At 43.1% G+C, this 70,359-nt stretch overlaps 4 protein-coding genes across 6 annotated transcripts in view; 3 read left to right on the top strand and 1 right to left on the bottom strand.

The window, feature by feature from the left end:
• abcc6a (ATP-binding cassette, sub-family C (CFTR/MRP), member 6a) overlaps positions 1–24,309 on the bottom strand; it is a 24,455-nt gene extending 146 nt beyond the window's left edge. The window contains exons 1-32 of one of the 3 annotated variants that reach the window (XM_031864677.1): positions 23,859–24,309; positions 20,985–21,161; positions 20,674–20,799; positions 15,416–15,553; positions 12,728–12,850; positions 11,577–11,638; positions 11,321–11,452; positions 10,353–10,562; positions 8,921–9,098; positions 8,564–8,725; positions 8,376–8,468; positions 7,640–7,843; positions 7,361–7,507; positions 7,136–7,223; positions 6,514–6,583; positions 6,296–6,422; positions 6,023–6,199; positions 5,755–5,922; positions 5,375–5,558; positions 5,159–5,243; positions 4,954–5,071; positions 4,584–4,791; positions 4,164–4,474; positions 3,677–3,876; positions 3,354–3,480; positions 3,002–3,103; positions 2,737–2,883; positions 2,470–2,628; positions 2,145–2,311; positions 1,794–1,988; positions 1,145–1,291; positions 1–975 (exon numbers count right to left, since the gene is read on the bottom strand). The exon at positions 1–975 is cut by the window's left edge and continues 146 nt beyond it. In XM_031864677.1, the coding sequence (XP_031720537.1) occupies positions 1,183–1,291; positions 1,794–1,988; positions 2,145–2,311; positions 2,470–2,628; positions 2,737–2,883; positions 3,002–3,103; positions 3,354–3,480; positions 3,677–3,876; positions 4,164–4,474; positions 4,584–4,791; positions 4,954–5,071; positions 5,159–5,243; positions 5,375–5,558; positions 5,755–5,922; positions 6,023–6,199; positions 6,296–6,422; positions 6,514–6,583; positions 7,136–7,223; positions 7,361–7,507; positions 7,640–7,843; positions 8,376–8,468; positions 8,564–8,725; positions 8,921–9,098; positions 10,353–10,562; positions 11,321–11,452; positions 11,577–11,638; positions 12,728–12,850; positions 15,416–15,553; positions 20,674–20,799; positions 20,985–21,161; positions 23,859–23,900 (4,536 nt within the window). In that variant the 5' untranslated portion in view covers positions 23,901–24,309 and the 3' untranslated portion in view covers positions 1–975; positions 1,145–1,182. Of the gene's footprint in view, positions 1,292–1,793; positions 1,989–2,144; positions 2,312–2,469; positions 2,629–2,736; positions 2,884–3,001; positions 3,104–3,353; positions 3,481–3,676; positions 3,877–4,163; positions 4,475–4,583; positions 4,792–4,953; positions 5,072–5,158; positions 5,244–5,374; positions 5,559–5,754; positions 5,923–6,022; positions 6,200–6,295; positions 6,423–6,513; positions 6,584–7,135; positions 7,224–7,360; positions 7,508–7,639; positions 7,844–8,375; positions 8,469–8,563; positions 8,726–8,920; positions 9,099–10,352; positions 10,563–11,320; positions 11,453–11,576; positions 11,639–12,727; positions 12,851–15,415; positions 15,554–20,673; positions 20,800–20,984; positions 21,162–21,251; positions 21,274–23,858 lie in introns of those variants that run through there. The other 2 variants (XM_031864676.1, XM_031864678.1) reach the window with 2 other exon arrangements.
• A 12,093-nt stretch (positions 24,310–36,402) lies between these two features.
• coq7 (coenzyme Q7 homolog, ubiquinone (yeast)) lies at positions 36,403–38,752 on the top strand. Its single transcript, XM_031864392.1, has 6 exons — positions 36,403–36,665; positions 37,066–37,244; positions 37,335–37,449; positions 37,604–37,743; positions 38,148–38,216; positions 38,421–38,752. Exons 1-6 carry the CDS (start codon positions 36,581–36,583, stop codon positions 38,496–38,498), a joined length of 666 nt encoding a protein of 221 aa, XP_031720252.1. The 5' UTR covers positions 36,403–36,580; the 3' UTR covers positions 38,499–38,752.
• Positions 38,753–47,837: 9,085 nt separating this feature from the next.
• On the top strand, positions 47,838–52,353 carry notum2 (notum pectinacetylesterase 2). The gene is made up of 11 exons (XM_031864818.1): positions 47,838–47,943; positions 48,114–48,166; positions 48,749–48,844; positions 48,966–49,026; positions 49,706–49,782; positions 49,924–50,026; positions 50,387–50,575; positions 50,769–50,869; positions 51,170–51,317; positions 51,445–51,492; positions 52,044–52,353. The coding sequence occupies exons 1-11, from the start codon at positions 47,885–47,887 to the stop codon at positions 52,345–52,347; spliced, it is 1,239 nt and encodes a 412-aa protein (XP_031720678.1). The 5' UTR covers positions 47,838–47,884; the 3' UTR covers positions 52,348–52,353.
• Positions 52,354–54,433: 2,080 nt separating this feature from the next.
• rps15a (ribosomal protein S15a) lies at positions 54,434–58,310 on the top strand. The gene is made up of 5 exons (XM_031864631.1): positions 54,434–54,500; positions 55,425–55,562; positions 55,856–55,935; positions 56,269–56,354; positions 58,179–58,310. Exons 2-5 carry the CDS (start codon positions 55,430–55,432, stop codon positions 58,270–58,272), a joined length of 393 nt encoding a protein of 130 aa, XP_031720491.1. The 5' UTR covers positions 54,434–54,500; positions 55,425–55,429; the 3' UTR covers positions 58,273–58,310.
• The last annotated feature ends 12,049 nt before the right edge of the window (positions 58,311–70,359 follow it).

Genomic DNA, 70,359 nt, shown 5'->3' with positions numbered 1-70,359 from the left:
AAAATGAACAAGCTTGTTATAAAAAGTATAAATATAATACAATCCAAAATCTTAAGGACACTTAATACATTTTGTCATATGACATAAATAGGATTCCTCTTACAATATATTGTCTAAACCAGTAAGACAAAAACAGTGAATGCCTCTTCTCTTTAAAAAGTCAAAACAGGTCAACGTGGACTATTTACAGTCTGTCATGTCAGCACCATCAGAACAATGCTTCTCTGCGTATGGCCTGAGTTGTGTGGTGGAGGCAGAGTGACAATCACACAGATTCATCACCATTGTTTGGAAGAGGCATTCTCTTCATTCATGGTGGTTTTCACTACCGACGTCAGGTTGAATCCGACCAGCGAGGTCTCTGTTGACTTTTTTTTATGTGTTTACTTTGACAGAAATAAACAGCAGCCACAACATAGTTGGTAGATTGCTTCTGTCTTGGCTCACTTCAATGTTTTCCTCTTTTCCCTGACATATAAAAACTCCACATTGGCTGCTTCCAGCTCAGATTTCGAAGGCAGTTAAAACCTCACTTCCTCTGCGTTTGCCGTGGTGAACCTTTTGAAGGTTAGTGTGTCAGAGTATTTCCTGTCCCAGTTTCTGGGGCAAGAAGACTAAATAACCTTCTATCAGTTTACAATTACAAAATTGCCTCTTTCTTGGTATACAAGGCTAAAAAACAAACAAACGAGTAAACATCGTTTAAGCCTGAGACAACATCAGAAAATATATCATGTGCTTTATAACACTTACAAAACTACAAAAATACTATCGCTCCCATTCAAGAAGAGAATGTAAATCCTTAAGATTTGATATAGTCTTAGCTTGTAGCTCTGGGTTTAATCTCTACATTGAATGAACTGACTCCACTACTCTATATACAATATCTATAGCTTGGAGACTCTCAACAATCCACTGTAGCTTTCTTCTGAATGTTCATCATCGGAGGTTAATAATGTCTTTAGGACCGCATGTCTGTGTGTTAAAAACCAACATATAAGGACTGCGTCAGCAGCTGCTCTTGGGATTCATTGACAATGCCCTCGTGGAGAGCAGCTTCGAGCTGCCACAAAGCTTGGATGGAACGGCACGATTTTACGTGTGCTGCAGAGCCGCACAAATAAGATTCCACATCTGTATACACCTGGACACCGGCTCCGTAGTACGAAGCCCACTGAAGACTTAGACCAGCCTGGCTTCCCGGCACATTCGGTAGAACTGTCCCCGCTGTGCGATCAGGTTGGCTGGAGAGTCCATCTCTGAAATTTGGCCTCTGTCCATGACGATCACTCTGCGAAGCGGCAAAAAAAGGAGGAAGACGTCTTTTAGATCCAGCGTTTATTTTTTTACACCTGATCTAACATTTATATGTGTAGTAAAGCTGTGGGTTTTGGGTTGGCTAGGCCTATAACTGTGATTAGTATACGGTTAATGTGGGTTGTAGGGCTGCAATTAAGAATGAATGTCTTAATTTAACTTAACTTTCATTAATCATTTTGTTTATAAACTGTCATGTGCCCATTACAGGTTCCCAGAGTCCAAAGTAATGCCTTACATTGCTTGTTTTGTCTGACCAACAGTAAAAAAAGTCCAAATGTATTTAAGTTAAGTGATATGAAAAACATCAAAGCAGTAAATCCCCACGTCGGAGAAGCTGTAACCATCAAATATTTGGTATTTTACTTGAACACTTCTTAAAATGACTGATTAATAGTCCAACTTATCATTGATTCGTTTTCTGTCAGTCCACTAAATACCCCAAAATATTGACCACTCAGTAGATTATAATGTACCTGGTGTAGTCCATGATGGTGTTAAGGCGGTGAGCAACGGTCAGGACGGTGCAGTCTGCAAACTGTGTGCGAATCGTGGACTGGATGAGCGTGTCTGTCTCCAGGTCCACAGCAGCTGTCGCCTCGTCCAAAACCAGGATCTTGGTTTTTCTCAGCAAGGCTCTGGCCAGACACACGAGCTGGCGCTGACCCAGACTACAGACAGAGGAGAGGCATCGAATCACATATCAGATTCTGTCCGGTATGTTTCATGAAACTTTGGGCGGATATCCCTGTAATAAAGTTTGTTTACTGACTAGCAAACCAATGGGTAGTGGTTTATATACAGTATAGTGAGTCGTATCTGTATACCTGAGGTTTTCTCCTCCCTCTGAGCATTCGTGGTTGAGTTTGTCAGGCAGATTAGAGACAAAGTTTTTGAGGTGAGCGAGCTCCAGTGACCTCCACACCTCCTCATCTGTGTAGATGTCAAATGGGTCGAGGTTCATTCGGAGGGAGCCTGAGAACAGCACGGGGTCCTGGGAGAGAGGACGGCAGATGTTATTCATCGCCACACGGTCCAGACTGGTAACACAATTATTATAATTTAGAATGGCTTGGATACGGATTGCAGCTAATGCAAAGAGTTTATATGATGAAAGCCAAGGCTCAGATTCTGTTATTACTACTGTCGCACCTGAGGAATGATAGTAATGCGTGATCTGAGGTCATGGAGTCCGACGTCCGCGATGTTGACTCCATCTATAAAGATCTTTCCCTTTGCTGCCTCCAAGATCCTGAAGATTCCCAGGGCAAGTGAGGACTTCCCCGCTCCCGTCCGACCCACAATTCCAACCTGAAAAACAGGTTTTTAGTCAGAATGTATGTATAACATAACTCAAGCAATTTAAGCCATCCAGGCTTAAGATGGGTAAAAATATTTTTATCCCACGAGATGACTCACCCTCTCTCTTTCGTGAATTTGTAAGGTGATGCCCTTCAGAGCCAACTCGAGTCCTTTACGGTACTGCAGCCCGTAGTCCTGGAACTCAATAGTGCCTCTCTGGGGCCAGGCCAGGGGCAAGGAGCTGCCTTCAATACTCCAACTCGCCTGAATGAGACAATAAGAAAGGGTGAGTAGTGAAGAAGAAAAGCCTTTGTGTTGTACAGTGTTGGATTCAGTGTTTTGAGCTGTGATTTGTTTGTGTGGGTGTGGAGGGAACACTCACCTCTTTAGCGGTATCAGCATACTCGTTGACCCTCTCCACAGACACAATGTTGTTTTCCACATCAGTCCAGGACCTCACAATCCAACTCAGGATTCCAGTCACCTGCAAAATATCCAACACACTGAGGTTCACTTTAAATCTAATTCTTTCCTGTGCTGAAAAATGCATTTGCTGATTGAGCAAAGTGATGCATTTATATTCCACTTTCTCCAGTTTAACCTCCAATTGCAGTCCCACAATGCTGTGCATGTGAAGTTGGCTGTCTTTGACGTTAATAAGTCGGGTAATGGGAAACCTCCAGAACTGCTGTGTGAGAATGTGTGTCAGCGTGTCTGTTGGCAGAGCCTCTTACCTGGAGGGAGTGTGACACAGCCAAACCAACCATGCCTGGGCTCAGGGTGCCTTTTCCCATCACAGAGAGAATGGCAGCAGCTAAGACCACACCATTACCGACAAACTCCAGATTGACTGCCAGCCACCTGCGGATGTAATATTGATTTAGCTCAGCTGTGGGCAGTCAACTACCAAAATGTGTCCTCATTGCCAAAGCCAGAAGTCATTTTGTGTAACCATGTAACATAAAGCGATCGCAGCAACTGTTGCTGCTTTGAATCAACACTAACCCTCATGAACTGTAACTGAGCGATGCACATTATAATCATCACATCATCTCACCGGGTGGCCACAAATCTAGGGAAGTAGGAGGTCTGATTGAAGTCGACCCTCTTATTAGCCTGCAGAATGAACCTGGACTGCTCGCCAAAGGCCCGGATCACGCTGGCGCCCTGCACCGTCTCGTTGAAGTGGGTGTAGATGGGCGAGCGGCTCACGGCTTCCAGCCTCCGCAGCTGACAGGATGTGGCGACGTAGAAGCTCTGTAGCCCACAGTGGAAAAGTAAAACACATGTTTAATGAGTGAAAACAAGAGGGAGCACTGAGGGCTTTCCCATAATTCATAGTGAACGTGTGTAACATCTATGTCAGCACGTGGGGGAACAAAACACAAGTGAATGGCAAAATCAGCAGGGTTGGTTTTGGAGCCTGGAGCTTTCCAATAATACACTGTAATGGAACCCAGCTCTTGCTGAGCCGCCTTGAACGTAAAACTCTCAAAGAAAAAAAGTAATTTGTGGTGAGTTGAAATGTTGGGGGGAAAATGTACCTGGACAAAGGCGTATAGGAAAGCGAGTGGCAGGATGATCACGGCTGCAAATGGCATCGCAATCAGCACAATGATGCAGACCTCCACGAGTTTGAAGACGTAGCTCAGCATCATCTTCAAGCCATCGGGGACCATGCAGTCGATGGCGTCGATCTCTTTGGCAAAGCGGTTGAGTAGGTTGCCACTGGGCGTGACCTCAAAGAAAGACATCGGAGAACGCAGCACGTTGATCAGCAGGTCCATGTGCAAGTGGCGAGAGGCGATGATGCCGCAGATGGAGATGGCGACGGTCGTACCAAAGATGGCTATACCTGAAGAGAGGGGAAAGATGTTTGATCGCGTCAGAGTCGAACGTCAACAAACCGGTGTCGACTCTTCATTAGTTTGAGCCGAGAGGATTCCTAGAGCTCTCTAACTGACCTTGCACAAAGCCAAGCGCACCAAACACGGTCAGTTTCAGGTCTGTGTCGATCTGGGTGCCATTAACAATCGGGTCGTCAGCCCACACGCTCAGCCAGTAGTTGTAGGCCAATGAGGCGCCCTGCTGAAAAGCGTACAGGAAGACGATGGGAATGATGATGGCCAAGCCGATGGTCTTGAAGTACTTCTTGTACATCGCCAACCGCACCTGATGTAGAACAACACAAAATGTACCGTCAATCTCAAGGACTTACATGATCATTATATCAACTATTTTATGTTCATTAAACTTGCAATAACTTATTTCTGGGCCACTTATGCATAATTTCACACCAATGGAGGTGAAGTCAAAAGCCGTTTTCAGACTTACCCTTCCAGTGCGGGCCTTGTCAGCCTCAGTTAGCTTGCCCAAGTCCTCTGGTACCTGTTCCTGGTCTGTTTCAGACACAGGCTCCATATTCTGCAGGTTGGTATTCGTGGTGTCACCCCTGCAGGATACGGAGAGGCCAGAGGTCAGGCTTGGGATGCCAAACATCTTTATCACAAATTTGCAATTTACACATTTGTTTACACACCCAATGAGCTGCTCCTGTGACAGGTCTCTGGAGAATGGCATGAAATCCACCATGCTGAGACGAGCATTGGACCTCCTGGAACCAGCTTCAAGAAAGGGACATTTTTGGGGGTTTTAAATTGGGATTATTCCTCTTTAGACTGATGTCTAGAAGTCCTCCTTTCTGCACACGCTGACTTTTATTTATACGGTCACCTTTTAACAGAATGTTTCTCACCTCTCTGTATGGCACTCTCTTTTCGCTCCGTGCTGGCAAATGTGTGAATGAACTCAGCAAAGGCGCCGTGGCGGCTTAGGAGCTCCTGGTAGGAGCCACTCTCTGTGATTTCTCCATCTCCTAGGACGAGGATGAGGTCAGCCTGTGGCAGGAAGCTCATCCCGTGGGTCACTAGGATGCGGGTCTGTATAGCAAGCCACACAAGTGAGAAGAATAGCATGTAAGCACAATCCGAGGCTTTCATCAAAACAAAAGTGTTAGCAAAGTAGTGGTTTCTATATTATGATGAGCCACGTGCCTGTAAGTGGTTTAAGGAATTGTAAAACCATGTTTTAGCTCTTTGCAGCTGAATTGCATTTTGGTTTTGTTACATGTATTACCTTGTCTCTAAGGACTCCTTTTGGTCCGATGACTTTGTCAAAGATGTGTTGGCCCACATGTGCATCAACAGCAGACAGAGGATCATCCATGAAGTACACATCAGCCTTTCTGTAGACAGCCCTGGCCAGGCTCACCCTCTGCTTCTGCCCACCTGAGAGGTTCAAACCCTGCAGGGACACAACGATTCCAAAGTTTAGATAAACTCAAAGGATTTGGAGATAAATAAAAGCCCCGAAACATATCATTTCCATTTCCCCATTTCAATACCTTTTCTCCAATTTCTGTAGCATCTCCAGCAGGTAGGATTTCCAGGTCAGGCAGCAGTGCGCAGGCCTCCAGCACTCGGTGGTACCATGTCTTCAGTTTCTCACAGCCAAATAAGATGTTGTCTTGGACTGTGGCGTTCTGGATCCAGGCCTGCTGGGGCACATACGCCACCGAGCCCTGTGAAGACACATGTCAAAAGAGAGACTGTCAGTATTAATTAAATGAAACCCACAAATGAGAAAAAAACGTTCATGTGGAACACAAGCTCAATACCTTAACAGTGACATGGCCGCTTCTTTTCTCTGTTTCACCAAGCATGGCGGACAACAGAGAGGACTTTCCACTGCCCACATGTCCGACCACAGCGACGAGGGAACCTCGTGGCACATGGATACTGATCCTGTCAACAAAGAAACACATTGTTCTGTAAGTCTCTTTGTTTTTAATGTAGATTTAGTACATTTTATTGTCATTATTTTCATAACTCATACCTTTTAAGACACGGAGGGCCCTCAGCAGACCAGCTGAAAGTCCCGTTTTCTATCACCACGTCTTCCCCATCTGAACAAGAAAGAAAGGTTGAGTAAAATGAATAAAACCTGCAATAAACACTGAAGCCTGTTCCTTCAACCTGAGCCACAAACAAACTTTCAAAACAAAAATCCCCCTTGAAGTCTTTTCGTCAGAGTGCAGCCTGGGCGTAATTACAAGTGAATTAGCTTCATCATACAAATTATAGAGCTGTTGCTTCTTCACAAGCTGTTTTAGGAAGTGTTGACAGATTACAGCCAGGACTGCAGCGGCTCTCTTTTTTCTTTCTCTATGAATCATATGTCTGAATTCATGCTGTGATTTACGTTCAACCACAAAATGGGAACATCCTATCATTACCCTGTCTGCCAGTTAGCCAGGGACCCAGGAAGTGACAGTGCACATGATCCATACAAGGTTGTGGTACTCCACAGATATAAACAACTAAATCTTGCGGGCTGTTCATATTGATTATGACAGCCTATGATTTAAGGCAGTATAGGGAAATTGTGGAAATTAAACCGCGCAGAATAGTAATTTATTCGTTTGATGTTACAGTCGATACATGGGTGGGGTTCTTACCAGAACTCGATGGAGCCTTTGAGACATTGTCCCCTTTCAGCTCCTCTGAGCACAGGTACTTCCCCAGACGTCTCAGTGAAACCATAGCCTGAAACAGAAACAGTGGTTAGTTAACTGAGCTGTATCCATCACATGGTACCATCAAAATATACCTTATCAGGCACCATGGATGGAAAAAAACCCATCTCAACACAATGACAGGTATGACCTCACAATGTCACCTACCTGCATAGTCGTGCTTATAGCGAATGGAAGCTGGCTGAGTGGGGTCTTCAGGATGTTGATCAGTGCCATTGAGACAAAAACCTTCTGTGCATCCAGGACGTTCCTGTCATCGAGCGTCACGTAGACTCCAAACATGGAGAAGGCAATCTTGGGGAAAAAGAGATTAAATGTTACATACACAGGCAAAGACTTGTGTGATGGGGATCTTTAGAGACACAATTTGTATATATTTGTATGTACCCTTTTTATCAGTAGCTCCTTTTAGTTCCGTGCTCTTACCAGGAAAGAAGAGGAGTTGAAGGATGCAATGGAGATGGAATAAAGGATCTGAGATTTCTTCAGGGCTTTGAGCTCTTTTTCTCTGTGGCCCAGAACCTGCTCCAGGAAGGCCTTCTCCCAGGCGTAGAACTTCAAGATCTTTATTCCATTCAGGATCTCGTTCATCAGTCTGATGCGTCCGTCCATGAACTTCATTTGGACCTCCTGTCGACCAGACAAAGAGCTTTTTACGTTTTGTCGTGAAAACAATGAAACTATCCAAAGCTGCGGCACAGTGGAAAGACAATTACCAGACCAAAGCAAATACATGCATTTGTGAACATGGGTTTGTCTGCGCTCGTTACAACTGTAGTTGTTTTCCTGAACATCATATAACTTGTTGAATTCATTTTAGTGATTTTTATGACAAGGAAAGAACAAAGAGCCTGGAATGTGGTCACTGCATTCAAGACTAAGTTCGATTAAATTGGCAACCAAATGTACAGAAACCGTCTGTTGTTTTTCCAAAGAAATGAAAAATGATGTCCTCTTACTGCCCACCCTTTCCTTTCATTGTTTTTCAAGCACGTTATATGGGGCAGACATCAAAAGGATAAGAGAGAATGTACCGTCCAGGCCAACCACCCACGCGGCTCTTCAGCCACTATCTAAACCAGCTGTGGCATCCCTGACCTAACATGCCAGATGTCAGCGCTACTGGAGCCAAAGTGTGCAGGATTCCTGTTACTGCTTTTACCTGTAGCTTGCTTCTTTTCTTTGCTATGAATCCGTTGAGGGGGAAAATGAGAATGACGGTGGCGATTCCTGCCAAAGCCGATGGGCCGAGATGCTAAATAAAACAAAGAATGAAATGGTGTCAAGGGCCTCTCAGTTGAAATGCAGTTGTGCATGAATGAGTGGCATTGTGAAAACATTTGGACATACCTGCCAGAGGAAGAAGAGACAAAGAGAAATTTCAATAGGAGCCAACCAGACAGCGTTGAAGTACACCACAAAGTCCATGAGCTTCTGGGTGTCTGCCGAAACCAGATTCACAATCTCGCCCACGGTGCAGGTCCTCCTGGCTGAGCTGTTTATCACCAAAGACTGGATTGACGACAAAAGAGACAAAGACATTTTAGCCCTCAGTCGTCCAGTATAAATGAACACCCTCGTAAAGATCTCAGACAATCATTCATTTTAGATAAAAGCTGTTAATCTCACTTGATTTTGCCATTTAAAAGGTAATTTATGTGGTGTCTAGAGGTTAGCGGCTACATGTCCGTGGATGCAGATACCCACCTTCCTGTAAACCAAGCCCATAACAGCCGTCTTCACCCTCATTCCCACTGTGAAGCACGTGTACATGTACTGATGGCTGAAGAGGGACTGGAGACAGGACAGCAGGAACATTAGAGTGGCGTAGAAGTAGCCTTTCCAAAGCGGAGCATCTTCGTCTCTCATGAAATCCAGCAGAAGACTGTGGAGGACGAGATTAATCAGGATGTTCAGTTTTTAAGTGCATGTAGGTCAAATCAAAAACTCTGTTTATGGTTTTCCCTGAAACGCAGTGAATGAAAACCAATCATAGCAGACACAGACAGGTTTTTACTCCGTCAACATCCCTTTTTTTTAAATTCAATGTGGTATTATGTGACCTTCATTGTGTGCCTTAAACCAGTGGCCGTTAGTGCTGCTGCGGCTGCTGGCTGACTGGTGCGCACAAAGTAGCTCGGGTTGCACAACAGCGCTCAGCTTGTGGCCGGGCTGCCCTCACACTTGGCCAGCGGTTCCCTTATTGTGGTCCGACATTGCTGCCATTTAGAGCCTCCTCTGCCTCTCGGCCTGTCCTCCTCACTGGAGAACAGAGGGCTGTGGTCTCGTCTACTTTATCTGCTCACAGCTCTGTGACCATAATTAACACTTGCACTCATTCGGTGCTGTGCATCAACAACAACATTCCAGTCTGGCTCGTTGGATCGTGCGGCGGGTGGTGGGTCAGCCGTAACCTGTTTACATTGCTGCCAGCTTCTGTTGTTGTTTGAGTCACAAATCATTGAAAACAGGACAATGAAGGTGATAGCTGAGGTGTTAACCAAGGAGTTGTTTCTACAGTAAAGTATATCCATATACTGTATGTGGACTGCAGTATCCGCTTAACCAACGTTTCTTTAAATTATACCAAGAAAATGTAATCTCTTCCACTTAAATCCCTAAATTGGACAGTTAACCCCCAAAACCACAATAAAGCCTATTTTTACTCTCGCCTGTGCTGCAGTCCATCCAGGTAATTTCAGTCTGAACTGAGGTTTGGAAATATTGGCTGCAGCTTTCCTTAATACAGTGAACGCAATGCCATTTGGTTTGTGGGACTTCGAGCACCAAGAAAGCTATATTTGACAAACTCAATAACAACAACATCTTTTTCCAAATATAACAACATGGTCACTTGTGATAGCAACCTTCTTATGAGCAATTTCATTGAGAACTTCTTGTTCTTCAATGTGATCATCTTCATGCAGAATAACACAAACATTTGTGGATTATCTTGTTACTTTTGGTACTCTTTGCACTATGAACCAAATAACCCTGAGCTTCATGGTACTGGGTCGAGAGAAAGCCAATATCTACAAACATTGGCAAATCACACAACAGCTATTCTTTTTTTGTTGCCAGATTGCACTCATTGTGAGAGCAGATTTAGGTTTCAGGAAACTCTTCCTGGAAGTCTTACCTGAGCACCTGGGGGATGGCGAACATGAAGGCATCGTGGAATATGATACACAGGGTACCAGTCAGAAAGTACGGGCCGAACTTGCGCACCATCGTCCTGAGCAGGAAGAAGCCGGAGCTCTGCTCCTTCTGCAGCTTCCTGAGGAGCTGAGCCTGGTCTTGCAGTCTTCTGCTCCCCAGTGCCATGCCCGACGCTAAGGCCTTCTCCTGCCTGCCAGAGCGAGAGAACGCACGCAGTTACAGACCAGCCATCTGTGTCAGAGATGTCCCAACATGATGCTGGCGCCTTTCAAGTCTTTAATGTAAAACGGACTGTAAGAAAAAACCTGTTGTTATTCGTACCATCACTGATGGACTCAAGAATTCGCCAGCAGTAAAAAAGCATTATTCACTGAGATAATTATTGGATTTAACGAGGGATCTTCAAAGCACTGGATTGTGTTAAAAAGCTTTGACACAAGGTTCTTGCCTTGACATGATGGTGCTCTGTGTCCTCAAGGGACCGCTTTGGACGCCTCGGTGATGAGACGTCCTGAATTCAAATTTACCGCAATCATGGCTAAGTCATGCTCTGCTTGGGTCATTAACTCAACCGGCACCATGCTGACGTTTGGCCACATTGCAATAAAATGGAATTGATTCTTTGTGCAGGACACGTGCATGTCTTGTACATTCTACAACTACTAGCTAATGCACAGAGAAGATTCACAATCACAGCACTCATTAAAAGGGACAGATTGTATGCATGAAAGACAAATGAATGGCAGCACTGTCATTGTGAGCATGTTAGCATTAAGCCCAAAGCACAGCTGACCCCGTGTACAGCCTCACAGAGCAGTTTAAACAGTTGTAAACTCTTAATTTTGTTTATTCTGTCTTTTTAGATTCTGTCAACTTTATGAAAGCCAAACACCAAATTGCCGGGGTATCCCTTCAAACCATCAGACTCAAATTAGAAGGCGTTCTCACTTTTGAAGTTCGGCACATTCATCTGTCCAGTCCTCCTCCAGCTCAGAGATTATCTTGCGCGACGTGTCTTCCTCCCTCAGGGTCCACAAGTCCTCTGCTGCCAGCGGGGTGCGATATCCTTTCACAACAAGCCTGAGGAGGATGATTCACACAGATAATCGTCAACAGAACACATATTATTGTAAACAAGTACAAACTGTCGCTGTAGTGAGTCAGCCAAAGCCAAAAAATTAGGGGTTTTGAAGAACCATCTTACCCTGTGAACCACCAGAAGAGAATCTTTGACAGGAAAGAGGCGTCTTTCACGGGACAGGGATTCTGCAACAGATTAAAGACCGGACTCAATGTTGTTTTCGCAGTAAAGCTCTCACCACTTTAAGGCTTTCGAGACACACACAGCTTCACAGAGGCCATCGATTGATGGTTGAATGGTGCACTTGTGAGGAGTGTGTTTGAGAATGCTAACGTGTGTACAGTAAGGTGGTCCATTGTGGGGAGCAGAGGCCATGAACTCCCACAGGAATAAATAGAGTTCAGTGGGTGGGAGATGACGTTTTGAGGTCTAGCTCAGACAGAACGGAAATGTCTAATCACACACTTTCCAACAAGTGGACACACACACACACACACACACACACACACACACACACACACAGAAAGTTTCTTTATGGCATCTCTCCACCCTGCCACCCCCGCACCAGGGTGTTTGCTCACTTCATTACCAGCGCTCCCGCTCTTCCTCTCTTCCTGTGAGTAACTCTAACCAGAGCGTGGGGCGGAGAGGAGGAGAAGGTGGAGGAAGACGAGCAGGACACACCAAGGAGCGACCAATGGGTGTGTCCACCAGACTGCGGCTTGTGCCCCCTCAGCCTCTTCACCACCGGCCGAGGGCTTCGGAGGGACTTTTCCAGCTATTTTGATTGTTTATCACCCGGGAAATGTTACGTCACACGTCTGTTTGATTGATTAGAAGTTAATTTTCATTAACCTGTCAGCTGTCCGAAATCCACTTGCTATTCGGAGATTTAGTGTCATCAGGCTCATGTTTGATGGGATAGTGAGATCTGTATTAAGTAATGCCTCTCACAGGCTCTAAGCAGCGGTCCTGATGTTATCCAACGCTGGAGTGAGTGAGTCGCGGTGATGGTACGCAGGAGAACAACGACAAACACACACACACATATTAACACTCTCCTCATAGAAAGCCAAAGCGGTGAAGTGAGAGTGGAAGGAGGGAGGGAGAGAGGGAAGGAGGTGAATCACATCATTTCCTCCAAAAGGGAAAAATGTCTTGACAACAAAAGTTGAAAACCACATGATAGCTGCTCAGGCGTTTTCTTTCCTGTGTTTTGGATCGGAGTGGACGGACGTTTTTGATGGAAGTGGGATACATTCTCCTCTGCCTACCTTTTCCAAGACAGTTTTTCCCTCTGGAGGCTGGTCAGCAAAACAGCACAGGAAGAGCTGGACCAATTGGATTGTGAAGTAGGAGAAGAAGGCGAGGTATCGTACAATGTCTGAGGCAATGCCCTGTGGAATAGGAAAGCACAGATTAAGGAGGCTGCTACAGGGCTGAACAACACCAGTCTTTTAGCCAGAGTTCCTTCAGTTTATTTGTGTTAAGCTATTCCAGACAGGTTTTGTAAGTTAGACTTCTATTTCAAGCTAAGGAAACAATTAATTGTCTTTGTGGCCGTGCACATGCCAAAGAAAAATAACATTGCTCTTATTAAATCAAGACATACGGGTTTCATCTCTGTCAACATTGCTCAACATATCACACAACATCCTGTGGTATACAGCGTCATTTATCTCCACTGTGGCTGGACAATACATTGCTTTCCCCATGCTAACACATTGTACAGCAGAGGGATGGTTTACACACCAAGATCACAGACACAATAAAGAGTGTTTTGGACCTTAAACCCAATCTTTAATGGTGTACTTTATATAAATGAAGTGATAGTTAAAGCTGCTTCTCAGTCACGCTAAGAGCCCGTATCTGTAAATAGGGAGATTGTGGTTTCACAAACCAGCACCCTTACAGTCAATCAAGGGAGCAGCTGCGATATTAACTGCTCAGAGACTTTTGTGAAATGTAGGACTCACTTGTTATTCCTGACGTAAAGAAATTGTGGGGTTTGGCAGATGCATTGTTTACTACTGGGTCAAGGCCAATGCCACAGCCAGTCTGTGCAATGTGCAATGGCTGCGCATGAAAGTTAGAGCCATGGTAAACAGTAGAAACGGCTTTCTCTGAAAAGTGTGGTGCTGTGCCCAGAAAGGAGATATGAAGGGTCCAAATGGTTCCGGCCACACAGTGAAAAACAGGGTCAGGATGGTCGGAGAGTGGGTGGGAAAAATGTAGGTCAGGCGACTAAGAATGGCCAAGGGTCGACAAACATGAACTCAGTCAACTGGAAACATCAACGCTGCAGAGTGAATTAGACACATTCTTCATAAATATTCACAAAATGTGTCAGTGCAATATTTAATGTGAGTTGACACAGTAGACAGGGAAACACTGCTAAGCTGTGCGACACAACCTTTATCGTTGTTCCATTTTTTAACAAGATTAAAGTACTTTTTTACTGTCTCAGATGAATTGTCCTGCAACAGTAACGTTATCAGCATTATAGTTAAACTTTCTACAAGACATACACTAACATATGTTTTTACATACACTAACATATGTTTTTGTACATACGTATGTTAACACTAACATATGTACAAAAACCTGTCAAATACAATGCTAAAGCCAGCAGCCAGTTAGCTTAGCACAAAGACAGGAAACAGCTAACCTTGCTCCGTCCAAAGGTAGCCTAAAATCCTCCCACCAGCACAGCGTAGAACCACAGTGTCGTTTTTACTCTTTGTTTTTGTACGTATTTTTGTACGTATTAAACAAACGAGACATAGCCCTCAGAGAAAGTCAGGTAAGCTGTTTCACCCCGTTTCAGTTCTTTGTGCTGAGCTTATTAGCATATTTAGCTGGCGTATGTCTCAAAATGTCAAACTATTCCTATCTATGTAACAGGAGTTATTAGCTTTTGAGTGAAAGTCAATGATAACTTCCTTTGTTTTTAGGGTGTAATGAACAGCCCCCGCATCATCTCATTAGACATCTGTTCGTTTATGTAGTTGTCTTAATTATCTCCAGTCCAACTTTGACTGTATCTTCTGCAACCATTTCACCTCAGTCTACCTATAGCTATGGTAGGCTACCTACTGTTCACTCTCATGACCAAGCAAAAGACTCAAGACCTTTAGAGCAGCACCATATGAATTTGGTTATTCAAGAAGTAGAGATATATATGATATGAGGGAGAAATATTTAGATGGTCACATGTGCATCCATGTGCACGCGTGTGGTTGAATGAAATGAAAACATCTGTGTCTGAATTCTAAATGGCATCGCATTATGTGCGGATGCATAGATTTCCATCTGGCTGTGTTTACAGCAGTGCAGGCCCATAAACACAGCGCTGACGTTCCTCTAGTCTAACCCTGGACTGCCGTGTCTCACCAGCATTTATCCAAGGGCCATCATTACTCTCCCCCAAGCAGTGTGGGAATGTCACACTGAGGACGATAAAACAGAAATATGGATGTGTGTGTGTGTTTGCGTGTTTTTATAGAAATGCAAATGCGACTGCCCTACGACTGTGTGCGCTTAAATAGAATACCCCATACAACAATGATTGCAGTGTCTGACGCGAGGCACAGGAAGAAAAGGAAAACTTAAACACACACAGGCTTGACCAGAATTGGCAGTGTTATCCTCCAACACTTGGTTAACTTCGGATACCTTGGTTGAAATTGGGGGATGAAACAGGAACTCTTTGCTGACACAGGGTATATCTCAAGCTATGCTGCTGGAGTCTTGTGTCTAGACTATGGGTAGGAGTGGACCTGATTAGATATCCCTGCATGGTGTTTTCACGCTGCAAGTTCACTGAGTTTGAACCTGACAAACACACTTACTTTGGCTCTGAATTATTCCTTATTTTCAATATAGAGCATTTTGGATGGAGCATCTTGTGTTAGGACACTGTGTGATGTTATTTTGTATCAATCAATTGTCTGAAGAAATACCTCGTCCATGGCCAGCTGGATCTTCGCTCTTAGAGGCACCAGGGAACAGACCACAGCCAAGACCCAGAACAGGAAGAGGAATACAGAGGAGCGACAGCCTCTTATTCTTTCCAACTGGATGATGCACAAGGCCAAGATCTAGAGAGAGACAGAGAAAGACTTTATCTAAGAATCCACATGTGGGGGTCCCACACCACAGGGGAGGAAACAATCCCCGAGCTTGGAGAACACTCAAATGTCAAAAAACAGCCTGGAGCCATTCAACAAGGACAGGAAAACATGATGAAATACCTTTTTGGAAGAAAAAAAAAAAATCTTATTTACCAACCAATTAGCATTATTTTTTAAGTCACCTGCTAGTTCTACTTCAAACCAAACTATTGTCTAAGTTGCTCTGGGTAGAACCTCTTTCTGAGCTGTAATAAAGCCCTATCTCTCCCGTATTAGGTGCCGATGTCACTGCCAACCTTTTCATTAGGGAGGCTAAAATTAGATTCACTCTGATCTAATGCAGCCGATGGTGGTTTTGAGAAAGAACTTGGGATTCTGGGATTTCCCTGGTCGTCGCCACAGATGGTTTCTGGCTGACTTCTGCCTATAAAGAAATTAATCCATGGCATGCTCCATGCCCTGCACACACTTTCCTAAAACAAACAAGCTCTATATCGTGATGTTTACTCAAAAATAGACCAGGTTCAGTGTCGTATGTCCTCAGAGGAGTCACCCATCTGCTGTTGAACCACTGTAATGATTGATGATGGTTCATGATGAGTACCGCATTGGTTACTTTAGGATGAGCCACAGAGCTGTCCTGTTATAAACCATAGACGCTTAGTAATTATATACGTTTCTCACATCAACAACCCTATACACTTCGTGATGAGAGGTGCACAGATTTCTGAGTGGTGATCATGAGAGGGTGAAGATCCTCATGTGCTCTGGTAGATATAAACAACATACAGGGTTTTCATTAACTTGCTGTGGTGACACACTGATTCTTTTTTCTTGCGTTCATTCATTTCCCCTGCACACTTGATACTTGCCAGTCTATTGAAGGAGGAATACAGAGAGACAACAATCATACCTATGGGGAATTTAGAGTCTCCGGTCCACCTGACTGCACGTTGGAGCCGAAAGCACAACTAAAGAGGGAATGCAAACACAGAGACAACCGGCCAACTGAGAGCACGTGAACATCCAAGACCTCTAAGAACGTCGATGTGCTTGGAGGGGAAAATGTACCGATTACAGTTATTCTAATGATAAATGAGGAGCTCTTTACTTCCACACTTTTTTTGCAACACGAGTTGCATCGATTGATTTTTGGGAGGAACGCAACAAGCTGTAAACAAATAATTTACTTATTATCCCCCTATGAAGTTTAAATTGCAAACTTATTGGCTTATTTACACATCCAGCCGACATGAAGCAACATGGAGTTGAGTCGTGTTTGTCTCTGTTGAATATGGGTCTAATAATCACTCTCCCTTTAGCTCTAATTTGGTCTCCACTAGCTCCACTACAATGTGTCTCTCTAGCAGCTAAATGCTCTGCTATGTTCACCAGCTAGTCACTAACTTCGTCTGTCTGCTGATTGGTGCTCGACCTGTAGCGTCCAGGAGGATTCTTAATGTTTGTTTTCCTAAAAACAGCTGCCTCCTCGTCTGGAAACGAGGTCGAGGCCGTAAAGCCAACACAATTAGCTGAAAGATGTTTAAAAAAAGTCCACAAGAGCCGAGGGGAACTGCAGTCTGTGATCATTTTCTGTGTTTTCATCCCTACAAGAGATACACAACAATTCATGATGATTAAAACACAGTTTTTAAAGGCTAAATATATGTTCCAAACGTGTTGAAGTTTTCTATGGTACTGTATATCTACATCTCCCAGTATCTCGGTCAGCAGCACCAAGCCCATGGTAAGAACTTCATGTCCTCGACTGCTGGTACTTTAAGTCCTGAAGAGGTTGAGGCTGCATCAGCCTAAATCCAAACCTTAGCATAAGTAGAGGAATCATAAAGCTGACCTTGGGTCAGCATCCAAGGGCAAGGACCGTGCTATTCCTAGCCTTCCGCTCTGACTTGCCATATTGCTCAAAACCATCAGCCATCTGTTTGTAGAAGTCAGTGGGTGGAACTAAGTCCATCACCTTATAATTACATGGGAAGAGTGCAGCGCTCGGGAAGGAATAGGACCTTTACGTCACGGTATTGCTGATTATAGTCAGTGTGATGTGAGTGCTTTTCATCATTAGTGAGCATGATTTGTGGGCTGAGAACTGTTACCATACAAGCTGGTCCGAGCAACAAGAGCACAGTGTTCCAGGCCGGTACCTGGGGAACGGGTGGTGGTGGGTGGCTACAATCAGCATCAAGAACATAATATCCTGTAATAGCGAGAGGACTGGCAAGTAGATTTACAGATTGGTGACGAGCTCTTCATTAGATTTAGTAGATGTTTGTTGTCAGTCCCCTTGGCCTGATAAATTCTATTCTCAAAATAAATGATCTTTTTTTAACTAGATCCCTCGATACAAGAGACATCTCAGTGTATTTCTACCCAAACACGTGCTGCTATTGACTCAGGAGTCTGAAAAGACCACAGGTGGGCAAGGCTGTCTGACTTGGAGACTATGCAGGACCTGTATTAGGCTGCAGAGAGAGGAAGCTTTGTGAGTAAACCTATACAGCTCACTGGGCTACAGCAACCCATCCTATCCGGGCTCAGCACCCTTACTCTACTGTGTTGTAAATGTTACATCACTCCTTTTCGGGACTAACAGCATTTTCAACTTTCCATGCCACCCATGTTGTCAGCTGCACTCATCTTCTTATTTTGCGCCTACTCATCAGTGTAGTATCATTTAAAATCTGCAGAAAATGAGTGGGATGAATGTTCTGAGAAACATTCAGCGTCATTTCCATCAACAAATGCCACTGAAAACATTTCTCTAGTTGCACACCAGCCCGTATCTTCTATAAACACTGTTCTGGGGGTTATAGTTTGATTGAAGATGTTTGAAAGGAGAGAAGACAAACACCATTTGTAAAGATTAAAGCGCTCATCTAGATTGCATAAATCTGCACAGGTCTTGCACTGATTTGGATCTAAACATTTGAGTTGTTAGCACTGTTTCTCCGTAGACCTGAGCAAATGAATGTGCACTATAGATTTTGGGTATTGTTTTGTTTATTCAAAACCTCAGGTTCTTGTTCCAACGTTGCACCTTAAATACAGTCTTGGGCAGAACAATGGTGCTCAAAGAAGGAACTGGAGTCAAAGCTTCCCGTCCAACAGCACACCTGTAGCCTAGCCTGTATAAAGACTGAACCTTTCTATGTAATTAGGTTTAACAGAGGCTACAATTGTGTTTTATCACCGTTGTATTCGGTGGTTTTGTGTTTTTTAAAGATGAACAAAAAGGTTGGAAGAGATTCAAATGAGCTTGATTTAACGTGCATGATGAGTCAAAGCACTCATTTATATGAAACTACATGATTAGAAGAGCATCAACGAAAAACGTGATTCAATTACTTTGAGTGGACAAGGGCTGACTGTCCACTTGGAGTTCACAAGTGAATCAATCGTAACAGTTTATGACTAAGTCCGTCCTGCAATGGCAGTGGTGTGGGGAATAGTCTCTAAAAACATCTGAAGCATTTTGGGTTTGTATGCATATTTGTATGACAAAATACAGCCACAAATAAAAGAAATGTATGACACAAAGAGACACACCTGAGACCTTGTATGGGCCTCGTGTGATTTAAAAGTGTGTCTGATTTAAAGGAGAACTTTCTCTGGAGTGTACGGTCCACTCAACAACGTATAAGGTATAAAAGTGCAACTCAGAAGTAGGAAGAATACTTTTAGAAACGGAACCGGAGAGCATCATGGGTGCTTGGCACAACACCTACCAAGCACATTTTTCATTGTATTGAAACTTTGCACATACTTTCATTCCACATCAAACAGTAGCTGATGTCACTACACATGTACTCTGCACCCTGATGAGTGGTGGTCAAATACTGGCGGCGTTTACATGGTGCTGTAATGTTTGCATTGCCTGCAACACTATAAATCTTACCCTCGTCATGCATCTTTGCACCTCAGTGTCTGGCCAACATACTGTTCATAGGCTATATATCCTTTCATTTGCTGCACATCGACATGCGAGCCAGCTGGACACAAGCTCAAATATTCCCAAAACTTCTGTTACCCAGAGGAACACTGGAGGGATGTCAAATCAGTTGCATATCTCAATAGTTAAAGCGTTTTCCATACACACACATCATGGGTGCACTCGTATTCTCTAAAACTAATGCACAATCATGCACACAGTCATTGTGGAAGTGCCTTAAACTTGCATTCTCAAAGGCCATCAGAGGCAGATACCTATAGTTGCAAAAAGTAGTCTGGATGCATGGACGTCGATGAGAAAATGACTCTACTTCTCTCTTGATTTATTACCTCAGTAAACATTGTAAACATGAGTTTATGGTCTCAATCGCTAGTTTCAAGTCTTCTTCAATACAGCATGATGTTCATTTAGTACATTATGGTCCATTTAGAGTCACACAGACCATAAAGCAGGGGATGCTTTAGGGTGTGGCTACACGGTGATTGACATGTCGCTACCACGCTGTTGTCTGGACTGGGAGTTGTCTATCTTTATGTCTTACAACTTTAACACTTTCACAGTGTGTTTTCAGTTCAGGAAAGGTAATTGTAACCCTTTGGTCAAATAAAAATGTCTTGTTCAGTGTCAAGATGGCGTGGGCAAAAAAACAAGATGGCAATGACCAAAGTGCCAAACTCGAGGTATCAAATTGGCAGTCTAGAAACCAAAGGGTGCTGTCACAGGGACTATGTCCACTTCATATTCAGTCTATTGTTTCTACAGTAGCCCGGAAGGGACAAACCAAACAGGCCACTGTATGATCTCCGACAGGAAAGGGAGGGGTGAGTGGAGAGGCATTCAGTTCTTTGCAACCTCACTGCTAGATGCCAGTAAATCCTACACACTGCTCCTTTAAGCCATTATCCATGGTAAGATGGACCTTGATTTATAGATTCAACACTTTGCAGGATGCTGCTCATCCACCCTTGATGCACTGATGCAACGCATGCAATGTTAGAAGAAGGACCTTCGCTTTTACAGCACAAAAAAATCATGAAATTAAAATGACTTCAGTCAGATAATTCCCTGTTTGGACAGGTATAAACGTGTGGGTGAACACTAGAGTAGAATCGGTATTTACCAAAGTCATGCTGCGTATGATGGGGCTGAGTAGGAAGACCATGTGCTCCTGGATCTCCTGGCTCCTCTCCAGCAGGATGTAGAAGAACTCCACAAAGCCAAAGGAGGCCAGCAGGAAACCCAACACCTGGGCAGGACAGGAGAGTCATACAAAACTGAATAGAAAAACTTTGTTGTCAAATTTGCCAGTATATTTATTAGGTTTTATGTTGAGGAATATCAATAGAATTTTGCTTTTGTATCTATTTGCAATCAAGTGAAAACCCTTGGACAATAAACTGACGACTGGCCAAAGTCTGTGTGAAGTCTCACCATCTTGGCGGTGCAGAGGCAGGACATTCGAATGCGTCCGGAGTCATGGCAGTAGAGGTGAAGGCAGTAGAAAGGCGCCAACAACCACAGATAGATACAGGGCACCCACACCAGTACTGTGTTCTGGAAACACTGGGTCAGGTCTGGGTTCGCTGTGTACCACGTACGGTTCCAGTCCTACAACAAGGAGAAAGTAATAAAGCCAGAAGTTTAGATCAGCAGAATATACCTATAAGTCAAACTGTGAGATGTGATCCATCATCTTACAGATAGAGTTCATGAGAGCCAAGTCCAGAGAGTTCAGACTTCAGACCTCATCCATCAGGGCAGCGCAGAGGGAAACCACAGCAAGTCAACAAAATACTGTGTCTTTGCCCAATCCTGCCAGTGTGTGTGAGTTGGAAGGGGCCCTCTTTTGCTAAAATGCTGAGTCAGTTTGTGGCTTTTTTTCTGACCACGTCTCTGGCTTGTTTCCTAATTCCAGGAGGACAATATAAGCTGTCAACACATTAAAATGTGAGGTCAAGGATTATACTGATAATGAAGCTTATAAATAGTAAAAGTCCATGCAGAGGAGGTGTGCCAAAGGTTTGAGATTGTGTAACAGCAGCAGAAGCAAGATGTGTTGTCTCTAACAAAAGAAAGGACCAGGGGCTAAGTGGCCTGTTGTTGTCTTGCTTCCCTTGTTTATCACTTCACTGGCCTAATGAGGGGCACGGTGTCTGGCTGTGCTAACGAGGCTGCCCTGCGGAGTCACCACAGGAAGTGGTTTACAGCTTCTAGCATGGCGGAGTAGTCTGGCACTGCTGGTAGACTCCCAACTGGGATAAGGAAGAGAGGCCACAATTGGTGGCAGCTGCAGCTTCATTATGTAACGCAGCCCTGCTGGTGAACCACGTCAGGTGAGATGCACTTTGGTAGTTGCTGCTGCTGCTCTGAGAGAGCGGCGTGTCTCAGCGTGAATAGTGATTAATTCAAGTTTACCATCAATTGCCACCGTTTCCCACCTTTGGAGCCTCAAGAGTCTGACTCATGACCTGATGGTAGGATACCTGTGAAAATCAGAGGTGACACTCTTTGCCTGCATCAGGGTTACAACAATTCCCACACAGCTAAATCTTTATAATGGAGGTGGTTGTGATGAACACACCATTTGTATCCCAGTGGTCTCTGTGAGCACTGATGTACCAAATCCATTCAAGTGATAAATCTCTTGAGAGGCAGTGTGTGGGAGGCTGCTTTCACAGACCCTTCTGACTCCTGCGGTCAGTGGCAGGCGATGAACAGAACACTTTTATGTAAGAAATTCAACTTGTCAAACCCTCTCCAAGCACTTTCTTGTGCATTTTGCTCAGTACTCAGCCTATTTCTGTGGTGGGAGCAGTAGATGCCACTAGCTTAGGTGTCTATTTTTACCTGACAAGCACAGTGATGTGAAAGTAGTAGAGACTTCAACTGCGCTGCAAACCTGCTGACTGCCACTCTTCACATCCTCACAAATTCAGTGGCTAATAATGAGTTAAATAAATGAAATCTTGCTCTGTCTTGTGAGCAAAATATCATTATGCGCCAAACGGTGAGTATGTGGTGTATGAATTCTCACCTAGACTTGAACCTGTTTCTCAAGTTACAAGATGGCTTGATTCAAAAAGAAAGAAACTAAATACACTTCTAGCTCCAGCCTAAGCAGCTCACATGCATGGGGGTTTTCTGGATCACACCTCTTCTGCTGAGCTGGATTGTGAATGTTCAGTTCAGCGATATAAATCCCCATCACGACCCTGAGCCTGTGACTAATGAGTAAGCGATGACGCTGTTCCAAAAGTATGTGAAAGGACGATTACTAGTTAATAACTGAAAGTACTTTGCGGCCAACATGAGACAAAACATCTGTTTAAACATCTTCTATGCATTGTAATTGATGTAGTGTGAACGAGAACATCACATCTGTGCTTTCAACTTTCATGGCAAAGAGAGCCGCACAAGACAATAGTTACTTTCGCTTTCTCAACATAGTTTGATGGCCATTGTTTTGAGGTTTTGCAAGAGCAAAAATAGAGAAAGAGCCGTAATGAGAAACAGAAACGCAGAGGGAGCGAGAGGAAGAGGGGGAAAGAGGCAAGTTGGGAGCGAGTGCATTGAATAATTTTGGCATTCCAGCTGGATGGCTGACAGCTCCATCCTTCTTCTTTCGAGCCAGGATTCAGAATGTGGATGTACAAGACTAGAAAGCCTTTCCAACAACAGCAGCTCACTCACTGGGATGCATCACCACCTCTCAGCATCTCATTGTGCTGAATCACAGAGCAGAGTGACAGTAAATGCAATTTTTGGCACGCAGTAAAGGAAGTTCTCCCATTCAGGCTTGCTTTAGTTTATATTTCTAATGCACTCTCTTATATATGTACAACACCCCTTTCTACGCTACACACAGGCTTATTATTTTTCATTCTATTGTTTAGTAATGGACAGTAAAAACCTGTCGAATGAGCAGCACTTGTTGATAGTTGGCCAATGATACAAGAACAACATGCTAATGTGGCTAATGCTAATAGCTTTAATCACTAAATCGCATCAATGGTGAGGATTAGGCAGGTTAAATTCAATTCAATTCAACTTATTTTGTATAGCTCAAAATTACAAATCAGCCCAAAATCACAAATCAGGAACCAGGAGTAAGTGTTATTTTGTGTTATGCATCTAAACTTACATAAACAACAGTTGGTGCTCATAATGCAGGCTCCGAAAGACAAAAACTAACTTTTACAAACATTTTTACTCCTCAATATTGGCTTATTACAAATGAGCTTGAATTTAGTGACAAAAGAAACTTGCTTGACGCAAGTATTACAGGTGAACACGTCACAAACTCACCCACAGAGGGTCCAGGCCGCTGAGTCTGCAAAATGCATCCATCCACTCGCTTGCTCCTTCCCTCCTGAGGCTCCACTTGTTGGGGGTCGATCAGCCCTGCTCCTCACACTGCGTAGCAAGCTCTCAGCACCAGTGTGTGTGTGTGTGTGTGTGTGTGATGTGGGGAGAAAAAGTTTAGACTTTTCTTCTCTGGCTAATGGTGGTAAAACGTGGGGTTAGCTGGTTCCTGCCTGTCTGTTTGGCTGGCATTTGCTATGTTTATTAGTGTGTGTGTGTGTGTGTGTGTGTGTATGTGTGTGTGTTTGAATGTGTCTGCGTGACTTTTTCTCCCCTTTAATGAAACTTCTCTCAATGAAACTCTGTTTCTGTCTGCCTCGCTGTTTGAACTGCTGCTGTCCTGAGATCCTGTGTCTATCTGACTCTCCCTCTGTGTGCCTTCTGTTTATGAGTGTGTCTCCTTGTTGGGTGGGTGGAAATCCCTCTCTCTCTCTCTCTCTCTCTCAACCCTTCTCTCCTCTCCCACAGTTGCTGGATTTCGATCAAAACACCACAGCTACTCCCCTCATTGGGATGACAGCCTCACAGCCAGTCACTCTCCCTCCCACTTTCACTCACTGCCCCTTACCTCTTTCCTTGCTCTTTACTTCCCCATGTCCCAAACCAGTCGTCTCCCCAGTGTGTGTTTGTGCACACACTTACCTTTCAAACTGAGACCAGCAACACTCAGACAAACACCATGATTTAAGACATTCACAGCACTCACATCCAGGATATTAGCAACCGTAGTTAATGTTTTGAGACAACTATTCATATGTATTGCCAGCGTGGTGCAAAGCTTAACATACTAGCATGTATGTGTGGAAACCCCTTCGCAAGTGGACAACAGCACTAATATTTAACATCCTGCATGAGTCACAAAATTGTGTTTTTCAGTCCAGACATTCAATGGAAAATGCAGAGCCACCTCAATGGCGCAAGCACTTCCATGTATTGCAAAACAAAAATTGCTGATATGGAAGAAAAGGTAACGTGTGTGTTAATAAGTCATCGTATTGTACTGAAACTTGCACTATAAGCGGAAAATAATCGCACAGCTCTGTCACAAAGTGGCATGTCTGTGACCGATGTGCCAGTAAAGGAACACTGAAGGAAAAAAGATGTACTTGATTATCGATGCCCTTTATGTGCGCAAGGGCATGTGTGCAAGTCTGAAATACTGAAATGCAGGAGTTTAATTAAAGGGATGTAGTTGCATTATTAAATACAAATAAAAAACACAACAAAATCCATCCTGTACATGTTTATACACGGTTTAAGGGGAAAACGTGTGTGTGTCCTTAAAGCTCTTTGTAGTCTGCTGAGAAGCATCATCGAATGGTGTGATGACGGTCACGCTGGTCAAGACACGAGGGAAAACTTCAGCACAGCAGCTGCGCAGGAAAGTATGACAGCGTCTCCACTGGGACTAACACCGCCACGGCCATCATCACCGCACAGAAGAAACATGGAAAGTTCGGCAGAGAGGCAGACCACCACCAGGTCCTGTGTCTCGCCATGTGCAAATACAAGATTATTATTCTTTTAAAAATGAGTCATCGCTTTATGTTTCTCCTTCAGGCTGGCGAGTGTTTTTTATTCAGCACTTCAGCTCCTGGTGCAAAATAATGGGAATTGTGTAACACGACACGTGGATTCATTTGAATGTGAAATTCTTTTAAAAGTTGTATTTGACAGGGAACTGGAACTACAATCCTGGTCAAATTTAGAAATAAATATGTTGAAGCGATGTGTGTTGGGTGCGCTTCGTTATGAGGTGTGGTCAGAAGGACAGAAAATTCTCCCCAACAATCATCCTGCTGGCTTCAACATTAACTAATGGAGGGTTAAGAGGACATGAATTAGTCGGACAAAGCCTAAGGTAGCTGTCAGACAGATGTAAACAAACAAGATATCCATGGCCCGGCCTGACTGTTGTGTTATGTCTCAGACCCACAGCGTGAGCGGAGTGTTGCTACCACCAAGAAATGGACCGAAACACCTCAGGCAGTGTACCACAAAGAGTGGGGTGAGCGGTGAGTGTGTATTTCTGTGTGTGGCTGTATCACAGGCTGAAGTGTTTACAGTACACCTCTTTGACCCAAATAACAGCCAGGGTCCAAACACTGAGACTGAGAAAGAGACGTAGCATGTCTTCCCTTTCTGTTTTAACTCACGTAGGTGACTTGCTTGAATCTCTGTGGCAGGGAGTGTTTGTGTTTTCTACTTAACAGTAGACAAATGATAACATCTGGTGCTTGGCTGCGTGAGGACGTTTTTAGGGGTGTGTGAGAACTTCCCTCGAAAGGGGCCCTGTGAATCTGTGGCCTCCCTGGTTGTCAGTAAATGTGCACATATATATTCTATGGTTTTCTGTTTGGAGGTGAGATAGTTTAATACCCCCCCCTGTTGCGTCCAGAATAAACGTATTTGCAGCATCGGAGCCAAGACTCCTCAGCTGATTAGTCCCAGACAGCAGCTTGAGGTTGAGGGTGTTGCAATTCATGGAGGAAAAGTAGCACAAAAACAACACACGCGCAGAGTCGTGCATGTGCAAAGAAGAGCAAGAGCCGTGCAAACTGCTGGTACGGGCCCAAGATGGGTTAACATATATATAAACATACACACAAATACGACCGAAATGAGCTCCGGCCAGCCGATGGCCAGACGGCAGACTGTTTACACCGGTGGGGGAGAGAGAAAAACACCCAGCATGGACCCGATGGGAGACTGCCACTGGAGCAGGGGCACTTGTGGTCATGGCGTGTAGCAGTTGTAATGTGGACCTGGCAGGCGGTGGATGCGGAGGGTGGCTGCGGGGGTGGCAGGGCCCCAGCCAACTCGTGGTGCAGTTGTGGTTAACCAGTCTAGGTCACCTACACTTCCTCTGGCCTCTCTTCCTGGGAGGAAAAACAGTCTAGTCAAAATAATGGTGTCATTTTGGCTTCTTACGTCGGAGCAAGGGGAGACAAATTTAGCAACAGCAAAACAAAGGGAGGGGACGAAAACAGATTAAGAGACAAGGTGACAAAATATCTGCTATTTTTGCTTCTCTGTTAACTCCTAAATAAGCAAGTTTAGATGAGTGGCGCAGCTCCAGTGCAGCCTGTAAATTCAGATGTGTCAGCCTACGCAAGCAATTCTAATTGGGTCTTCCGCTTCTCTCCCTCCCGTTTTTACCCACAGTGCCATCTTAATCTGTCCTTACTGCTTCGCTCTGTAGCTGACAGACAGACCTTTGATCTGCCTGTCAGCAGAACTGCTGTGCTGAGAAAGTACGCTTGATATGACGAGGAAGCCACAGTGTGAGCCCCGTGTGTGCGTGATTGTGTGTGTCAGACCTGTTTCCTCCGTGTGTCGACTCCGGACCCGTCTCACATGCCTCTGTGAGTGACACGAGGCTTCCGGTATTTATCACCTTACTGCCTGTAGGCACCTGCTGAGGAGTCATTCATAAGGAGTCCAAATACACACAGCTTGATTATTCACATACTGTTTAAGAAACAGTTACAGACACAATCACGATAAAGTTTTGGAGAATACACTTATTTACTTTCTTTAGATTTAGATGAGAACATTGATAGCACTCGCATATCTTCCCGGTAAATATGACGGTGTACGTCCAGCAGCCGGTTAGCTTAGCTTAGCATAAAGACTGGAAACAAGTAAATCTCTGTACCGACACCTCTAAAGCTGTGTTCAGACAGAATGATTTCAGAGGTTTAGAGGAGGCATATTGAGTCAATGGAAAGACACGCGTGGGCACTAAATTCAAAGCGTGTCAGAGTGGAAAATGTTTTAAGTTGAGTGAAAAATGCTGAATCTGCTTCATTAACGTACACAAGACGGGAGGAAAATAATTACGTTGTGTGTAGCTGAGTGTTTACCGGATAGACGTGAGATGTTCTCATCCAACTCCATTTCCCAAAATATTGAACTCTCGCTTTAATGCCACACGGAGGAACAAGCTCATCAGAATAGCTCAGAATCTGGACTTCACCAGCTTTGGGCAAATTATACTCCGAAGTTTAGTCATTTTATAGGAGATGCTTTGGTTGCAGAGCCAATTCAGAATTAGTGAGGTAATTGCTGGGCCCCGGTTGGTTTTTTTTTCGTTGGTGAATCTAATCTCAGCGCAACATCTCCAAACTCAGACACAGTAAAGATGCTCTTTTTCTTCCCAGACGGCAGATGTCTTGCCATCATTTTCTCAACTGGCCTGGAGCCAGAAGGTGTCTGACTAAGACTGAGCTGTGATTACCCTCCAGAGGAAAACCATGCGGGATGACGGCCAGCCAGAGGAAAGGCAGGACTGGCTCAGGACTGGTTTGGAGCACTCTCACAAACAATGTAAATAAACATGTCAATATCAGTTTTTTTTTTTATTTTTGCATGCTTATAAGATGACTGGGTGAAACATGGGATGAACTGTGGTGGCTGCTTGGTTATAAGTCCAATGACCTTTTATGACATTATCTCTGAGAAGAAGAGGACATTCAGAGACACAATTTCATCATTGAAATTGTGAATGTTTCCCAAAAATAATTTGCTTTCCACTTCCTCCAGAGTTTAATCACAGTTTCCTAAACTGACCATTTAGAGTGCACAATGTGTTATGTGTGCCTCTAAGTTTGAGTTCAAGACATTTAGTGAAGAGTTTCTTTTGCAGTTTTAGCAGTTCTAAAGACCGGTCTATTCTATTATATTATATTCTATTCTATTCTGTTCTATTCCTTCTTAAACAGCAAAGACAGAGGTTGAAAGCGTGGGTTGTTTCTGCTGACAAAGTCTACAAAGGTGCATGATGATGATAAAAGACTGACAGTTTAAAACTGTGAGTTTATCTTACGTGTATTCTTGTACTAGCCAAACTTAAAGTCACTTGTTTTGTTAGTTTAATGGCTAATCTAGTTAAAAATATATAAATTAAATGACAATAAGCTGAAAATAAATCAGCTGAATCATCCCAAAAACTATGAAGTGATATTAGCTATTTATTTCTCTCTGTAATGACTAATCATCTCCATGAGGTTGGCAGTGATACACCAGCTCCCCAAATAATGTCAAAAAATAACATGACACATCTCACATGGCCTCAACATATTAACTGTACAATAATGGGAAATATTGCTTTCCTTCCACTCCCCAAAGGAATTTCAAAAATCAAGTAATATGGTTTGTAATCAGCATTTACAGCGAACAGAACAAAATGAGTGACGCATCAAAACTTGTTTGCTCTTTTAGAATCATTTGGAGGGCCTATTTTTTAAATTCAAGCCACAGGCACACCATTTGGTCTCTGTGCTTTATGTGTCAGTCAGTGGTGAGCTTCGGTTAGGTCTGACCCGGCTGTGCCTCACAGATGACCCAGCCACGGTCCAACCGGGTTTACACAGCCTTCAAACAAAGTAGAGACGCTGGAGGTAAGCCTGGAGGCCACAGCTTGGCTGGACTCTTGCATCTGCAGGCATCCCGCTTCATGTCTGGTGCAACACTGGGACTACAGATAGAACAAGTATAGCCAATCCAGCCACCCATTTATATTCTATCCTTCCATAATCCATACATTTATCCCTGTATCTATGTATCTATCTTCTATCCATATACCCAATTCATCCATCCATGTTTATGTTTTGGTTTTATTTGCACGTTTTTAACAGTAAAGGTCAGACAGAGATGTACTCTGCACTACAGGCCTCACCTTATAGAGAGAGCAGAAATATACAAACACAAATAACTTTATGCGAAATATCAATTAACATCCATATCTTTTACATGTCCAATCCCATCGTAAATTATGATTAGCTAATAATGGAGGAAAAACAGCCCTGTGTTAAAAACAACAACAACAACAACAAAATGATTAGTGTCTAGATTCCGGTTTTGGACATCGATAATCACAAGTACTTATCATATTTAAGTTAGGCTGCTGATAGCAGTAACAGATCCTGGATCACCCCTGAGATCAGAGAGAACAATACCAGTTACTATGCAGTTCACACTGCAAAAAGGCTCAATTATGATATTATGTATCTCTTTGTTGTCAGGAGGCTCTAAATAGCACACGGATGGAAACTCACTGAACTTTCAGCCACATCAAAGGGATTTGTGATGTTTTCCCATCTGAAGAACTAGTAGGATTTTTTTTTTTTTCATTTGCCAGATTTAGGGGTGTCGGATGTAAAATATAGAGTTGGTTTTTAATATTGGATGAATTTTTGCAGGCCAGCAGTAAACCCAGCATTATTAGTAACTTTATCCAATATTTTTGAACAAGTTGCTTAACTTTAAGAGAATGCTGAGTTAAACTATTTCATAAATAGTTTAATTTGCATCACTTGCCAAAACATTGTTTTAAATGTACATACTTTGCAGTGAATGCTTCTGTAACATGTTTATTTCGTGTTATCTCCATGAATCATGTTAAATTGTAAGATTTAATCTTAAATATCTGCATATATAGTATATTTATATCCATCCATATACAGCCTTAATTTGTCTTGCCTCAGGAGCCTCAGTTTGAACAGGCAGGCCCTCGGAGAAAACACCGCCCAATTACTTTGACAATGCTTAATAGGATATCGTGGCTTTTCTCTAAACAACACAGACCTACTGCTAGCCTAAAATAGTAGCAAGTGGAAACCCACGGGACAGTCCCCCGTCACAGTTGCCCAATAACCTCGGTGACTGGCCCCCCCCCTTAATAGAGCCCGGAGCCTGACTCCCACCCACTCTGGCCTCTTGTGACGTATGGAGGCACCAGCTCATCACGAGTCACCGCACTGAAGTGGTAAGACGACCATCAACAAAAACAATTCCTCGCCTTTTCCTTGCGGATTGTGGGCCGAAAACCCTCTAAAAATATCACCAAGAGAAACTGAGGGGGAGGCCTGGATTGCGGTAGTGACCTTTATTGGGGAATCAGCCACTCCCTGCGCACTTTAAAAACGTTGTCTTTGTCAGAGTGGAAAACCAATGGGATGAGTACAATGACCAGCAGAATTTCTACCACTAGCTGCTGTTGTTATAATGTCATATGTCTACGTCCTGCCTACCTCAGAATTCAGCCACAGCCTTAATTCTGGTCTGTTTCACTTCTTATTTCATGTCTTTTGCAATGCTGCCAGCTGTTTAGCGCTCATTTGAGTCACGGCAGTTTCACAATAACAACATCAAAGAAAGTTAACATGCGCTTGCTATAGTCACCGTCCCAGCGGCACCAAAGTGGCAAAATGACCCTGAAATATATGAATTGTTTTCATCTTTCTGCCTGAACTTGGACTTCACCTGTACCAGTTAACATCACGCATATACATTCAAAAACTCATGCCATTACTTCCATGCATTCATTCTGTCCGTCACCAATTTCCGCCATTTATGACATTCAGTCATAAAAAATGCTGGAGAAATGAGCACCAGTAAATCAAGTATCTGCCCACATGGCGCACCCACAATTCAACAGTAGTAGTGTCACTCAACTTCCTATTGCAGGGCCATTTGTACAGTATGCCCTCATACACTGGTAACCCACAGTCTGCAGTCTGTAAATCAGAGAGGACAAACACGACTTCCGGAAAACCATTTAGGACAGCGAAGGCAAAGTAAAGGGAGCATTTCCTGTCAGACACATCCTGTGGCTAACAGGAAATGCTGGTTAAATGATAGGTTTGCATAAATGAAGGGCTGCTCAGCTTGCCATCACACCCTTTAAATGGATTGTTTCCCTAAATGTATCTGACTCTGTGTTCAAAATGAGTGTAAATGTGAAAACAGTGATGCCTCTATCCTACGCTCTACAACACTGAACACTGTTTCTCCTCAAGTGCCTCACATTTATTGGTTAGTTCTCATACTGAGCACACCTTCTTTTTATAAACTAGCTGATATGTCTGAGCTTGCCATTGAGGTAAATCAAATTCCTGTTGACGAGGCCGTACTTTTGACTCCTTTTCCCAAGCTTCTTTACATGTTTGTCTCAGGTGGCCATTAATGTCTTTTCTCAATTCTTGCAGTTATTATCAAACTGGTTCATTCAGAAATCTCTGTCTTGATGAGGAGTGCCTGAACATGCATAAGTAAAAAAAAAATGAAGGAACAGATTTTAACACTATCTCCCATCCCTTTGCTGTGAGGGATGGAGAGTGGGAAGCAGGGCAGTTCTTCAATCAGAGGATCGGCGGTCACATGTCGATGTGTCCTTGAGCAAGACACAAAATTGCTCCCGTAGCTGTGCCTACGGTGTAGAAATGTGACAGAATCTGAATTGTAAGTCGCTTTGGATAAAAGGGCCTGCTAAATGACTGTAATGTAATGTAAAAAAAAAAAAAATAGGACTGAATGAATAGTGCCAGACAGACAAGGGCCAATTTACTTGTACCAGACGAAGCTAAATACACTCTTCAGTGTCCATGAAAACAGGCGGTTTAGAGTGTGATTTAACTCGGTCTGTACAAGATAGATTTTCATGTGTAAACAATTCAGTAATGGAAGAGAAATCACTTTCCTCTGGTTTTAATCCTGTAAAGCATCTATAAAAAGGGTTCGGTGGTGTTCTTTTTAGGAGACTTGGTGAAGTTAAATCAGAAAATGAATCTCTTTTTTGTGCTATTTTATGAGACATCTTGCCTTAGAGGGATACCACCAAACAATAAAATGGTTGGCTTTTTAAACGATGTTGCATAACTTTAATTTCTTTCTGTTTTGTAACAGTTTGGGTTGACTAACTGCTGTTTTCAAGGGAAATACCACGCAGTTAAAGAATTTATATTGTCAGGAGCAGCCTCGCCAGTATTTGTGAGTATCAACAACGCTCCTCCCTGGTCATAAATAAACGTGACGCGCAACTCTGGTTGTGACAACCCAGACTCTCCGGGCCATCGAAGACACTTTGACCTCTTCCTGTGTTGAATTTCCATGGAAGACAAGGATGTTCATGACGTGTTGAGCACAGTCCCCTTCAATCTTTGGTGACATCCTTTCAAAAACATGTGAGTCAGAGGTCAACAGACGACACCAATTAATAGTCTGCAGACACAATAATGCAAAAGAATTAAGATGGCACAGAAAGGCAGAAATGGTAAGTGTTTATGTAACTATTAATAAATGTACTTTTACATAAAGACTAAGAGTAAGTAAGTTATTAGGTAGTGAATTTCTTTTCTAATCTATTTCTCAGTCCAACCTAACTCTAGTTCATATTAGTGAATTCAGGTCACTGAGGTAACCAGATTATTTTTTCTCAAAGATAAACTGGCATTATTTTAAAAACAGTTTTTCTCTTATGCCGTGTTCACACCACACACGGCGCAAATTATTTGAATAATCGTGTGATATTTCTTTTTGAGGCTTGTTTGTGTGGATGACAATCATTTCTAAAAACGATGGTGAAATGTGGACGTAGATCATTTTCTTTTTAAAACCCTGTTGGAAATGGAAATGTATTAGTGTGGATGTAGTCTAAAAGTCAGGATATCTTAGCCACTGCTCCTTTAAATTTGAACACTCTTGTCGCCTCTTTTTGGAAGTGCAATGTTAAACCGCTTGAGTACCACTTTTATTCATGTTATTCTTACTCCTTTTTTAAACACGTTTAGCCATCATGACAATAAAAACCTACATTGTTTTATTTGCTGTGAGCCTTTACATAGCTGTGAGGGAGAAATGTCCCCCAATACACACATACACAATTCCAGAAAGATGGTGGAGATGCTGAACCCGAAGGAAAATATCATCCGAGACTCAAAGAGGCTAAGTGCTCATAAAGCTTTCAACCAAAATCATTATTTTCTTCAATTTTATTCGAGGAGAGGGATGTCAAGAGCAATATTACGTGCGTAAGCTCAGACACTGACGCATGTCTTATATTCTACACTTGGGTGAATAACACATTTCACTTAATATCATACACTCACACATTCACACATTCAAGCTTTGCATGTCCCACCACACCAGTCAGGGACCAAACGAGACAAGGCCTATCATGTCTCCTCTCAGTGAGAGCAGACGTTGTTGACTCACTGTAGTCTAGAAGCGCTCAGCCTGCATCCCACCACAGCTATGCACTGTCTGACCAGAGCCTCGGAGCAAGGGTGTGCAGACTCACACACTTTTATGGATGCATGCAAACATTACACAAACACAGTCAGACACACATACATACAGGTACATAGACACATACATATGTCAGTCCCACTTCTTCTCCAACTCTGCGGTTTTTCTCTTTAATCCACTCAGTCACAACACACCCAAGAGCAAGAAAACATGCACCTTCTTTTAGTCTCTCCATCCTTCAATTGCGCTACCGTCAAGACCTGACCGTTGATTACTTTATAATACAGTAATCTGAGAGAGTGTGTTTACTCTCTGTTAATGGACATTACACCTGTCAGACACTTCTGCAAAGGCTTTCTGAAAGGTGCCTGGATTAACCAGGGCCCCACGCAAAAATAAGCTTTTGGGCCCCCTTGGCCCCCCCCCTTCGTGCACTGTGTAATTACGGTGCACACAGCAGACTATAAATGGCAGCTTCATTATGAACCACTACTCCTGTGCTGGAATAATACCAGGGGTTGTTTTTTGTGCAAATTTGGGATCATTTGATTAAACACAATTTTGTTTAGAAAAGTGCACCATGTGAACGCGGTATGAAGTAAAAAATAATAATAATATAAAAATAGTGATGGTCTGAAAGGTGAAAAGTTAGGAGGCTTAAAAAAGACACATTAAAGCAGCTATAATCAATAGATCCAAGAACAATGTGAAAACAATGTGACAGGGGTTGCTTGTAGCAATGAACATACGACGAATAGTCACTGAAATCTCCAGCGTTGTCTCGTCTCCACGCAGGTTTACATCAAGTTTAGCTGTCCCGCAACTTTACTGCTTTGGTTTACCCTCACTGCTCTTATAGTGTCGCTTTCAGGCGCAGCAGGCAGCTGTTTTTTGCGGGAAAAAAAGTCTTAAAACACACTGTGTGCTACCTGCTTAGAACCAAATGGTAGACAGATACCCGGGGCTTTGGGGACCTGTTGTTAATCCAGCCTGCCGCACACCTGTGACCAGCACACACATATACAAAAGCAACCCACACGTACCGATGTGCAGCCACACATGCGTATAGCCACCCACAGTCAGACAGACAGATAGGGAAACACTTATTAACCAGTGTCTCACCACAAACACACACACAGACACAACCGACACACCCCGCCATGCACTGTCGTGGCCTTGTTTACTCATGACCATCACAGCTCTGCAGCACTCAACCCGTCATTCCACAGATTCCTGAGTCCCAGCACCATTTCATGTGCTTTGCAAAAAGACTTCAAGGACAGGAGTCGCATATGCATTTCTAGATAATGATGACTAATATAAAAAAGTGAATGATAGTGACGGATAATGTGGAGGCTCAGAGCAAACCATTTGCATTAAGTATAATCTAATTGTTCTGCACGCTGTCTTGTTTGGAGGGCCACACTGCAGTGACACATATTTGACTGAATATGACAGGATAATGAAAACTGGGACCAACTAGAGTTTACATAGCTTGCCTGAGAAGGCCTTTATCTCTACAACACTGCTCTGATTGCTCAACACACGCCCTCATTTTCTTTTGCCATATTTTCAGGTTTGGTTTTATAAAACAAGAATAAACAAAAGATGCACTCGTGATTTGTTTGACATAGAAAAGCAAGAGAAAGTGTCTGGCCAAAGGGTCATTTTCTGTATTTACTTTATTCTTTTAAATGCTTGGTTTCCTCCCACTGGGTAAAGCTACGTGGGCCAGGTGAACTATGTGAACTCTAAATTGCCTGCTGAGTGTGTATGTGTATAGCCCTGTGACAGACTAGTGACGAGTCCAGGATGTTGATCCTGTGACCCTGCACAGCAACATGCAGCTATAGAGACTAGATGGACGATTATACTGTAGATCCCACTGTGTCCATCTAATCTGTGCAGTCCATAAGCATAGAAAACATTAAGAATTCTCTGTGAATAAATAACGTATACCAATTTCACTTCACTAACTGACCCCTTAACTTTTAAACTGTATCTTAGTGAGCTTTTGTCCCCGTTTTCTTTAACCTTGACTGCTTAATTTAAGCGTAGTTCTTGCACCAATAGAAGTGCATCGGCCTTTGAGCAAATGTTAAATCACGATGAACATTAATAAAGAAAGCTGCTGCCATCTAGTGACGAACCCTGGACCTGCACAGGATGTCGACACTACAGCGACATTCATTTACTCACAGCTGTAAGCCCTCCATTCACATGGACACAGTTGGATGTAATATTTAAAAAAGATAACAAACACAAAAATCCATAAATGCTTTCAGAGTCACACAATAATTCACTGACAAACAGAACTGAGGCAGTTTTTTTTACAGACTACAATCATTACAATGATATATATATATATATATATTAATTTAAATCCTTTTAGGTTTGCCATGCTGTAGCACATATCGGTTGTGACTGTTTTTAGTGTTCATTGTAATAAGTAGCTGCTTATTATTAGGTCAAATACACAGTGTGCAGGGGCCAGCGGTGACAGTGTTGTGCAAGTCGGTATGCGGTTGCGTCATACGCCTGCGACACGTCCACCTTTAAGCGAATTTCAATGACAGTTTGTACACTTTGTACGTTTCTTTGATTAGACGGTGTAGTGAAACCGTAACGCGACTACCATGCACAGAGCCGCACGCACAGCTTTACACGACTGGTCGGATCCTGTCGGCTTGACAATGATCCGCCGGTGTTTAAAATGCAGAGGTAAGCAGGAGCGTTCACTTCAGCGGCGACAGCTACGAGCTACATGCTACACATGCTAACGCACTACACTCACCTGGTCGGGGTTTACGTGTAGCTATAACGTTAGCTTTGTTTTGCATTTGTTTCATAACTGCTGCTCTCCTCGTTATCAGTGAGTGAATATAAAGGTAGGAGTCACAGGGCGACAGCAGCGTTACTGGGCGTACTTATAACGTTAAGTTATTTAAAAGGGAGATATTGTTTGTTAATTTCAATAATTGCTATAACACAGAAGAACAGAAATTAGTAGCAATGTTGCTGTATTACATTTCCATCCATACGACTATTATTTTTAAGCATCTAAGCTTATAACTTAACACAGTTATAAGGCTGTGTTGTAACCACAGCCTTTATGTAATAGTTCCCCTGCAGCTGAGCTCACGTGCTTACGGTATAGTCCCGCCTCCACGCGACAGCGAGGAGAAGGACATGTTGGACCAAATTCTGCGCGTGGACCACGCAGGTGAATACGGGGCCAACCGCATCTACGCCGGTCAGATGGCGGTGTTGGGACGATCTAGTACCGGACCTCTCATCCAGGTGTGTGCAGAGTGCGACGCGTGGCATTGAAGGAGCACAGAAGTCCGCAAACTGCATCATTTTTAATCCTCCGTGTTTGTTTTTCTTTAGGAAATGTGGGATCAAGAAAAGAAGCACGTAGCGAAGTTCAATGAGATTCTGGCTGAGAACCGAGTTCGCCCCACAGCGCTGTTACCGCTCTGGAATATTGCTGGCTTTGCATTAGGTTGGTACCAGCCATACGCACACTGCAGAGTTTATAATACAGTTATGAGATAAAGTACTTTGAAGAACAAAGTAAGAAAGGCAATGTGCAGTCAGTTGCTGCTGTTATTGTTCAATCTTAAATGTGCATTTCTTTTGTTTTGAATCTACTGCAGGTGCGTCCAGCGCACTACTGGGGAAAGAGGGCGCCATGGCCTGCACTGTGGCGGTGGAGGAGAGTATATCCGAGCACTACAACAGCCAGATAAGAGCTCTGATGGAGAAGGACCCCGAGAGATACACGGAACTCTTACAAGTGAGTCGGTCACTGTGTTCTCTGTGACTCTGACACTTCCAGTACGTCGGCATCATGGTGATACATAAAGGATGTTATTGTACTCGTGGTACAGAGTTGATAGTGTTGCACAGAAACAAACAAGCATCGCAACAAAAGAATGCAGTGATGTCAAACATACACGTCACACAGGGGATCACAACAAATAAATATTCAAAATGGAGGGATCACGTCAGAAAAACATAAAAAAGATAGTTTAAATTGTGACGATGGCATCAATTTAAACAGCAGTTTGGAGCAACGAATGTCAACCATGTAAATAAGACGATTTAAAAAAATAAAATAAAAATAAGAGGCGCTCTAAAAGGTACATGATAAGCTTCCTGTTTGTGGCCTAATGAATGTGTTGTGTTGCATTTGAATAGGTTATAAAGGAATTCAGAGATGATGAGATGGAGCATCACGATACAGGACTGGAGCATGATGCTGAATCAGTAAGTATCATTTACTTCTCTTTCACTGCACCATGCACAGAATTACTGTCCACAAAAGCTTGATTAGAAGACGCCTTGTGACATCAAAGTACACTACAAAACATAAATATCAGTAGTCATTTACACCAGTATTGAGCTGTCTTTGCAGTATTTAATGAATGGCATTTAAAGTACCACGATCTAAGTATGTTTTATGTGTTTTAGGTTCCCGGATACTGGCTGCTAAAAACTGCAATACAGCTTGGCTGCAAAGCTGCAATACTTGTTTCTCAGCGTGTCTAACGTTATATATTTGCTCTGCTGTTTGTTTGATTTATTGACGCAGTTTGTATAAAATTATTTGAATTTGAATTTGAATCCCGCTCCATTGTAAATGAAACACTTTGTCACATTATTTAAAGTATTGTACACAAACATTCATAGTTGCCTACATGAAGCAAAGTTGTACTTCTCTGTACAGTGTATAGTACACCGACTGTTTAAGGCGGAGGAGGTGACTCTTCCTGAATTAAACAGCAGATCTCTGCCCTGTTGTGTACATGTCGTCTCACTTTCTTTGTCCCGATGCTTCCTGTGAGATGCAGCTTGCCTGATAAGTAATGTTAGTGAGAAAATTAGAAAAACACGTTTGCAGTATTGAGAGTAGGCTTATATCAGCAATTAGCTAATATAATGTTTAATGAATGTTTCTTTTCTTCCTGATATCTGAGTGATCTTGGACAAAATACAAAGATCTCACACTTGCTGTTCACCAAAAGGTAAATACCTAAAATACATGTAATGAGGACGTATTGTTACGAGCATACACAGCCATCACAGCCTTCAACAAACTCTCCTGTTTCACATGTAATAGTTCATATATCAAGCTGAGCAATGACTTGTCATCCTGGCCTAACTGTCAGCGTCCTCACACAGCTGTTCTGGGTACATTAGGTCACTGAGGAAGAGGGATTGACAAGAGGCTTGTCCAGGGACCCCTGATCTATTAGGCCTCTCAGCAGGCTGAGCAGAGGGTTTCATCCCCTCCGAGTCAGTATTAGTTTGTCCTCGGTGCACACCGAGTACTGACCCGAGGCCTTTCTACCCATAGTTTAACCTTTCCATGCACTTGGAGCATGATGATGCGTTGATTTATGGCCAGCTGATGGGACTCAAATCTTCTGATTATAATGTGTCTCCTGGCTCTATCAGGCAGTGAGTGCGGCTCAATAGAAAACCTCGTACTTTACAATATATGTGAACACAGATAACAACATAATGCATCAAGCGGTTGAGCCACCACAAGTCTGTGGATGTCTGGACGGAAACGCCATTCTTCCAAAAGATATTTACTTCTTTTGTGTTTTGATGATCGTACGCACAGAACCCTGTAAGTCTGCAACTGTTCTCAGACTATTTAATTTCCTATCTTTACGAAATGAAATGCAACAAATACATACAAAGACATAAATTGCTCATTTTTATTTAGGGATTAAAATTCAAGAGTAAACATTTTAAATTAGGCAAAACGATGCCCCGATAGCTGGATTGGGTATCTGATACCATTATTTTAATACACAGTTCAGTACATTTATACTGATGTATTTAATACATTTTGTTTTAGAAAGTTAGACTTCCACATAGAAGAATGATCCCGGTCTCTTCCACACAGCGAGGCATTCAGTTTATTGATCAAACACTGCTATTTTTAGGATAATCATTGTATTAACATAGTTCAGGTCTTTCCTTTATTTCATCACCTGTCTGTATATCGGTGTCTGGACTAAAAGTGTTTCACTGAGATGAGCTGTTCTCACCCAGGTTCACAGGCTCTGGTCTATTTTTCCGAGCATGAGGTCAGAGGAGTTCTTTTAGCCGGGGTAGGCGTTTGCATATCAGACCTGACCTCGAGGGTTAATGTGCCGTATTGCCTCCATTTCTTCTGTTTTATAGACAATATGTTAATTGGCTAGAGTTGCTGATCACAACAATGCCCTTTTATGATCTCTGTGTTCTGCTACAGTTGTTTCTACATGTTCTAAGCCATAAAACACTCACTATCTTACCTGCACTGAATAGAACAAGAAACGCTTTTCCTTGTGTTAATAAAACAAAAAGTCACAAATGTCACAAGAGGTCACCTCACTCAGTAATACGAGACAGTGGGCAGCGTGCAAATCAGAGGTAGAGGATCAAACATTCTCTCTGCCCAGATTAATAGTGCTGACAGTTTTATAGCAAGGTGTAACTGTTTAAATAAAGAAACAAAAGCACAGCTCCATCTGCAGCACCATGTTGGGTGACGAAATTACTGATAAATAAAAACAGGAGTGATGACTCGGTGAACACTCAGGTGTTAATAACCGAAAGCCATCAACTTTACATCTAAATCAGCTGTCATTGTTGAGCTATAGACGTAATACTTTTTAATAATATCACTTTTATTTTCAATTTCACTGAATCCGAAAGTTAACATTCTGTGGCCGTCAGGAGTTCATGTGAACTGTTTAGGTTCATTTCTCAGAATTCAAGAGGAATCTGCTGAAACACTGACTGAGAAATTGGCAACGAGAATTTATGAAAAGGGCAATAAAACTAAACTGGGACTGTCTTCATACCCGTGAACAATTTGGGTTGTAAATTTTGAGCAGCACGAATAATACAAATCCTTATAAGTCATAAAAGCTTTCGGATACAGATTGTATTGCTTCTTGGCTTGGCTATATGCAGACTGTCAGTCAGCGGGCCTTTCTGGGGTTCATGGTAACTAACAGATAGCCAAGATCCATCGGTATCATTGAGTAACCTCCGGGGACTGAGAATCACCATAAAACAGTACTGTGGTAGTCCCATAGTCATAGCATTCTTTCATATTTTGTAAAGTGCACAAACACATGGATCATATCTCCCATTAGTTCATTTAAAATGATAGAATATACAGAATAATCATAAAACAAACGTCTCCTAGTCTGTGATGAGATATAAGCGTATATACCATTTTGAGGAGTCAGGTTGGAAGAAAGAAACAGCACACAGGGGAATATATATTTAAACTTACTCCAGCCAGTGTCCTCCCCAACATAGAGAGGTTTGTTAAAGTTGGACCATCGTGGTTAATCAAGGTTTAAGCTGTTGGACACTCTGGCGGGATTGAAGGGAATAGTTCGACATTTTGGGAGTTAGGCCTATTTGTGTTGTTGCCGAGATGAAAACATCGAGAGTCACTTCAATCTTCTCATCGAACTCTCAGCAAGAAAGCAAATAAGCATATGTTCCAAGATGTCTTTATATTCATGCTTTAAAGTACTGATACTGCATCTGCTTGTATTCCCCAGTCCCTAATCTCCTTAATACAGAGAATAATTGTCCACATTCACTTTCTTTATTTGTCCATTATGCTGAAAGGTCTGTCCACCGTGGGTATCCTCCTGACATGATGTGGCTGAGCGTGGACATCATGACATCATGTTTTATCTGATGAGCTCAGCCCAGTTGACTGCCTCGGGCAGTAAAGTTAACGCAGATGCTAACTGTCATGTCACCATGAATTTTATGTGCAAATCACGTGCATACTTATTAAGAGCATGCATTGATCCGTGATCCTTTAACAAGGGCTTTCCAGAAGTGAGGGGCCATTAAGTCGAACTGACTCAGTCGGGCTTTTCATATACCTTTGGTTATTTAGGTCAACTATTCACATGCAGCAGCATGGGCTGAAAAACAGCCCGACTTAGAAAGGCAACTCTATAAATAGAAAACATTTTACTGTTCTGTGGTATGTCTATGCATATAAATACCTGTAGTGTGATGTCACTGTATGCTTTAGATTACTGTGTTGCAGATTGAAACTTTGTTTTATGGTTTTACAGAGTTTTTTTCTTGCTTGTGACACATACATTAATATTTTCAAATTGTTCTGCTGAAATATGCATGTGTGCATGTCGACGTGCATCCAAATACTTAGACCCATGATAAATCTTTTGGGTGACTGAGTGGTGTGTGTGTGTGTGTGTGTGTGTGTGTGTGGCCTGAAAGAGCTGTAAACCACGTGTCCACATGTCTCCACAACACATCATGCAACGGGCTGACATCACTTCAGCTGGAATGTCTGATTTACAGCCTGCCACACTGGCCCATCCACCAATCGCTTTGGAGAAAGAAGAAGCGCACCAAGGTCAGTCTTCGAGGAAGGTTCATCAGGACAAACATTCTCAAAATGAATCTTGTGATGTTGCACCGTTTTCATCAAATCATCACAACAAACAAGCGTGCGAGTGTTGCCAGAGGATGAATCCTGATTCTTGATTCCCTGAATTTCCCCTCAGGCAACATCAGCAGGTCGAAGTTGACCCAGTGAAATACCTCAGCATGCACTGGATGGACTGGCGCAAAACTTTGTTCTGCCTTCACAGTGTTCCCTTAACTTTTGTGCAACATTAACATATAAAATGACATTCCCATCCACCCCAGTTGTTCTTTTAATGCTAATTAGCAAATGCTGAAAATACCAGCACGTAGTGGTGTAACGGACCAGTGTTGATCCGTGATCGGTACGCACGTGAACCGCGGATTCATTACACAGTTTAACGATAACCAGCACAGTGTGAATTCAAGTGTTACCGAGGATCGCTATCCGCCGATATTCAGTAAATTATGCGATCAGGACATCTGCATTCATGCTTTTCCAGTCGCAGATCTCTGATAATGTTACATTGTAAACGTGTTTAAATGGACACGAGGAGAGCGATGGTTCGTTCAGTTACATTATGATGCGTTCAGGCTCTGTTCAGTAAAAATGAGGTCAATTATAAAGTTATGATGATGTGTTCACGTGTAATCTCGTAAAAAATAGTGTTAGTGACAAAAACATAAATGGATATTAAAGATGAATTACAAGCTTATAATACATAATTTAAACTACTGATAATAAGATTTGTTTTAATCCATAAAAATACAATCTTTTATTTCCTTATTATGTTAATTGTGTGTTGTTATGAGAATAAAAAAACAATATAGATAACTATAACAAAGTCATCTGTTATCACAAGATAACATTTAGAATTTTTGATGGTTAACAGACTTTCAGAGCGGTTGAAATTATTTTTGGGACGGTGGCAAAAAAAATATTCTGGAGCCTTGAAGACCAGCTGCTATAATCAAATAACAATATGGATCAGCAAAACACAGTGATCAGGGATCTCTAAAAGTTATATTTGTGATGATCCAATCCGTGATCCGATCTGAACAGTGAGCTTTGTGATCCGTTGCACCACTACTAGCACGCTAAACTAAGATTAAAATTATTAAAAGTATACTTGCCAAACATCAGTATGTTAGCATGTTCGTTTAAATTGACCTCAAAGCACAGCTGTGCCTACGGACAACCTAATAGAGCTGGTTGGATGGTTGTCCTGTCCTCACTTTAGTGGTGTATTAAGTCCTGCAGACCTTTATATTCCTCGCAAATCACAGCCACATAGCATAAGTTGGCAAGCTGATTTCTATATGCAGAATGTCCAAACTTTTTCAGGGTGTGGATTCTGAGGTATATGTAATGAACCCACAGTATTAAGTGGACAAGAAAACAGACATCAAGGTGATATTTATCTGAATCTTCTCTTATCAGATGGGGCTTGTGCAGCTGTTTCCACCCTGTGCTGTGCGATAGTGGAATTGTTGATCAGGTGTGAAGACTTCTTGTTGAAGCCCAGCACGGCGTGACCCCGCTGCTGGTATCCATCACTGCACTGACAGGCCTGGTGGTTCATCCAGCATGACTCCAAGGCCACGTCGCTGCTCCACTGTGTCACAAGTCCCAAAGACAAGCTGATCACTCAAGCACAGTATGCACCCACCCCATCCCCTTTCAGAACCAGTGGCCCACTTTGGCAGGAAAAAGATTGTACCCTGATGGAGAAGATAACATTTTCATGGCAGAAATTGTTTGAGGAAAAAAACAGGGTACAAGCAAGTTGCATGACTTGATATCTATCTATCTAATCTCACAATTTGTCCTTTACACATCTTTGACTGTTTAGGATTGTGGTTTTGGTATTCATACTCGGGGTGGAACATATTTTGCCCGGATGAAGGTACGTCTGGCACGCCGATAAGGTGGACAGAACGCATAGTTGGATTGTGAGAGGTTCAGCAGAGTGAGCTGCAGCTTCTCGCAGCACACAAAACGTATTTGCCTGTCAGCTATCCGATACTATGCCTGTTACATCACCATCCCAACCCTCCTAAATCCAACAGCTTGTATTCGTGCCATCGACCCCTCCTCCATCTATCACACTGATGCATTGGCAGTTGGCAGAAGGTTACCACGCAAGGCCTCTTAACACCTGGTTTTAGGGATAGCTTTGCCCAACCCACCTGCTAGCCTCCTGCAATGGCCGAGCACTTCGCACTGATCCCGCTAAGATCTGCCTGTCATCCTCACTGATTGAATGGAGAGTGTTACTCCAACCAGGTCTCATATCTCTCGCCTGAGGCTTGTTTTCATGTGGCTTGTAAAGATGCCACTCTTATCTCCTATTAATCATGGGCCTCTTTTCCAAGCTATGCTCTCCACTGCTGGTGACAACATAGATTCAGAGGGATGCTGTTGTAGATTGTCAAATTACACCCAACATGGCAGAGGAGGCTGCGAGGCATGATTGTGGTATGGTTCACAACCTTATGGAAGGTTTTATTGTTGAATTCTTATACAAATATGAGTTTTGATTAATCTTACAACAACAGCTTGTTGATTGAAGCACACTAAGGTTTGAATATGTTGTTCATACGGTGGGATTTTTGGACTTGTTACCTGTGAGTTACAACCTTTCTGTGCTGTTGTGCGGGCATAAGAATCCAGCACATGACGGCTGTCTCTGGTTCGCTCGTTCTTTGAAGCTATCAGCCGACAAATATTCTAGCTGGCGACCGGGCCTTCAGCTCTTGAGGTTGGTGATGACACGCATGCTCAGCAGACAAAGTGCCCGGACCACCCTGGCTTTAGGTGTCCTGACCTTGGAGGTTGGCTGTGAAAAATTACAACACAGTGGGAGAAAGAATGCCTCCCGTGCTGCACAAGGGGTCAGGCTGTTGCCCCCGTCAGGGTGAAGTTCAACATGTCTCATGAGCCCCTTACAGGTTATGTAAAATGTTTGTTTTTCTGAAGGTATAGAGACAAATGTAAAAGACTTCAGAAGTGTGTCAGGTCTCTCTTTGTATATGTTTGCGTGCGTGTGTGTGTGTGTGTGTGTGTGTGTGTGTGTGTGTAGTGGTATGTGAGTGTCTGTTCTAGATGCAAAGAGGGACAATGTTTGACAAGTTGGATGAGTTGAATCACTGGAGGGGTAGCACACAAATTCACTTAAATCCATTGATCTGAAGCCTGCTGTGAAAAACGCATCATTCTGTCCAATCCCATATCAAAGAAAAACAAAATAGCAGCAATGTCATCTCTCTGTTCGTGACATTCTAGCGAAATGGTGATAGATTTACAGCAACTTCTTTTGGTTTTCAGCTATTTGAGGTATCTGTTAAACAGATTGTTGCATTGATTTCTGGGAAGACAGATGGTGGTGTGCATGCTTCAAGACAACTGAAGGAATGAAGAATTGTTCAGCTCGGTAGATCAAATTCAGTATAGTTCTGTCCTTAGGGTACATTTTTATTGCGCGTAGGTGTATACGATCTCACAGACATATTTTTGACTAGCTTTGTTTTCTTTCTGGCCATAGTTGAAAGTAGATAGAATAGCTTGAAATGCTTGAAGATGAGACAAAAAAAATTTCTGACAAAGCAATGAGACAAACCGTGATAAATCTGTCTGCCTTGTTAACAAGTCTTTAAATGGTTAGCTCATTATTGCAGACGACATTACCGACAATTTGATCTTCTTTTGCCAAAAAGAGAATGAAAATCTTGAAGACACCAACAACAAAGACTAATATTCTGCTACCCATTTTACTTTTTACCATTTCATAATGTTTTTATTTAGATGTAAACTGAAGGTTTATTGTGTTTTTTCTTTTCCTCCGTGTTCAACTCATTCTGCTGTCACCCAGCACTCCTCTCAGCCCCGGCAGCCTCAGCAGCATCTGGCCTTCCGAGCAATCATTATTTGACTTGATTGACACGTCAGGATGGTGTGCATTTCGTTGTTGAGAATTTAAGAGCCCTTGGCCTCATGAACCTTCAGCGATCAGTGGTACGTCACCCTTCAGCCATCCTAGTGGCACAAGGCTGGATTACAAACTAGGCAAAGCGGGCAACTGCCCAGGGGCCCCAAAAAGTGTGCTACATGTCATTTACACAATGAAAATCAATTTGAACCGCTGAAGGAGATTATCAAATGCGATGGGTCCTGCATCTCATTGTTTACGAATCAAAAATGTCACTGGCAATAACTTTTTTTATTTTTTTCGGATGTTTAAAAATAAGAAACTATATCACTCTTTAAAGAAGTTTTGGGCTTGTTGCTTCAGCCAACTAGAGTGTCCACCATCTGTGCCTTGAGAGTGTCCGCTAAATTGTTGACCATGCGGGAACCCTTACGGTACTATTCGTTCCCATGGCGGAAAGTGTTTGAAGTGTGTACTCCAATGACCTCGGGGTCACATACCACACAAAGGGGCGATGCAGTTATGCTTACCACTGGCGATCAGAGATGGACGATGGAAGGGAGAAGGAGAGAGACAATAGGGGGAAGGAGAGCTCGTTCTTGAGCCATGGTCAGAAGGGAGAGAGCTAAGTGGTGGGTGTGTGCAAAGACTTGAAATGTGTTGAGAAACGCGTGTGTTATCGTTTCTCCTCGCCACTGGCCGTCCAGTACCTCCCCTCGCGGTGTGTCGTCAGCAGTTTATCTCAGGGTCTGGCTGGAGCTGCAAGTGAAAATGGGAGGAAATCTGATCCATATGGTGGCACTATAAAGCTCACAGCTGATTTTCAGGCTTCATCAAAACCTGGTCAAGGCTTCATCTCTACTCTTGACTGGCATCCTCCTCTCACACCTGGTCACTGCGCTCTGAAATTCCCACTTTGTCCTCAGCAGCACCAGTGGTCTGCCTGACCCCTGGGGTGCCTCAGCTACCGTCTTCAAAGCTGATTCTTCTTAGAGAAGTAAGTAAATTTCCCGGTTGAAAAGTGTTGGATTTAATGTAGACAAGTTATGGACAATTAGATGAGGAAGATTTGGTCCAATCATGTTTTTTATGTGCATGTATGTAGCCAGATTATGAATGAGTAATTACGCATTGCATGTATCTGTTCTTCTTGTGTTGCCTTCAGATATGAAGGTACTAGACAAGGTTGTTTTCCTGCTTTTGCTCGGGGGAATCTGGTGTCAGAACAACCGTAATGCTAAAGCTAGTGGCAAGTCCACCAAGAAGTCTGGGGGCAACCAAGGAGGTGATGTTGACCAGTCTCCCCTCGTGGTTGATCTGACTGCTGGAGCAGCTGGAAGCATTGGCAGCACTAGAGGCACTGAAAGCTCTGGAAGCACTGGAAGCTCTGGGAGCTCTGGAAGCACGAGAGGAACTGGAAGCTCTGGAAGCTCTGGGACCTCTGGAAGCACTGGAAGCACTAGAGGCACTGGAAGGTCTGGGAGCTCTGGAAGCACTAAAGGCGCTGGAGGCACAGCTGAAGCAGGGCGGGAGGGTGCTGCAGGAGCTCGTGCAGCTGAACAACAGACGGATGACATGAGGCTGCACTTCCTCAAGAACAACCAAGTTACATGTAATGATGGAACAGCGGCTGGGTGAGACGTTCTCGAGTTTTGTTGTTTGTTTCCTGAAGAGGAAATTACGAGATTTTTGCCGTTTGCAGATAATACAGTGATTTTAGAAGCTACATAGAACATCAGTGTGTCCATACATGGCTGCTTTATATCCACCATCTCCTCATTCCTGTTTATTTGTGGTTCTGCAGGTTTTACCTAAAGGAGTTCAGAGGAAGCCGCCGATGGCTGTTATTTCTGGAAGGTGAGTTTTTAAAAAGCCAACTGGTTAAATTGGTCCCCAAAGGTCAGCTTGTTTTGGCGTGATGCCCCCATTGGAATTTTGATGGGGATTTCATCTTGTCACTTCTTCTCTGTTATTCTCCTTTTTTAGTTACTGCCTGTCACTTCGATATACTTTGAATGAGGGGAAATGTATGTGGATTGTCCTCCAGCTTGACTAACGTATTCTGAGAGCACAGGAGAGGAGTGCATCACTTTTACGGAACACAAGCATTTCACCTGGACTTTCTAAAACAGGATATATGATTTATTGGTGTATTATAATGAGTGGTAGCGTGTAATACATTTTTCTAAATTCAATCAAGTCAAATTCTCTCCCCCTTTTTATGTCAAACCCACAAATCAGCTGCTGACAGTTTGCAAACTAAAGGAATCATTCGTCTTTTTTGTCCAACTCTGAGCAAACATATAGTCTCGTTAGCAGACCAGGCTACAGGTGCATTCCTTTCCCTCTCCATTCCTCAAAGGCCTCTGTGATGGGCTAACAAGGGTCTCCCTTCTGTGCCTGATGTGAATGTCTAATATTAGTCTCTATTATTTTTAGGTGGCTGGTGCTGCCACAGCAAAGATACCTGTGATTCCAGGTACCAAAATATACCCAGACTAATGAGCTCATCGGGGTGGCCCCAAACAAAAAGAGGTAGGTCGGCCGGCCTTGTTTTAAAATGCATGTCATACTGTTCCCATGATGTTGCTCGTTTTACGTACCCTTTTGTGAGACAAATGGACATCTGTGTGGTGTCTGATTGCTGCATTTACAGGAACTGGAATATTGTCTTCTCAAGCGCAGGAAAACCCACACTGGCACAACTCAAACATTGTGTAAGTACTTGTATATCTTCACCGTGTGTCTTATTGTGACTATTGGAAGTGTCACATGCAGACAATCCGTGTTTGTTAATGTTTGTTTGATGGAGACATTTCCCCATCCACAATTCTGTAGACATCAAAATATGATCTCATGGCTTATATTTAAAACAGCAATAAATCACTTTTGTTTGTGCCTATTGTTGGCATTGTCTTTTCTTACTTACAGCTGCATTCATTGTTTTGTTTTTTTGGCCGCTTGGTGCTGGGCAGGTAGTGCACCATGTTTTTTTGTAATGCTTTTTTAATTAAAAAAAAACTGCCTGTTGTTTCTGGAAGGGGTCGGCAATATTGGTGAGCGTGAGCCAAAACAGTAAAGATGCAGGCTGCAAAACCAAAACAATGAGATGAAAAATGTTTAAACACTCGACAGAACTGAGGGGAACTAATATTGTGGGAATGAGTGTCGGCATGGTCACTTGATCCAGTATATGAATATATAAGACTACCTACCTTTAAAGACATTTTAAAACACAATCTTCCAACTAGTATGACCAACAGCTAAGTGAGATTTGTACAGGTTTGCCAGTTTCTAATAAATGACAGAAGAGATGACCTTCACGGAGGAGAGGTGGAGTTGTTTTGATGGCCTCAAGCTTTTTTCTAACAAATGCGATTGTCTCCTTTTCTGCAGATTCATCCCGTACTGCTCCAGTGATGTATGGAGTGGCACGGGGGTCGCCCCGACCCCTCCTCCAAGGCTACGGCAAGGCAAGGAGAAGGAGAGGGATAGAAATACAAATGCAAGTAAGTTTCTCCAGATCCTTAAAGTTTTTTTCTGTTGTTTTTCTTGTCCTGTGTAGTATCCTGCTTCCAGTTATTCAGTTATTTGATGTGTGTATTTGTTATCAGCTGAGTACACCTTCATGGGATCCCTGATTATCCGCGAGGTTGTCAAAGACCTCATCCCCAAAGGAATCAAGCAGGCCAAGGTTGTCATGCTGTCTGGCACGAGGTGAGTTTGGTTTATCGCTTGCACGCTGATGCTGACCACAGCTTTTGGACAAGAGCCTGCATCCTCTGCACCATCTGGACCGTCTCCATACCCAACATTAAACAAGTGAAGCTCTATTTTGGGTGCTTCCTCTTGTCAACAATAAAGACATAACGTCTATTAAAGGGCCTTGCCCTGTAATGGTGAACATTCCTCCCAGGTTAGCAACATGGTTGTTTGGACTCCCCCAAGACCTAAAACAAGATCCACTGTCTGAATGGGAACAGCTGGCATGCGCTGTCATTATGATACCCCTAAAAAACATGGTACTCTCAAAGCCAAGCTATTTATTATATTTTTATTTTCTTGGCTCTGCTGCAGTGCTGGGGGAACAGGTGTTTTGCTGAACATCGAGAGGGTGGCCAGTCAGCTGGAGCAGCTCGGTGCAGAGGCTCAGGTCCGAGGCCTCGTGGACTCTGGATGGTTTCTAGAGAGTAAACAGCAGAGGTCACCCAACTGCCCCGAGACTATTTCCTGCTCACCTGAAGATGCTATCAAGATAGGACTCAGGTGAAGTCATGCATTCTTCAGTGAGCCTATATAGAATATACGTAAAGAAACACATTCATCGGGCCAGCAGATACAGAAATGATCTTTCCTTTGCCGTCCCAAATATAACAGTGCTCCTTATATTTGGTTTTATCGTTGAAGCGATTGAACAATATATTTGTGTGTATTAAAGGTGTGTGTTGTGTTTTCTCAGGTTGTGGAACGGGGTTGTACCTGACAGATGCCGGCAGCTCCATAAGAGAGGAGAGGAGTGGCAGTGCTTCTTTGGCCACAAACTGTACTCTACCTTGACCTGTGAGTGCTGGCTGGGGCCTCCTAAGTTTATCATGACCAGTGCAGTGCCCCTTGAAAACATGCCTGGTCAGAACGGGTCGAACGCTTGGCCAGTGGTGTTGCTGCTTGCAGAGCAATACACCTGCCATCACGTACGCTCGGTCAGAAACAGAAATAGGGTGCTACACGGGGAAAAAGACACCAGGTCACAATTCTCTGTCTCTAGGTTCATCACTATGAGCGTCACCATTTTCCATTGCACGTGTTCATATGAATATATTGAGAGCATCTTTAAAACTGAACTATTTGTTTTCCCTGTAGCCCCTCTGTTTGTTGTCCAGTGGCTGTTTGATGAGGAGCAGCTGAGAGTGGAGAACATCTACATGGGAGGACAGAGTCTGTCCGAGGAGCAGTGGCAGTACATTCAGAACCTGGGCAGGGAGCTCAAGATCTCACTGAAAGATGTCACGTAAGATCCCCAAAACCTGTTTGGAAGAAAAGTGATATCAACAGATCTATAATAAGCATCGGGTGGTTTAAAACAAAGTTGGACAAACATCGAGAGATGGCTGTATTCTTCTGTTTGTGTTTTTCAGGGCAGTGTTTGCTCCGTCCTGCCTCTCCCACACAGTGATTACCAGAAGGTAAGACTGGATATATGACTCCTTTGGTGGTAAGGCACTTTCATGCCTCCCGCCTCTCACTTTATTCTCGACTCTACCAGTAGTCATCTCTACCTAGTGAGCTCATGCTGCTGTTTTTGTTTGCTCGTTCATCACACCACATTCTTCACGTCACCAAATGCCATTTCACACTTTCCTTAACCCCTCGGTACCCCTTGAACACACTCATTATTTTGCCGCACAGATGGATATTGATGGGTCAGTGCTCGGGTCAGGCTAAGTTAGGAGTGTTTAATGAGGGCGAAGATTCTTTATGGGAGGAGCTGAAGGTCCAAGGTCATTGGAGGTAATTTTGCAGTTGCTGTTCTGGGTAACCCTTGCTGCAATAAAATGATGAGCCAAAAGTGGCCAAAGCAAATTGCAAATCTTGTGACCAGTCCATGACATCACTGATGACACTGTTCCGGTCTTTGCTATGCTTTCTGCCACCCTTTCCCTTCACTTTTTTCTTTCTCTAAGTTTGCCTCTTTTTATTTCTAATCCCTAACTTCCCTGTCTTGTTGTTCTTCCAGCAACTGGATGAGTTTCCAAATTAAAGGCACCTCTCTGCCACGGGCCCTGCACTGCTGGGACAGGAGTCTGGAGGCCACCCGCAACAACAGAACCCCTGCCAAAGGCTGTCCTTTCCAGCTGGTGGACACCTGCCAGTGGCCCCAGTGCAACCCCACCTGCCCAGCCTTGGTGGACCAGACCACCCAGCAGGAGCTCACTTTGCTCCAGATGCTGGTCGCCATGGGCCTTGACCTCCAGAAGCTGGGCCTGGATCCCCAGGAAGATGCAGATTCTCTGGCCAGCGTGGTCAGCAATGGTGGCTAAATGTAAAAGTGGATAGAAGCTTGAGCCATGCAAAGGCTTAATAGAAGAAATAATGTGTTGAAATTTTAATGTAACCATAGAAATAGAACAGAAATCTGGTTACTTGGTCTTGTGCTGCTCAGCATTCCATTATGCTTCATGCGTCTGTTAAATTGGTGACTTGACTGGTGGGTATGTCACTGAGTCCGAGTGGTTTGGCTGTCCCTCTACTGGACACTAGAGGAAAGAGCTTTGGGTCTAAATCAAAGGTGTTTCAGTTGTACTGGTTAAATAGCTTTGAGTTTCAGCAGATGGCTAGACATACTGTAGGCTCACATTAACCCGATCATTTGTTTTTCACACACACAGTTCCAAAGACACTGATTGCGATTTCTGTGACTTAGTTTTAGTCTCTAGCTCCTGGTGGTGAACGTGCATGATGCTCTTCTGTATATGCCGGCAGGAGTTCAACTATTTAACATGGGACGTCTGCAGTAAATTGATAAATTTGCCTTAAAAACAACAACGCTGTGGTTATTTACCACTCAGTTGTCAGGATCATCTCTTTAGTGACATGCATGGACATAATACAGACTTTGCAATCCTAGTTGTCAATATTTGCAACTCATGCTTCTTTCACAATGTTGTGTTTTGCAAGGCATTTTCAGATGTTACTGTATCTGTATGTTTTATTTTCATCCACTGTATGAATGATAATGATAATAATGTGACAAGAATCGTACCTGCTGTTAACAAGGATCAGACTGAGTTGTTGCTCATGTTAAAACAGGGAATAAAGATTCTAATTTGACCTGTTTGTGGTTCATCAAATTCTGTTTGTTGATTCTCTTGAAGTCTTTATTGTAACACAATCATAAGCTATATGCAAAAAGGTGAAATGAGAAGATGCGTAAGGTCTCTGACCTCCGACCTAGTTTTCTTTCAGACTGAAAAAGCCTCACAGAGTTTCTTATAGAGCACTAATCAGTATCTGTTGATCCATAGGGAACTATATACTCAATCAGTCTGAGGAGCTTACATCTCAAAACATATACTCTTTATGTATGATGAGTAATTTAATGTGGATAAAAGAGGACATTTCAATTACGCAACACCAACTGCTTTGTATACATAAAATGAGATAATGCAAAAATAAAAACTGGTCTTATATTGAAAAGGAAAATAATTAAAGTTGTTTCTTAGCTTGTGTCAATGAACCTTCTGAAAGAAACAAACATGTCTCCTGCTTTATCTTGGCATTTTATTTTATTAAATTCTTAGATTTGATTATATGCTAATCTCAGTTGGCAATAAATAACACACATTTTCTTCAAAGTGTATGTACATTAAATTCCACTGCTCAGCAGAAACACTATTTAAAAGATTGCACAAATTCGGGCATCATGCTCGCAAATGTGAGACCAGCAGAAGTGACAGGACACATATTAAAGACTGCCTTGAACCTATGATGTAGCTGGGCCTCTTCTGTTTTATGACCCACCATGACAGTACAGATATTGTGCTTTTGGAAAATTTCAAAACAAAGATACCCTAATCTACGATTAATATTCTAAAAAACAAAAATTAAACTTGTCAACCTTCCTTTGCTGCCATGACATGGTCATATCATCCTTCTTGCACTGAAATCGACTGTGCATAAAAACAGGAAATCGGCTTTGTTTTTTAATGTGCTGAAAATAAATATTTGATTGCACTCAGAAGGACGTATTGCTCTAGATAAGAACATTAAAATATGATTGTAAAATACACTATGCATATATTTCGCACTAGCTAAACGCAATGGAACGGATACAAATGTATGCATGCAATTTTACATCCTTACTACTAAGAGGCGCTGTTTTAAACTTGACACATGATAACTAAAGATGCTGCACGTATCTGATGGTGAAACCTGGTTGAAAATGTTTTTTTGTTTTTGGCCGAAGGCCTTAAAGCTGTTTTTAGAAGCCACATTACCGGGAAACATGTAAATGTGCAAATAGTCTCTGTATCGTTTTATATTGGCACAGCGGGCGTGCAGTGCGTTTCTGATGAAAAACATAAAGTCATTTCACGGTGGTGGGGTTCATCTTAGTTTAAAAAGGTCTTGGATTTTTTCCCATAATGCATTGCCGTTCGCTTCCACTTCCTCTTTCCGCCATATTGCAGAACCGGTAAGATGCCCTTTTTCACTGCCACTCTCAATCTTCTAAGTATCTCAAGCATCTGCATGTTATATGTCCCATTTATGTGATCATCTTGAAGCGTAAGTTCATATTAATGATTTGGGAGTATTATCGCCTCGATTGGTGGGACGAGTTAAACACAACCGGACTACAAATTTCACCGGACAGTACCTCAGCTCGGCCCTGGGAATTGGTGCGTTCACTGCGCCTGAAACGGCTAGCTTCGAAACCACAGGAGTGTTTTACTTCAAACAAATAAGACACATATATATATATATATATATATACGCTCTCCGTTGATATGCGAGGCTAACATTGTGTCCGTGGTCGACACGTCGTTGAACACTATCTGGGGGATGCTTTACTACTATGTCAGTGTAGCGTAGTCGGCTAAGCTAGCTAACGTTAGCTTCTTGGTGCTCATGAAGGACCATGCTTTGTGGGAGTCTAGCGTATTTAGTGTTACTCAAGCGAATTATATGAGTATCTGCTGCTGCGCGTAAAATTCGGCTGGTATCTGCTGAATATGTATCTCACGTAACTTACCAACGTTAGCCTTGTTGATAGTAACGCTACCTGTGTGTGAGAAAGGCACTAGTCGTGACATAATTAGTGCTAGCCAGACTGCTTACTGGAATAAAGTGTCATGGGCTTCACTTCTTGTACATTTTAATATTTACGGACGAGGTCCGAGGTTATCTATCATTAGTGTCCCAGTCGTATTGCATGTAGCATGATGCTCCCTTAAATTGAAGTAAACTCCTCTTCAGGTCGCTCCATAGTATGTAAAGCATTGACTGTAAAGGAAGTGGTTTGTGAAGTTGTGCAGTGCATAGCTTCATTTCTGCTAGTTGTGGCTCACACGCACACAACTCTCTAATCCCTTGATGGATCTCTTCCCTGTGTCTGCAGGCATCATGGTGCGCATGAACGTTCTCGCGGATGCCCTGAAATGCATCAACAATGCTGAGAAGCGTGGGAAACGCCAGGTCCTCCTCAGGCCCTGCTCCAAGGTTATTGTGCGCTTCCTCACCGTCATGATGAAGCACGGTGAGTGACTGGTTGTTCTCTGCTTTGAGTGAGGGGTGTTTTGGTATTATGAGACACTACGCTAATAATTTGGCCGTGTGAAAGTGACAGTGCTGTGTTCTGGGCATTATATTTGCTGTTGTAAAGCTAGAAGGAAATGCAAGTTACAACAGAGTGTATAGTTGGTGACTGGATGGTCAACATTTAGCAGAAAAGGTTTTTAAAGAACGATAATGGCTGTAGAGTTTAGTGTCTCAATGAAATCATTAAGTGTTATACTTAATAATGTTGTTCTTTGTCATTTGTACCTCCAGGTTACATTGGTGAGTTTGAGATCATTGACGACCACAGAGCCGGAAAAATTGTCGTCAATCTCACAGGCAGGCTGAACAAGGTAAACTGTCTGCGTTGAGCCAGCTGTAACACTGCTTGTAACAAGATTTCAATTAAATGCAATGTTGAATCAACTGTCTGCATTACACATGAATTGCACTACAAATTAAAACATTTAAAGCTCTATTGCAGCTGTTTGAAACTGTTCTGTCACGTCTGCTCTTCCAAATGATATAAGCAAGCCTCTAGAAGCAGCTACTTTAATTAAACTCACTGCTTTAAAGAGGGGAGTGCAACAGGGGAATACTGAAGCTGCCACAGATTGTACATCTTACAGTATTTAACTTCACGCCTGAATCTGAAGTGTTAACCGGTGTGTTTTTGTGTCTTTCAGTGCGGCGTGATCAGTCCACGTTTTGATCTCCAACTCAAGGATCTGGAGAAGTGGCAGAACAACCTGCTGCCATCAAGACAGTTTGGGTAAGAATCATATTCACCAACGTGTGTGTGTATATTGTTTTATATATGTTATATGAAATACACACACACACCCACAATAAACCCAACCTGAATGTTGGCAGTGATGTAGTGCTGACCCCACTGGACCCTTTATGTCCTCCAGTCCTCGGCTTGTGTTCATGCTCGTCTTGTCTGCTTGGTGGTCCTGTGTGGCTGCTTTGGAAAATTTGGTTAATTTAGTTTCCCCTCAAGAGATTTGATGATTTTGAGAATCCCAGTTTGCCGTATATTAGAATGATTTTAATGTAAGTAGCTCCTTCTGTTTTTTTATTCTTTAAATTGAAACCGTTTGTAAACTGAAGTCGTTGAATCTTCAGACTGCATTCGTCATAACGGTAATTTTATCTTGGAAGAACATGGACGTTGCTTGTCACTGGATTGATCTGTTAGTTTGTGTTCGTGTGACTTTTGAAGTCAAATTAATTCGGCGTTCACTTAACTGTACATTCCTTAACTTCGTGCAGGTTCTCCTGTCTGCTTCTCAAAGCCGTTACTGTGTAACATTACTACACAGACTTTAAGGATGTTTGTGTTTATACGGTGCAGCAGGATGTGGGAAAAATAGCATTTTGATAAAACATTTGTATTTAGACCAAAATGTGAGTACTTGGATTTAAATAATGTGAACCCACATGCATGTGTACCGAGGCAGCATGTGCTGTGGTCCAGACTAAAACTTAGGCGAGTCGTTTCTTCCTTTATTTGGGAAGTTTTAGAAGCACCGATGCTGCAGTTACAGAAATCCAACAAGTTGTTCTCTCTATGCCAGAGAACCCTGAATAATGGACCTGCCCGTTAGTTCTTAGCATAACTTTTTTGTGTGTTCAAGACACCATTGACCACTGTTAAAAGTAATTTAGTTCAGTACTACATTATGTTGGAGTAGGTGCTAGTCAGAGGCTGTATGTAGGCGTGAGTGATGGGAGGAAGTCATTGTTTCCTGCTCTGTAGATGCAGAATGTGAGATGAAGCCACTAATAAGCCGTGTGTTTTATTTATCATGGAGAGTAATCGGTAAAACTGAAACAATAGAAAAATCTTAGCAATTAGTTGGGTCTTGTATGTGAACTTAAACCCATTTCCTAATTTGATTGACCGGGTTATAAATTGGAACATATTGAATTGCTGTTTTGTTATCTGAAGAGAAGATGTGGGACAGCTGACCTGCAGAAGCTTCTATCTGTGGAGCTAAAATAACTATTGTAAACAGCTGGTACTTGTTGAAAGTGGTTTTCTTCTGTAGATGGGTCAACAAGGCACTGATGGTCTTCATGATGCATATTTCCAGAGTTGCACGTTATTGTCACCTTGAAGTTGTCTGGTTCCACCTTACTCGAAAAAAAGCGTAATATTCAACAAATGTGTGCTCAATTTATTAACCAATCTGCCGGGAGTAGATTTGAGATAACTGTTATTTACCTGTGGAGCTGTAAACGACAGTTGCAGTCTGAGATGCACTCAACACAGTTATGGTGCTGTGTGTGTGTGTGTGTGTGTGTGTGTGTGTGTGTGTGTGTGTGTGTAAAAGAAGGCTCTTTATTTTGCTCCTTTAAACAAACTACACTTGACAGTTGGAGGCCAGATGGTAAACGTTTTAAATCGTACTTGTTTCAGGATAGCTGGTACATGTGTTAGTGGTCCTATAGTTTTGTTCCACTTGCTATGTGCTAACTATATAATTGTGATCCGTGTGAGAGATATTGAGCTGTGTATCTCACGCAGCCTGCTGCAGTGTGATGGATTTATACGAGTGGATTGGTGACGTGCTGACTTGTGTATCCACAGATACATTGTGCTGACCACCTCAGCTGGCATCATGGACCACGAAGAGGCCAGACGGAAACACACAGGAGGCAAAATCCTTGGATTCTTTTTCTAAAATGTAAAGAACTGCAAATAAAAGAAATGACAGGTGAACGCTGGAAGTCTGCTGTGACTTATTTCATACAAAGAGGCGTCTGTTGAGAAGAATGCAGCTTTTGTTACAGGATCAATAAAAGTCCTCTGGTTGAGACAAAATCCTTGTAGAACACACTAGACTGCTGGTATGTTTGGGTTTCTGACAAGAATGCAACGTGAAATACAGACTAGACGTGTAAAGATGTCACGGAAAACTGAAGTGAATAAATTATAATTGATAAAACATTTGAACAGAAGTTGGTTGACACGGTAAACAAGTAGAATCTGCTTACCGTTGACTCCAAAATATATTTTTAAAAAAAAATTTGTAAGATCTTCATTGTGCCAACAAACTCCTCTATATAAAACATAATATACATTTAAAAAAACAAAATTGTATCTCTATCACAAGATTATAATGTGCCACAGGTGACTGAACTGAACAGCCATTGGTCAGAAAAATGAGCTCGAATACCAATTTTCAAGATTACATGAAACACCGATCTTTGAGACAATAGTCCAAAATATTGTAGGTGCATGAAAAATACTAAATGGAATTTGTTGGACTCAAGTTATGCAACATATGGACGTTGGGTGAGTGTGAGTGTGAAAGCATAACTTTGTCTCATCTGTGGTCGTTGCAATTAAGTGAGGACTTAATTCAAGAGTGAAAAGCAAACTGCTTGGCTCGGCTCAGGCTTTAGTGGCTGCACATTGAACTGAGAAAGTGATAAAACATTTATCAGTCGACCCACTGATGGCAGCTGTTGCGCTAAAAGGTGTAAGAGAAGCATGCGGCTGCCTATTGAGACCACAACACCATTACAGAATCTACTGCAAGTGGTTGGAGTTTGACATGCCTGCCCCTGCGCATGCCTCAGAGAGTTACTTCCATAAACACCTGACTGAAGAGGACTTCTGCTCTGACTCCAGACGAACCTCTAAAAGGACATCCATGTTGTCTCTGTGGCCCCAGCAGCCATTAAGCCACATCTTTGCTTTACCACTGGCAGCTTGTAAAAAGCCCCGGCTCTTTGCTCCTGCAATCGTCTCACCACCGCGACCCCTTTTCTGGGGTCCTCTGTGTATTTTGTCTCGTCTCCAACCTCTTCGGCGTCTTGCTGCTGACCTCACATTGGACTCTGAAGAGGAGAAGTAACAGCCTGCTAATGCAACATCTCTGTCCAAGTGCTCCTTGTGGGCTGAGAGCACACGCTGCCTGCCTCCCTCATGGGTTCACAGCACTCAAGCGCTGCCTTGTAAACGAAAGAAGAAGAAAAAACCGGAGATACCAGCCAGGATACGACACTCAGAGAAATCCGAAGAGCTAGAGAAGTACAGCTTTTATGCTCTGTTAGTGACATAGACAGGTTGATAGTACTTGCAGTATTTTAAGTGCGTGGGGGGGGGGGGGTTGTAAAGTATCAAAGAGCACAGACCAAAAGAAGCGGAGCCGAATTGACTGATTTGGCTCGGACCATGTTGTAAGTTTAAAATCTGTCTGGAACCTTGAAAGCCTCTAACACCCCCCCTCCCCACTTCCATTCATGCCGTCTCTCTCTTGATGTTGAACTTTAATAAAAAGAGAGCACTTCACCAGAAACTCTGCCAGACTCCTGGGGAGAGATTAGTTAAGACGTGCTTTTAAGAACACACTTCTGGTGAGCTCTGGATAGAGGCATTTACATTCCCTTTCAACGGAAACGGTATTTTAATTTATTACAGCTTATCAAGCTTAGTATGTTACCGTATCTTAAAGTACAGGTATGAAATGAAAGAACTTTGAAATTTCAAATAGGAATGTAAGTTCCAGAAAGCATGAAAAGTATTTAAGATAAGAATTCAACAGTCCAGATATACAAATAAATGTAAAGCAAGCTGTCAGTAATCGTTCATATTTGTTCTAGCACCCTCACACTCTACACTATTGCTGTTACTGTTCAGAAATGTCATTGTTTTAAAACTTTGTCCAGCTTTGTTGTCCGTGTTTTTAGCTGCATTTCTATTTCTATGTATGTTCATCGACAGCAACAGAAACCAAAGTCAACTTTTATTAAATAAATATCTCTAATATTTGTGTTTTTAGCAGCATTTAATGAACACCATCTCCCATAAGCCTGAGACCAAAGGGAGTTAAATGTCACCAGCTTCACAGAATGAAATGAATCTCAGGTGTTCGTGTGCAGTTCAGACGGAACCCTGGCCGCAGCCAGAGCCGCAGCCACGGCCGCAGCCACGGCCGCGGCCAGAGTTTAAAGAAACCGAGATCAGGAGTCCAAGTAACATAAGAGGAGACCTAAAAGTAGTCAGCTTCAAAAACTCTAAAAACTTCAATCAGCCTACAAAACATCCACCATGTCTTTCTTTTTGTTGCCATTTTTACTATAAAATATAATTCCCACATCGCTTACACCTGAAACACACCAAGCAGCAGTGTGATGCCGTTTGCCTTAATCATTACATTTTTCTGAGCCCGGGAGGCGTGTTTGTGTGTTTTAGGCGGAAAGGAATTCTTTGTAACGCAGGTCAACACGTCACAGAGTTAACGGACAAACGGAGGGTCCTGAGACCCAAATCAGGCCCCTCTTACATTAAGCGTAGACATTGCAGTATGAGAACACTTCAGACCCGTTTCAGCTCCCCATGATAACTAGAGCCTTAAGTAGCACCTCTGCATCAGCGAGTAGAGTCCAAAGTCCTGAGGCTCTTTCAGACTGAAGATGGCTCGAGGAGCGAAACGTGTTTTGGAAAGCCTCCCTCATTCCTGCAAACCTCTCCCTGTTTCTGCCCCGGTGACAGAGTCTGTTTGAAGACAATGTGCAACCATACATCTGGGGATCAGGGTCCGCCGCCTGGCAGCCTCCAACATGTTCCTCCAGCCTGCACCAGATGTCAGCTGGATCCCTGAGATGTCCCTGAAGGGTTTAGAGCACCGCTGTGGAGGAGAGGGCGAGACGGGCAGCTCCCAAAACAAATAGAATACATTAATACGGAAAGAAAAAGTGTGCTGTTTGGCTCGCTTTGATAGAAAGGGCCAGAGGCAGGGGGAGAGCAACTCGTTGCAGAACGTGCAAGACAGAACATATTGTGCTTGATACCATGCTAATATGTTAAACTATAAGGAAGATGGTCGAACAATCTCATCAGGAAGGACGCATAGAGTTAAGCAAAAAGAATGAGAAATTTAAAGGGGCAGTTTGCCCAAAACATTAAGAAACCTACACCTTCTGTGGTCTGTAGCCCAGCAGATCATTATGTTCCAACCACCCAATAGAATCGTGCAAATCATCATACTTGCAGGTCAAATTCAGCAACTTTTAAATAACTGTATTTACAATTTGAAACAGGTTTTAGCCAAACATTTGAAATAAAGTTATTGGCTGTTGAAGCAACAGTTGAATGCAACCATACGTTTAAATACTTCACTCATATTAAGCCTACTCTCAGCCTTGATGTCTATTTGTCTTTTGACGTACAAATCCTCAAATGTGAGATTGTTGCTGCTGTGTCTCTCGTGTTGAACCAGCGCTGCTCTGTCCACATTGATTTCTGTTCTACTTGCTAACCTCTGATTCCTGTACACACAATCTCCATCGCCTCGAGTCATTTCTCGCTGCGACTCGGGCTGAGGAATGAGAGTACTGTGAGATGCTTTGGTCCCTCAGTGTTCTTTCCCAGCGTGATGCTGATGGAGCTCGAGCAAAGCAATTCAGTGCTGTAAAGTCCTCGCAGGAAGAAAGCATTTTACAGTTGACACCGAGGTCCTTGTGCAAACATCACATCCATTACCACGGAACCCTGAGAGACGGGCCTTTGGAGTCTGGAAACGTATTAGCTGCTTGCTATAATCTCATCAGTTTTCACAGAGCTGCCTTGTCCAGCTGCACTGTGGGTAATAGATGCTCTATTCGTTCTGTCGTTGAAGTTCCCCGACTGAACACTTGAGGGCAGTAGAAACATGTCCCGTCGTCAGTATTCCTCCTCATCCTGCATTCAGGCCGGGCTGGCTGGCAAGCAGCGAGACTAATTATGATTGATTCAGAGATAACAGAATTAATATTGGAATAGCAGTAAGAGTTTGAAATGTGGATTCAGTCAAAAGACCGACTTTTCTTTTACTCCGCTCCACATTGTCTCCTGCCGCCATAAATCACTTAGCGGGTCGCAGAGAAGCGAGGGAGAAAAACAAAGACGATCTGCAAAGTGAAAGTGGATGTGCAAAGTGAATTGAGGCAATTGTCTTATTAATTTATACATTAGATATATTTTTAATGTCAATATTCAAATGCAGGGTGGGAAACAAAGTCGGATGGGTATTAAATCTGACTGCTTGACAGATCTTGAGTTGATCAGGAAACAACTGTCTCAGCATGTGATGAAAGTCAAGGAATCTTTTTCAACTTCGATCAACGCTTTCGCAATAAATCTGCATTTATGGGGGAAAGAAAAGTAGAATCAGTAAGCAATCAAAAGCAGACAAAGCCTTTGCTGATTTCAGTTGATCAGGTGACACAGTCCTGTGCAGGGCTGCTGCTGTACCAAAGCACACACTGCTTATGTTACCATATGATGTTGCATGAGATCATACTTTGCATTGCACTACTTGCAGCCATGTGATTTATTCCACCGCTCCGACAGACAGCGTATCTACAGAGACCAGAGGAAAGTCTGGTATAAATGGTGGCCAGCTGAGAATAAGATATGAAAATGTATCTTTTGTGGAGAGCGAGAGAGAGAGAGGAGTACTGCTGTATCTTCAAATACCAATGAATTCACACATTCCAAGGTGAAATAGAGGGCTGTGCATTGTCATATGGTCATTTCACTGATACACTTATCTCGTGTTTTTCACTCTCTGCCCTATCTCTGTCTGTCTGTACGCCTTATTTACTATAGGACGACCCAGGGAGGCAGGATTGGTGGGTGGGAAGAGTGCGTGTGTTGGTGTATTCATGGTGCAGAGGAGTCTGGTGTGCATATGATGAATGAGATAGTTAGGAAGCAGAGAATTTATGGCTGTGAATGCAGCCATCCATTCTGCCCTGCAGTCCCTGGCTGTCCTCAAGGGCATCGTGCTCCTCCGGGTCCCATCTTAGGTGGATCGCCGGGATCCTGCTGCGGAGAGAAGACATCGTTTACCAGCAGCCTCACCTGCTCTGCTTCCCTCTATGCACGTCCAGCAATGGTTAATTAGCAGGCAATGAACACAAGCTGCTAATGCACATATAATAACATGGAGGCCAAGAGGTGCCAGTGGGAGGCTGCCGTTATTAATTAGGCCTCTCATTTGTCCGCTATAGATCACCTTGAGCATTATGGTCCAGGTTGCCCCGCAGTAAATTTACAGCCTGAGAAGTGATTACTGTTAAGGCTTAAATAATAAATGAGTAAATATGTAATTTTACTCAAGGCATAATATCCCATCTCATATTAATTTACTGGACCCAGCAAGTACTAAACAAAATAAGTTGCTTTCCATTTCATTTTAATGATGAGCTGGCATTTTCTGTAAAACCACCATTACAAACGTCACTGATATTACTGGTTTCTGATCTGCATTATAACTCAGTAATATCAGCTATAACTGCACTTTGTGCTCCTGACCGTCCAACCTGACCTCCAGTATTAGAACCACATCCCACAACTCCCACCGTAGCTCCTCACAGACGATGGTTGTAATTCACACAGACACGAGACGTATCTGTCGGACAAATGTTACCCACAGCACCGTACTGTATAGCGTTGCGTCACATCTGATCTCTGCATTTCATTACACCATCGAATATTTGAGTCATCAAACTATACTAGAGGATTATTGTAAAAGCTGAACGAGGTGTCAGGAAGCTGCATCTCCTCAGCTTCCTCCTGCAGATTATACTTAATGAACATTTCTGTGCAGTTTCCTGCTGCAGGCTCCCATCTGCCAACACACGAGTCGCTTTGTTATTCACAGGTGGTGAACCATCCTCTTTAAGGTTGTGTATTCTCTGTACACAACTTTTTATTTTATTTTATGCCCCTCAAACATAAGATTATAAAAATACCTCGAAATAAAACACAGTCTTCTGAAAGCCTAGGATTTTAACAAAATGTGTTAATAGTTTCAACATCCCTCCAAACAATCTGGGGATTCGGGGCCATTAGAGAATAAAATACAATCTTGTCTAGAAAGGCAATGATTGGAAAACTCCCTCCTTTACGTTACCATATTGTCTTATCTTTGCTTTGGAACAATCTGCCGTGGGTTCACTTGTTGCTGTTGGTACGTATATGATGTGTTGATGCTTTTCCTCACATTGAGTTCGGGTCTGGTGTCTTGTTCGAGGACTAAAGTCTGGCAGTTAGAACCTCACGTTAACGCACTCTTTCTCCAACCACTTAGCCGGATAGAGCACCGCAGTCGAGTATATTTGCGGTAAGAGTTTTTCAGTTAGGATGCTCGTGTGTTTTGGCCTCTGCACTGCCGTCAATGCCCACTCAACACTCAAATGACATCACTTCACAATTACATCATCCTGTCTTTGCAGGCAAAAGAAACACGTAAATGTCGCGGGCCATTAAAGCGGATGAATGCTTTGACTTTGTGTTTGGTGAGAGTGAGGAACACTAACGGTCCGAGGGCCCGTGTGACCAAATGTGCACACGTACACGCACGGCAGCGAGCATTGGAAGGATATTAGTGCTCTGGGGCGCATGTGAATGCTTGTGCTTTTACGTGATTTCATGGAAGTGTTTGTGTATTTGTGTGTGTTTGACAGAGAGAGAGAGAGGTAGCAGCTGTAGGAGCCGAGGCGCCCCGGGCTTTATAAGACGTCAGACCCAGCTGGACGCCTCCAGGGGAGGTCAGGATGTGTTGACAGCTTCCTGAAGCAGATGAGAGGGCAGAAGTGGCTCTGCCTCTCATCCCCAGCTTATGTGGACGTCTCTGAAGATGGCACAACACATCACATCAGGCTTCATCTGTAATTAACACTTTGTCAAGGGTTTGTTGAAGGGCAGGTGTGTCTGATGGGAGGGTGTGTGTGTGTGTGTGTGTGTGTGTGTGTGTGTGTGTGTGTGTAGGCACGTTTCATCAATTAATGTAAAAATGTCCAAAGTTATTGATTAAGTGTGAGCATGCAGAGCAGATGTGCGTCGGTAACCTTACTCTTTGAGGTCTTATTCACAACAGAAATGCCTTTAGTATTCATGCTTGCATGTAAAGGTTACAAGGTGGACATTCCTGCTTTGAATAATAATCACTCCCCTTCTCATTTTAAAAGACAACGCTCAATTTTGAACATAAGCTCCCAGATTTTATCCTCCAGTTCAATCGTCTTAATGTCGAACCAGCTGAGTAATGACCGATTAGCTCGGCAGTCGCTCCATCCTTCTCTGCAGGCCATCGGGGCCACTGGCCCTCATCATTTACAGCCTCCAGGTGCAAAGGTCAGAGGCAGCTGTGATCCAGGCAGCCATCCCACCATTTAGGTGCCTTCCTCTTCGCTTGGCAGCTTCCATATTGATTTGATTAGTTGCTAATTAAAACTTGGCAGGCTGGGCCGGGCACAAAGGAGATCGCTCAATTAGCGGGGTGTCAGAGAATCTAATTCTCTCTCTTTCAGCCTCTTCCTCTGTCTCTCTCCCCCTCCCATCCTACTCCATTACACATCTCCATTCTGTTTAATGACTATAAAGGATGAGTGAAACGGGAGGGAGGATAACTCTCTGAGGAAAGAGATTGAGCACTGTCAAGGAGCTAAAAGCATCCAGCCCTGTAATCCTTAAACTAATCTTTGCTTAAAGATGCAGTTTGTAAGTTGTAAAGAAGGCGCCGGCTGCCAGTGGACGTTTGTTTGGGCATGTTGCCTCCAGCATGCCTTGATGCCCTTTACCTTCTCTTCTCTTCTCCTGGCAAGTCTCACACAAGCTGTTGCATTTTTAGCGGTGCGCCTCTGGGAGAAAGAGTTATGAGCTTCAAGATCCACTTTTTGTGTTTGTCAAGACACCAGATTTCTCCACCTCTGTAGACGGGAAGTGTTCTATTGTGAAGGCTGTTTCCACTGAGGAGCTTCGTGTGTTGATTCCCATTTGATGGGTTTCTTTCTGAACCTACATCTCACAAACTGCGTCTTTGAGGAAACATCTCTGTTAGAATAACAAACTGCGGCTCCGGGTCCTTTTGGGGTGGAATGTGCTCCTCGCTGAATTCATCCATTTCGCCCAAAATGACTGCCTTGCTGTCTTTTCATCAGTCTCTGTCTGCAGTCTACAGAGAGAAGATGACAGGGGGATGAGGTAAACTCTGTAATACGTATTCTATTGAATAGAGTCCTTTGAGGCAGCAAATCGGGTCAGTTTGAAGCTACAAGTGTATCTGCGGATTCTGCTCCAGTTCTTTCATTTTGTGAACCACACAGAGTGGAATATATGATGAAGTCAGGAAGGCAAGAGGGATGTATAACCGGGACTATTTGTTATCAGTTAGCAGCAGCAGACTTGACTTTTTGGATTCTTTGCTTCCAGCGACTCTGCGTCTCCAGACTCAGCGCCCACGTGAACCCCGTGGCTTTACGATCTGCTCCCAAGCCAACTTAAACAACTGGGGGAGTTATCATTGTCAACACAGATTTAGATACTGTATGTGACTCTCTGATGCATGTCAACATATACAAGCACACACATCCATGGGCGACGCTCTCTATAGGACGGAGGGCTGTTAGAGATTTCACGACGGAGAAGGAGAAACCTTTGGTTGTTCACAACAGAAGGAAAGAGTCAGAAAGCAAAGGGCACATGAATTGTATAAATCATCCACCATACTGTATCTGGTTTATGTAACAAAGTCATTTAGTTTTGTTCACTTTCTCAGCCTGTGAGGCTGCAAATGAAGGACACCTCGCAAACTCACACCCACACACACACATACATAACAGCTCTCCTAAATGTCCTTATTGTTAAGCCTGGCCTTCATCATCCTCCTATTCCTGCCAAACTGGACAGAGCCTGCATTCATTAGTCAACCTCATACTTTTATGTAATATTTACAAGCAGCAGTAGGCTGTATTTGAGCGCAGAGACCCGGTGCTGGTCTGGGCACTGACTGCAGGATAGCTGCCTCACCTCACACCTGATTGACTCTGGCTTTTATACCGTTCCTCCATTTTACAGTAGAGCAGCGCAGCCTAAAATGTCAGCAGTCACCAGTTACCAAATGCAATCACTCACAGGCTGGAACTGATTAGCTTTGAAAAAGCCTGAATGGCGTTCTGGTCTGCGGTGTACATAGTAGGCTATTGTCTGGTGCCTGGATGCACACGAGCAGGGTATCCCCTCGACATGTGTGGATAATGTGGACGGATTAATCTCATTCATGCAAAAGAACTCCTACAGATTATGCCCCTGCCATGTACCTGTGAAGCTGAAGGCAATATACCAGTATACCGTATGATCCATACTGTGGTGTGAGACCATCATCTGCAGTCTAGCTTAAATCTGATATGTTCTCATCTTAAAGGCCCTGTACACTCAATCAGCTTCTTACTATTAGCGATGGAGCTCTACATAAACACAAATGTTTCTGCATCTTTGTGCTCTTCTCACTGGTTTGGAGTGAATGGGGCTCAGTTGGAAAAAGGGATTGTCGCATACTTTCCTCCACCAATCGGGTCTTGAATCAAAATGTGATGACAGCATGGACAGGTTATAAGAACTGGATACTGGACTTCGAGATAGCGATCATTCTTTTAAATGGAAATTGCTTGCCCAGTGCATAAGTCAAGAAGGTTTTCTTGCTTCTGGGTTTACGTCTGCGTTGTGTCACGCCCTGCCCAGCGCATTTCTGCTCACTCCATAAACATTACATTGGGATGATGTCACACACGTACAAACCACTTTTCTAGGCTCTGGCTCTGGTATCGCTACCCTAAGCTTGCCCGTCTGCTGTAAAACATATCCTGGATAACATCGGCATATTCCATTATGTCTTAATCTGAAAATGCTACATTCAGAATAAAACCTAGTTTAGAAAATCTAAATGAAATACGCAGTTTACATGACCCGTATCAAATACTGGCGAGTATCACTTTGATCCCCCGAACATACAATCAACATATTTCCCAGGATCTACTTCTTCGGTAGAAAGCAATTCCAAAGAAAACGTTTCTATCTGCGGGCCTGTTGTGTGTAAATGTAATGGATCAGAAAAATACAGATCGGAACACAAGCACCGTGGTGCCACTCTGAGTGTTCATCATCTCAGATTAAAAATACAATCTCTAAGAAAGTGTGTGTGTGTGTGTGTGTGTAACAGCGAACAAAAGGGCATGTGAAAAGGACAAAGATAAAGATAGAGGGTGAGAGAGACAGGAAGAGAGTCTACGAATGTCGTAAGAACATCAAGACATAATACAAAAAGAGAAACTGAAAGCCCACACAGTGTGTGTGTGTGTGTGTGTGTGTGTGTGTGTGTGTGCGCGCGCACCTCAGGTGACAGAGAGGGATGGGGACATGGGCAGGTCCTGTTAATGAAGGACTGATAAGTCCCTATTTCCTGGGCCTGGGTTAATTGTGCCTACAGATAAAGGGTAATAAATTGTCACGGGGTAATGGCAGGGGCCTGGGCTGGGCCCTGTTCCACATTCATCATGACTGGCTGGACCTGTGAGCCTGGAGAGCAGGAAGGACTGAAAGACTGGTAGGCAGGGAAGGAGGGAGGGAGGGAGGGAGGGAGGGAAGACAAGAGGGAGAAGAAAGCTCACAGGGATAGAAGAGGATATGATGCTGGTCTGTCTTACTTACAAGGCTTCTGCTGTGTTGGAGCAAGGACAAGAGATGACCTGGTGATGAAGCTTAAGAGAAAAATGAGAGGAAGATAGGGTGACTGTGAAGTGGGCAATTTAGGTATTCCAGCATTAAAGGATTAATAAAACAGTCTTATCATAACCTTCGGAAACTTCAAATGTATCACAGTCCCTCGCTGCATCCTGACTGTAGAAGTACTCCGTTACTTAAAATGTCAATCCGAAGATTTTCATTTAAATAAATGTCTTGTCACCATCTATTGCCAGAAGAGGTAACACAATGGCGATGGAGCCTTTGGCCCCTGATGGAAGTGTAAATAGTAACTTTAGCTGTAGAATAAATGCAGTGTAGCCAAATGTACATCAAAGAGAAAAAAGACAAATTAATATAAAATGTATAAATGATTTATCCCAAAACTGAGTAAATGTACTTTATTACTTTCCACCACTGACAAACAGAGAGTTCTCTGCACTCATTTTCACAGTGCAGTTATAAACATTTTGAAGTACACAAGCCTACTTTTTAAGGACAAGTAGTAATACTGTGATTACTTTGTGCATTCAGCAGAGTGTGGTTGCAGCTGTGGGGAAGGATGATGGTCGTCTAATCTGTTCACAGTGTTCTTGATGTTGCTTTCTGTTGGAAACCTAGTGTTTCCATTTTCTCTAATTGTTTCCAGGTTTTTAGATATTATACAGTCGCGTGTAAGACGTTTGTGTGACCCACTGTGCTCATCAAATCTTTCCGAATCTCATTTAAAAATGTCAAATTTTGCTTTTTCATCCAAATAACACCGAGGCTGATTCTTAGCTCCTGAAAGGTGGTTCTTGGAAAAAGGGATGTGGAGATACATTGATGTTACACGTGCACATGGCATCAGTGAGCTGTACCTCATTACATAAAGAAACAATTCAACAGTGCATGTTTTAGTGCAGCTCAGCATGCCACCACCTTGCCAGCGTGACAGATCACTTCCTCACACTGAGAGATGGTGCTGGTTGGAGGTTTGTGCTGCGGCTGAAGGATGATGCATCCCACACATTATACAGCAGAGCTGCTCCCACGGAGGAAGTTGATGTCCCCGCCATGCGATGATGACACTCAGTGCGTCGTGACATATGATGTGTGTACAAACAGTAAGCACACTATAGGCTGTTTTATGTGGGTCACACGCGGTGTGCTGGGGCGCAGCAGGGAACAAAAGGACGTTTCTCATGCAACCCCATAAAGGAAAGAAAAACAATGCCCTTGAGATGAGACTGCTTGTCTCACAGGAAATCACCAG

This window comes from Anarrhichthys ocellatus, unplaced genomic scaffold (genome assembly GCF_004355925.1).
Source record: "Anarrhichthys ocellatus isolate YVR2014 unplaced genomic scaffold, GSC_Weel_1.0 scaffold31, whole genome shotgun sequence".
Lineage (NCBI taxonomy): Eukaryota > Metazoa > Chordata > Actinopteri > Perciformes > Anarhichadidae > Anarrhichthys > Anarrhichthys ocellatus.
This window is presented reverse-complemented; position numbering and strand designations above follow the sequence as displayed.

Bases quoted from the DNA above. Each gene is read 5' to 3' on its own strand.
- coq7 (XM_031864392.1), top strand. From the start codon at position 36,581: ATGCACAGAGCCGCACGCACAGCTTTACACGACTGGTCGGATCCTGTC. The intron at 36,666-37,065 runs GTAAGCAGGAGC...TTTATGTAATAG, and splicing joins CCGGTGTTTAAAATGCAGAG to TTCCCCTGCAGCTGAGCTCA. The intron at 37,744-38,147 runs GTGAGTCGGTCA...GCATTTGAATAG, and splicing joins GATACACGGAACTCTTACAA to GTTATAAAGGAATTCAGAGA.
- notum2 (XM_031864818.1), top strand. From the start codon at position 47,885: ATGAGGCTGCACTTCCTCAAGAACAACCAAGTTACATGTAATGATGGA. The intron at 47,944-48,113 runs GTGAGACGTTCT...GTGGTTCTGCAG, and splicing joins AATGATGGAACAGCGGCTGG to GTTTTACCTAAAGGAGTTCA. The intron at 49,027-49,705 runs GTAAGTACTTGT...CCTTTTCTGCAG, and splicing joins TGGCACAACTCAAACATTGT to ATTCATCCCGTACTGCTCCA.
- rps15a (XM_031864631.1), top strand. From the start codon at position 55,430: ATGGTGCGCATGAACGTTCTCGCGGATGCCCTGAAATGCATCAACAAT. The intron at 55,563-55,855 runs GTGAGTGACTGG...TTGTACCTCCAG, and splicing joins CACCGTCATGATGAAGCACG to GTTACATTGGTGAGTTTGAG. The intron at 56,355-58,178 runs GTAAGAATCATA...GTGTATCCACAG, and splicing joins CTGCCATCAAGACAGTTTGG to ATACATTGTGCTGACCACCT.